At 48.0% G+C, this 66,122-nt stretch overlaps 1 protein-coding gene across 1 annotated transcript; it reads right to left on the minus strand.

Annotated features, from left to right (window-relative positions):
* Positions 1-7,650: 7,650 nt before the first annotated feature.
* On the minus strand, positions 7,651-60,667 carry LOC144488706 (endothelin-converting enzyme 1-like). The gene is made up of 9 exons (XM_078206798.1): positions 60,545-60,667; positions 57,246-57,344; positions 52,855-52,932; positions 40,089-40,192; positions 37,775-37,885; positions 28,809-28,876; positions 14,396-14,586; positions 10,975-11,070; positions 7,651-8,167 (listed from the first exon to the last, which is right to left on the minus strand). The coding sequence occupies exons 2-9, from the start codon at positions 57,333-57,335 to the stop codon at positions 7,991-7,993; spliced, it is 915 nt and encodes a 304-aa protein (XP_078062924.1). The 5' UTR covers positions 57,336-57,344; positions 60,545-60,667; the 3' UTR covers positions 7,651-7,990.
* Between the last annotated feature and the right edge of the window lie 5,455 nt (positions 60,668-66,122).

Consider the following 66,122-nt stretch of genomic DNA (forward strand, 5'->3'; position numbering starts at 1 on the left):
GACCATTGTCATACAAACCCATCTGGTTTACTTCTGTCCTTTAGGGAAGGAAATCTGCTGTCCTTACCTCGACTGGCCTACGTGTGATTCCAAAGCCACAACAATGTGGTTGGCTCTTAACTGCCCTCTGAAATGGTCCAGCAAGCCACTCAGTTCAAGGGCAATGAGGGACGGGTAATAAACGCTGGCCCAGCCAGCGATGCCCACATCCCCTGAATGAAAACCTGATCACCTGACATCCATTACTGCCATCCCCGACCTTACTGCTCTGAGCAGAAAGTGGGCGGGTTCATTCATCAATGGATGGTTTTGACGGTCAACTTTTTCCACAATCTAAAATCTTTTTGGAGACAGGAATAAAACAGGTATTCAAAGAAAACAATCTATGTTAATGCCCCCTCCCCCACCCACTATCCCTCACCCACCCACTATCCCTCCCCCACTATCCCTCACCCACCCACTATCCCTCACCCACCCACTATCCCTCACCCACCCACTATCCCTCACCCACCCACTATCCCTCACCCACCCACTATCCCTCACCCACCCACTATCCCTCACCCATCATTTCTCTCCTGCAATTGTCTCTGGCTGTGTCCTTAAAGATCAATCTCAAACATCAGGAGACTCCAGGGAAATCTTGGCAGATTGGCAACTCTAAGACAAGAGCCATCCTTCATACCCCATGCTTGGCACAGAGTGTTGGCACTTTATCGTACCACCGGTCTGTCCCTCCTGATGTTCACACCTGCACAACTTCCAGCATCAGTGACAATCGAGAAGTGGGAATTGGGAGCGAATTCTTCCCCAGATAGAATTAATTATTATGGTGCCAATGTAGGGCATCAGCAGGTATAATGGCAGGCAGTCGCTCTGGCACAGGGTAGATGTGGGAGAATGTAACCTGAGTCCGGGAGTCTGGGAAATGTAACAGAGGGAAGTGATAAAGTAATGAACACTGCTTGAATATCCCAAGTTGTACTTTGAGAAATTTAACTGATGACTATATTTAATCGCCAGTGCAAACACAGGTATAAAGGTAAAGTCGCCTTAGTCCCAGATGGTCATAGGCTGCTCTGCCCTATGAGGGGGAGAGCTGACTGGTGCTGATTTAACCTGAGGGTCACCACACTACAGGCGAGGGGCAAAGGTTGAGAAGGTGGGCGGGACTTTCATGAATAACTTCAGCCGGTATGGGAATTGGACCCACACTGTTGGCGTTGCTCTGCGTCACCAACCAGTCGTCCAACCAACTGAGCTAAACCGATACACGGAGTTGCATACAAAATATACAATGGTGCCTTCATTGATGCAGTGCACACATTGGGAGGCATGTCCACTTACTAGTCCAAAATAAAAACCTTAAAAAAAACCCATTAGCTGCCCAGTCAGTTTCACTGGTGCCTCAGAGAAAGGCAGGGCTGAATGCACGATGCCTAAAGGTAGGAGGCTGGGAGACTGAGCCAAGAGTGGCAGAAGGAGAGATAGAGAGGGACAGGCGACACTGGAGAGTCGAGACGAGGATTGGGGGAGGATTGAGCCAGCAACAGTCAAGTGTGGCCGCCACGTGAGCTACAGTCCCCTCTGAGCTTTGGGACAAGGGAATCCATCCCAGTTTTAACCCTGATTCCACCACCCTCCACATCAATACAAAGCACTGGGATTCTGCCTTCACCTGTGCTTCCATCCAATGGCTCTGAACAATGTGGACATTACTGCTCCTGCTCAAAGCCTTCTTCAAGAGCTACAACTCTCTGTACAATGATTGGCCGGAGGTTAATTTGCATGCTCACACTGAGGCTCCTCCCTCTCTTTTTTAAAGTTGAAAGTTAAAGTTTATTTATTTGTGTCACAAGTAGGCTTACATTAACACTGCAATGAAGTTACTGCGAAAACCCCTAGCCGCCACACTCCGGCACCTGTTTGTGTACACTGAGGGAGAATTTAGCACGGCCAATGCACCTAACCTGCACGTCATTTGGACTGTGGGAGGAAACCGGAGCACCCGGAGGAAACCCATGCAGACACAGGGAGAACGTGCAGACTCCACACAGACAGTGACCCAAGCCGGGAATTGAACCCGGGTCCCTAGCACTGCGAGGCAGCAGTGCTAACCACTGTGCCACCCCATCTTGGCGTTGTTCTAGAATCACTCAATGGCACCTTTGCACATAACAGCACAGCTATGGCTAGACCTGCTGACATGTAGATTAACTACACCACTGACGACTGTGAATCCGTCAATGGCCTCCACTGAGTGAGGCTGGGAGGAGATGTTTAAATGTTGAAAGGATTCAGATTTGATACTTTATCTGCGCCCACCCTCCTTTCTCTGGTGGGAGTCAGGGGGCGAGATTGGGAATGAGGGAGACATTCGGCAAAGGCCTCTGCCCTCGCTCGCGGCTGGCGTTCTTCAGCGCTGTTGGAAGTTATATGTTTGGTCTGCTATTGTGACTAATAATAAACCAGGAGGTCAGTGGGAGTCAACTAACTGGAACAGTTTATTAACACATCTTCAATCTAGCACAGTCAGCACAAGACTAACTGGGCAGTCCCGGGTCACCTGACCCATTCTCTTAAAGGGGCATGCCCCACATGCATAATAAAAGTGAATGGAATTTCGGCTGGAACGCCAGTTTCTCTGTTCTCACTTGCAGCAGGACAGGCACGGATGTGATCGGAGAATCCCGCCCATCGTTTCAAAATTAGCGCTGGTCCATTCGGCAGAGAAATCGGGATAGATTTTTTGCCGCATAAAAAGGGGGGGGGGTTTGGAACACTCACGTGTGAATATTGGTGCACCGTGAGCTTTACAATGTGAGGTTGACAGGTTTTGTGGGGAAGGTTATGGGGTGAAATGGGGAATGGATGGAGTTGAGGTGGTGATCCGGCAATGATACCACATCTGAATCGGTGTCTGCTCAGGTGCCGCACGAGGTATGGAATCTGTGAATTATTCCACCCTCAACAAGTAATCTAACCTCCAGCGCGCACTGTCCAACCCCGCACTCGGCAACTCAAACATTTACATTCAGCAGTGAACAGGGCAAGACCACGTCGAGAAAGAAAAATATTTCCAATCAGCTTCACTGAAATCAGTGCCTTTCCAGGCATCAGATCCCAGAATCACAGAATTGTTACGGTGCAGGAGGAGGCCATTTGGCCCATTGTGTCTGCACTGGCTCTCCAAACCAGCATCAACTGATACTCTGAATCATAGAATCCCTACAGTGCAGAAGGAGGCCATTTGGCCCATCGAGTCTGCACCGATCACAATCCCACCCAGGCCCTATCCCCATAACCCCACATATTTACCCTGCTAATCCCCCTAACACTACGGTTAATTTAGCATGGCCAATCAACCTAACCCACACATCTTTGAATTAGTTCATCATTTTCTATTAATTTAACTAAAATATGCAAAATGCAAGTATCATAATTTCAGGAAGATAACCCCCCCCCTCCCACAGTGCATGTTAGAGAATCATACATCACAGAGCTCCGTTCTCTTGCCCAGTGTGACTGTCCTTGGCTATTTGAAAGAGTCAGTCATCTCCTCCTTTCCCCAGAGCCTGGAAACTTGCTTTCTCAAGTATTTATCCAATTCTCATTTGAGAATTGTTACTGAATCTACTCCCAGCACCTTTCAGTCCAGATCAAAACAGCACGCAGTGGGAAAGAATTTTCCCCTTTGGGTCTTTTGCTAAGTCACTTAAATCTCTCAAATAAGCAAAATAGTCCAGATGCTGGGATCTGAAACAAGATTCCCAGGATGCTGGGAAAACTCGGCAGGTCTGGCAGCATCTGTAAGGAGAGAGAAACAGAGGGGGCGATTCTACCTTTTTTTTCCCAAAAGTGCTGGGCAACTTGAAACTGGGAGAGTTTCAGATCCGTCTTTGGGTGTGTTTTTAGGCTCCCCATACGCATCCTGGCTGCAAGATTTTGAGCAAGTCTGATGCTCGTTGCAGAAGCCGATGGGCGGGACTTAACTCACCCGAAAGCCTGCAGAGGGAGGTAGTGCATTGAGGCAAAACATATATAGGGGATAGTTTAAAAAAGGGTTTAAGACGGAGGAGAAAGGTCACCATCTAAAGTCTTTGAACTCAACCTTGAGCTCCAAGGACCGCGATGGACCCAATCGGAAGATTAGGTGCTATTCCACCAGTTTGCATTGGGCTTCACTGGGACACTGCAGCAGGCCAAGAACGGACATGTGGGAATGAGAGCAAGATGCCAAGTTAAAATGGCAAGTGACTGGAAGGTTGGGGTCCTGCTTGCAGGCTGACTGCAAAGCGGTCACCCCAGTCTGTGTTTAGTCTCCCCAATCTAGAGAAGAACAGTGAATATAATAGACCAAAATGACCCTAAATCTCTCCTCTGGTTACCAGGCGGATGTCATTTGAATGCTTTTCCCAATTTGCTCTGTCAAAATAGCTTAATATGGAAAAGTTCTATTTCATTTCCCCTTCACATTCTCTACTCCGAGACCCACTCCAGCATCGCCAGCCTCTCAATTCTAGTAAATCTCCTTTCAGGCAGCACAGTGGCTAGCACTGCTGCCCCACAGCGCCAGGGACCTGGGTTCAATTCCCGGCTTGGGTCACTGTCTGTGTGGAGTTTGCACATTCCCCGTGTCTGCGTGGGTTTCCTCCGGGTGCTCCGGTTTCCTCCCACAGTCCAAAGATGGGCGGGTTAGGTGCATTGGCCCTGCTCAATTGCCCCTTAGTGTCCCGGTTAGAGGGATTAGCGGGGTAAATATGTGGGGTTATGGGGATAGGGCCTGGGTGGGATTGTTGGCGATGCAGACTCGATGAGCCGAATGGCCTTCTTCTGCACTGTTAGGGTTTTTATGAAATGCTGGTAGGTGAAGGTAGGAGAGGGGAGGCTGGTATGGAGCATTGACATCAGCACGGACAAATGGGGTCTCCCGCTCACCATAACCCTTAATTCCTTTACTGTTCAAAACTCTACCTATCCTTGCCTTAAAAACATTCAACGAGGTAGCCTCGACTGCTTCCCTGGGCAGGGAATTCCACATGTGCCCACCGTTCTGCGCAGCAAAAGCAATCCTAGTGCCAATGCGTTTAGTTCAGTACAGTGTAGAATGTTTCAATACTTTCCACAAGCTTCACAAAGTAAACAAACAAAAACAATAAAAAGGAATTGCATTTATTAATTGTGACGTTGCTTCCTAAAACAAAACCTTTCCTGGGATGTGGGTGCCGCTGGCGAGGCTGGCATTTTTATTGGCCCTCCTAATTGCCCTCGAGAAAGTGGTAACCCCGTGCCACCTTCTCGAACCGTTTGCAGTCCACGTAGGGTAGGTGCACCCACAGTGCTGTTAGGGAGGGAGCTGCAGGTCGGGTGTGCGGGTCCAATCTCCCAGTCATCCTCGATGGAAGGTCTCCAGCCTCTCAGAACCACTCGCCAAGCTGCAGAGAAAGGACCCGAGCAGTGAGCCTGGCCACAGTCGGCCGATTCATCGCCTGCCAGATTTGCCGGTCTAGTTGCAGTTCGCAAAAGCAGTGAAATGATGCAAAGCAGTAGAATGAATCAGGGATACGTGAATCAAATATTAAAGGTAACATCCAGCCCATGTACAAACCATATATATATATTATATACGTCTATTACAATTCTGGCAAACTTCATTGGAATTTAGTTAAATTCGCATATATCCTTTGACAATATTACATTTTCACATTAGCTATAAATTTCTTCCATATCCTGTGTTTCCCTCCCCCAAGGCTTCCTCTGCCTCATCCTCAGCAGGGATAAACAACGTTAACACTGGGATGAAGAGGTGCAATGTATTTGTACAGATACCACAGAGTGCCACGATAGAGAACTCATTCTCTTGTGAAAATGCTGATTGGAATGAGCGGAACTCGACATGTTTTGGGGGTTGCACAAGGAGGATGTTTGGTGTTGGAGGCAGTGCCAATGGCAGGGTAGCTCGCTGCCAGCATTCTGCCCTATCTCTTCGGTTACGGGGCTGGGTGGCTACTTCTTGTCATCAGCTCAGATCTGCAAACAATAAACCTACGCCATTACGGCGCTGACCATTTACCAGCCACTGTTTCGAAGGCGAGATAAATACCAGCAGGTCAGTGACGCAGTGCTTCCCAAACCTTGTGCACCTGATCAGCAAATCTTCCAGCTCTGAACCATTACCCTCAGCCACCCTCTCAGTTCCTCCTGCCTGACCCTGCTACTGTTCAATCAGCAGGAACAGGCAGGCCTGTAGCTTCTGACCCAACAGCAACTCTCCACACAAATGTATCTGTGAGTGTCCATGGGTTCATTCACCAGGTCCCGGTGTTCTGTATGTGGGCACAATGATACTTCAGGTTTATGGGTGCATCCATGCATGCATGCATGCACACATGTACATACAGGCAGGCAGACGCACATGTACACACACACACATGCATGCATGCACACGTACATTCAGGCAGACACACACACATGTACACACATGCATGTACATATGCACACACGTGTGTGCATATGTGCAGGAAGGCGTACATGCATGCACATGCAGGCACATGCACTGCACACACACACATACACTTTGCAGCAGTAATCAGGAATAACCTAAACTTGGCCTGTTTGTGACCCCACTGCCCACGCTCCCCACCCCGACACACGCTCAGCTTTTGACTATGATCATCAAACTCACCCTGGATTTGGGCTGGTGTTGTCTGCGATCTTCCTGACCTACATCCCAACAGTGAAGGACATTCGCCCACAGCTCAATCAGTGCCATTGTGTGGTAGATTTTAGCAAGTGGACAGTATCCATCTGTCCCGACCCCGGGAGGGCTAGCCTCCTCCTGATACTCCGGGGAAGCCCCGGCCTGGTTTTGAGGATGTGTCCTGCGACATTCACAAGTCAGCTCAGTAACGTCACGGCAGTGAGATGCCAACTCTGTGAGGCTGAGCTTGCAGACACCGGCACCAAGACCCAGCCATAGGGAGCTAGCTTTAGACACAGAGCGGGGATGAGCGCTAACAGGTACCAGCTCTTAAAAGAATCAGCCACATTTTGACAGAACCAAGGGATTAAATAAAACCAAGAAACAATCTGTCTCCAGGATCTCCTCACTCCCCTTCCCCCCCAGCCCATGGTGAAATGGTAAGTTGGAACAGACTCAGGTTCTGAATTGCTATTGATGTGTGGGTGAGGGTGTGTCAGGGTGGGGGTGTGTCAGGGTGGGGATGTGTCGGGAGGGGGTGTGTCAGGGTGGGGGTGTGTCAGGGTGAGGGTATGTCAGGGTAAGGGGGTGGGGGGGAGGAAGCCAGCTGATAGATTCATTAATTCAGGTTATGAAGAGCCAGGTTAATGTCTGTCTTCACCCGAATCCCTCTGCCAGCGGAAAGGGGCAAAGGGTACGGGAGAACCACCCAACGGGGGGGAAAACATTGAGAATGGGGCAGAAGCGAAACGCGGCCCTGGTGCAGGGAATCATTGTGGTTCCTCCCTCCGATAAATAACATTTCAGTGTACACAGACTGAGGCGGATACATCTCACACAGCTACACACTACAGCCAACAATTAAAAACCTACATTGGGAATTCCCTCGGAACTTTCCGACATTGGCAGGAGATCAGACCCTCCAAAGGAATCCCCTAGACCCATTCCTTAAAGACTTTAAATATTCAATTTACTAAATAAAAACAGTTATTGAAGTGTAAAATATTCTGCGTTCTTCTTTTTGGTGATGTTGTCCTTCTGTATTACAACAATGACATCAAGCGTCACCTGTATTTTTGGTTGCTCGCTCTTTCGCACAGATTCCAGTGGCGTCCACAGATTGGGAAAGCGAATGAAAGATTCACGCTGTGCAATCCACAGGTTTCTCAATAGCATCAATCTCCCTTTGTCACAAGGCAGAGAGACGTCCTATTGAGTGAGAGCTCCAGCTCACTCTTCAAATGAGTCCCTGCTTTGCTGGTCCCAGGACGTCGCTGACTGGCTTTCTGTAAATCACCACACCTCGCACTTTCTCACAGGATTCATTGTGCTCCCAGCAGGACAATTGAAATGCTCGGCGAATTCCACAGAGTTGGCCACGGTTCCGATCACCCTGTACATCGAGGGGCTATGGGGGTCGGTGACGAGTCCCTCGTGGATACTTTCGGGGGTCCGGACCGAGCACCAGACCTGGGTGGGGGGCAGGGGGTGGGGGGGGGATGCAGAAACATCACATTCCCTCTGTTAGAAAACTTCCACACAACACATTGGCATTTTAGCATTTGAAGACATCCTGAACTTGTGACAGGCACCATATAAATAAATTGTGAAAGGCGCTATATAAATTCACTGTGAAAGGCGCTATATAAATTCACTGTGAAAGGTGCTATATAAATAAACTGTGAAAGGTGATTTGATTTGATTTATTATTGTCATGTGTATTAACATACAGTGAAAAGTATTGTTTCTTGCGCGCTATACAGACAAAGCATACCATTCATAGAGAAGGAAACGAGAGGGTGCAGAATGCAGTGTTACAATCATAGCTAGGGTGTAGAGAAAGATCAACTTAATGCAAGGTAGGTCCATTCAAAAGTCTGATGGCAGCAGGGAAGAAGCTGTTCTTGAGTCGGTTGGTACGTGACCTCAGACTTTTTTATCTTTTTCCTGAAGGAAGGTGGTGGAAGAGAGAATGCCCGGGGTTTGTGGGATCCTTGATTATGCTGGCTGCTTTGCCGAGGCAGCGGGAAGTGTAGACAGAGTCAATGGATGGGAGGCTGGTTTGCGCAATAGAATAGGTACGATATAAATTCACTGTGAAAGGCGCTATATAAATTCACTGTGAAAGGCGCTGTATAAATTCACTGTGAAAGGCGCTGTATAAATTCACTGTGAAAGGCGCTATATAAATTCAGAGAAAGGCGCTGTATAAATTCACTGTGAAAGGCGCTATATAAATTCACTGTGAAAGGCGCTATATAAATTCACTGTGAAAGGCGCTATATAAATTCACTGTGAAAGGCGCTATATAAATTCAGAGAAAGGCGCTGTATAAATTCACTGTGAAAGGCGCTATATAAATTCACTGTGAAAGGCGCTATATAAATTCACTGTGAAAGGCGCTATATAAATTCACTGTGAAAGGCGCTATATAAATTCACTGTGAAAGGCGCGATATAAATTCACTGTGAAAGGCGCTATATAAATTCAGGTTCAACACTAACTTTTGAAGTGAAATTGAATCTCTACTTTCATCATTAGTGTGTGTGATGCAGGCATTGCTGCCAGGCCCATCATTTATTGTCCATCCCTAATTATGCCCGAGAAGCTGGTGGCGAGCTTCCTTCTTGAACCGCTGCAGTCCTTGTGGTTTAGGTACACCCACAGCGCTGTTAGGGAAGGGGTCCTAGGACTTTGACCTGGTGACTGTGAAGGGACAGTGATATATTTCCAAGTCAGGATGTTGTGTGGCTTGGAGGGGAATTTCCAGATGGTTGTGTTTCACTGTGTCTGCTGCCCTTGTCTTTCTAGATGGTAACAGTCATGGGTTTAAAAGATTAAAGAGCCTCGGTAAGTTTCTGCTGTGCATCTTGTAGATGGTACACATTGCTGCCACAGTGTCAGGGGTGGAGGGAGTGCATGTTTGTGGAAGGGGGAGCAATCAAGCTTTGTCCTGGATGGTGTCAAACTTCTTTAGTGTTGCTGGAGCTGCACCCATCCAGGCAAGTGGAGAGTATCCCATCGCATTCCTGACTTGTGCCTTGCAGATTATTTATGTGGCTAGTCCAGTTAAGTTTCTGATCAATGGTAACCCCCAGAATGTTGATAATGGGGGTTTCAGCGATGGTAATGCTCTTGAATGTGAAGGGATGTTTGGCAGATTCTCTCTTGTTGGAGACGCGTTGTCTGGCACTTGTGTGGTGCAAATGGCAGCATTTGGATAGTTTCTTTTATTCATTCAAGGGATGTGGGTGTGTGCTGTGAAATCATAGAAACCCTACGGTACAGAAAGAGGCCATTCGGCCCATCGAGTCTGCACCGACCACAATCCCACCCAGACCCTCCTCCCATATCCCTACATATTTTACCCACTAATCCCTCTAACGCACGCATCTCAGGACACTAAGGGGCAATTTTAGCATGGTCAATCAACTTAACCCACACATCTTTGGACTGTGGGAGGAAACCGGAGCACCCGGAGGAAACCCACGCAGACACGAGGAGAATGTGCAAACTCCACACAGACAGTGACCCAAGCCGGGAACCCAGGTCCCTGGAGCTGTGAAGCAGCAGTGCTAACCACTGTGCTACCGTGCCGCTGTGGGTCTGGAGTCACATGTGGGCCAGACCAGGTAGGGATGACAGATGAGTTTTAATGAAAATAGTCATCGTTAGGCTTTCCTGAACCTCAGACTAAAATGTCAGTGGAGAGTGCGGCCCACAGCAATCTGATGGTGGAGCAGCCCAGATTACTGCCACCTCTATCTGGGGGAAGAGGTCCTACCTTCCAGAGCTGCTGGCCAATCAGGTGACCGACTCTGTCGCCCCCACAGCGCCAGCTGGAATCAGAGGCCATTGCTGAAGGCAGCACCCCCCCATGCCAAGGAGCCCAGGCAGGTCAGGGTTGGGAGTCTCAGTGCGGCAGTAGGGCTGGTTAATGAGGCCTGGAGGGGGGCTGGGGGGGGGAATGACCTTGTGGGGGTGGGGAGGGGGGGGGGGAAGAATTGCCTGTGCTTAACACCAGAGCCACGCAGCTAAATCTGCCGGGCCCCCTGCCTGCAGTGGACCCTGTCCTCCCAGTGGAAAAACTGTTCACATGGTCAGTGAAAATACAGACAGCAAAAAAAAACAAGCAGTTTCTTTTCCCGAATCCTTAACGCCACACCAAACGTGTGATCACACAAACACTGCACAACATCAAGTGGGAACGTCAGTCAGTCCCAAACCCCGGAGAGAAGTCCAGGCCGAGGGTCGCAGTTCAATGTGATGTACCTCACCTGAGCAAATCCGAGGAAGAAGAGTTGTCGATTGGTGAGGTCCAGAGTGGGGAGAAGCATCTCTTCACCATTCTTTTTAACCCAGCTCTCATAGGCCTGAAAAGCAGAGTTTTTAAACTTAACTGGAGCATTGACATTTAACTATAGATTCAGTGAAGCAATCCACTTGGCATTAACACTCCAGACTGCAGTCAAAGGCCACTGTTAACGATTTACTGGGAATCAGTAATCAACAACAAACATACACAGGCCCTCAGGATCATGCGACGGAATCCTATTAATCCATGGGGGGGGGGGGGGGGGGCGGGGGGGTGTCGCATGGGGGGGGGGTAGATGGGAGTGGTAGATGGGGGAGGTTGACGGGGGGGGGGGGGAGGGGGGTAGAGGGGGGGGTAGAGGGTAGACGGGGGTGGGGGGGGGGGGTTAAGATGGTGGGGGTTGCATGGGGGGGTGTGTTGGATGGGGGGCCGAATCGGGGTTGGAGGATGGGAAGAGCTGGGACAAAATTCTCCAATAATATCAGGCGCGAGTGACTTGCTGATTTCCTCCCTCCTGGTGTCTGCTTTAACCTTCTTTATTTACACAGGAACTCTGGAATTCATCCACTCACTTACTGAATGTAGATCGATGAATGAGAGCCTGGAAGGCTGAGTGAGACCCTAACCCTGAATTTGTAAATGTCTAACGGGCAACTTCCATTTGTGATAACAAGTCAAGCAAAAGCCTGGATGTCTGGCTCCCGCTGCGCTGGTTTCCGACTCGAGCTCCATCCAGCCCTGGACCATTTTCCGGGACACCGGATGGGAAGTGCGGCAGGCGCGAGATGTCCCACCGGGAGGTGGCACTGAGCGGACCCAGCTCGCTAAGGGCCACAAGAGGTCAACTCAAAATGACTGACTGCTCGGTTCCTACAGGCAGTGGAGGACAGTTCAGGAAGTCGAAGGGCGGCACAGTGGTTAGCACTGCTACCTCACCATAGACTACTCTCCGGAATCGGTTGCATTCTTGGACACGCGCATCTCCATTAAGGACGGTCACCTCAGCACCTCACTGTACCGCAAGCCCACGGATAACCTCACGATGCTCCACTTCTCCAGCTTCCACCCTAAACACGTTAAAGAAGCCATCCCCTACGGACAAGCCCTCCGTATACACAGGATCTGCTCGGATGAGGAGGATCGCAACAGACACCTCCAGACGCTGAAAGATGCCCTCATAAGAACAGGATATGGCGCTAGACTCATTGATCAACAGTTCCAACGCGCCACAGCGAAAAACCGCACCGACCTCCTCAGAAGACAAACACGGGACACAGTGGACAGAGTACCCTTCGTTGTCCAGTACTTCCCCGGAGCGGAGAAGCTACGGCATCTCCTCCGGAGCCTTCAACATGTCATTGATGAAGACGAACATCTCGCCAAGGCCATCCCCACACCCCCACTTCTTGCCTTCAAACAACCGCACAACCTCAAACAGACCATTGTCCGCAGCAAACTACCCAGCCTTCAGGAGAACAGTGACCAAGACACCACACAACCCTGCCACAGCAACCTCTGCAAGACGTGCCGGATCATCGACACAGATGCCATCATCTCACGTGAGAACACCATCCACCAGGTACACGGTACATACTCTTGCAACTCGGCCAACGTTGTCTACCTGATACGCTGCAAGAAAGGATGTCCCGAGGCATGGTACATTGGGGAAACTATGCAGACGCTGCGACAACGGATGAATGAACACCGCTCGACAATCACCAGGCAAGACTGTTCTCTTCCTGTTGGGGAGCACTTCAGCGGTCACGGGCATTCGGCCTCTGATATTCGGGTAAGCGTTCTCCAAGGCGGCCTTCGCGACACACGACAGCGCAGAGTCGCGGAGCAGAAACTGATAGCCAGGTTCCGCACACACAAGGACGGCCTCAACCGGGATATTGGGTTTATGTCACACTATTTCACATAAATATTTCTGCTTTTTTCCTCCTGAGTCTTTATCATGCGATCCTAGAATCAGAATTTATGTCACACTATTTGTAACTCCCACAGTTGCGTGGACCTGCAGAGTTTCACTGGCTGTCTTGTCTGGAGACAATACACATCTTTTTAGCCTGTCTTGATGCTCTCTCCACTCCCATTGTTTTGTTTCTTAAAGACTGGATTAGTTGTAAGTATTCGCATTCCAACCATTATTCATGTAAATTGAGTCTGTGTCTTATAAGTTCTGTTTGTGAACAGAATTCCCACTCACCTGAAGAAGGGGCTCAGAGCCTCGAAAGCTTGTGTGGCTTTTGCTACCAAATAAACCTGTTGGACTTTAACCTGGTGTTGTTAAACTTCTTACTGTGTTTACCCCAGTCCAACGCCGGCATCTCCACATCATGACCTCACAGCGCCAGGGACCCGGGTTCGATTCCCGGCTTGGGTCACTGTCTGTGTGGAGTCTGCACGTTCTCCCCGTGTCTGCGTGGGTTTCCTCCGGGTGCTCCGGTTTCCTCCCACAGTCCAAAGATGTGCGGGTTAGATGGATTGGTCATGCTAAATTGCCCCTCAGTGTCAGGGGACTAGCTAGGGTAAATGCATGGGGTTATGGGAATAGGGCCTGGGTGGGATTGTGGTCGGTGCAGACTCGATGGGCTGAATGGCCTCCTTCTGCACTGTAGGGATTCTAGGGTTCTGATTTTAAATGCCCTCTCTCTTGTTACCTTCCACTGCAGCTTGTTGCTCATCTCCAAGGAGGCTTCTGATTGGGTGGCACAGTGGTTCGCACCCAGATTTAATCCTGGCCTTGGGTGACACTGTGGAATCTTGGGTCACTGTCTGTGTGGAGTCTGCACGTTCTCCCTGTGTCTGTGTGGGTTACCTTCGGGTGCTCCAGTTTCCCCCCACACTCCAAGGATGTGCAGGTTAGATGGATTGGCCGTGCTAAATTGCCCCTTGGTGTCCCAAGATATATCGATCGGAGAGATTAGCCATGGTGAAAGTGTGGGGTTATGATGATAGGGAAAAGTAGATTACTTGGGTAAAATACTCTGTTTCAGAGGGTGGGTGCAGACCCGATGGGCCAAATGGCCTCTTTTGCACTGCAGGGATTCTATGATTGGCCCTCCAGCTTCAAGAGACCACCCACTGTCCTTAATTGGATGGCGAGTTGGTTCTTTGGCCATTGATTAGCCATTCCAGGGAAAGACACATTGACTGACTGTTTCCCATACAGACAGGGTTCAGAAACACTCAGGGGAAGTCCAGCCCCAGGGATGTATAATCTAAAATCTGTACTAGATACCATTGGTGTTGGCCAGGTATGTGAATGTGCAGACTCCACACAGTCACCCGAGGGCGGAATTGTACCTGGGTCCCTGGCGCTGTGAGGCGGCAGTGCCAACCACTGTGCCAGGCACACGAATGCGCAGACAGGTACTTACGTGGTAAGCTGCTTTCAGACCTCCGTTGTCAGCGATATTTTCACCCAGCGTTTGTTTGCCATTCACCTGTTCGTTGTTGATGCTAAAGCTGTTGTACTGATCGATCATGCACTCGGTCTGACGCTTGAAGGCCTCAACCGAGGAGTTCTTCCACCAGGATCGGAGATTACCGTCTTTGTCATACTCCCTCCCTGTCAATGTAAATAAAGTAAGAGTTTTAACAACACCAGGTTAAAGTCCAACAGGTTTATTTGGTAGCAAATACCATTAGCTTTCGGAGCGCTGCTCCTTTGTTAGATGGAGTGGAAATGTATAATGTAAATAAATACAGGAAGAGTTAGCTCAGTGCCAAGCAGTGCTTGGGAGCGGCTGCAATTAGCAATGAGAGGCACCAGTGTCAGCACTGATTACAGATTCTGATCGCTTCTCCTCATTTAACCTGTCGGAACAGGTAAGAGACTCAGGAACCGGAGGAGAATGATTTTAGAAAACTGGAACAAGAGACAGAGGCGGGCAGTGGAAAATTTAATTTTGAAACACAGGACATTATGATCTGGAATGCGCTGCCTGAAAGTTCGCTGGAAGATTCAGGAGCTGCTTTCAAAAGGGAATTGGATAGTTACTTGATGGTTAAAAAAGAACGCGGTACAGCCGGAAACCAGTGGGGGAAATGGGACTTATCGCACAACTCTGCCTAGGAGACAGCAAGATGGGCTGAGTGGCCCCACTCTGTGCTGTGCGATGCTTGAAGAAAATATGCACGATTTGTCTTCCCTAATGAAGACCCGTTTGATTTTATTTTTGTCCAATGTTTGTAATACCGAGGGGTCAGCTGGAACGCTATAGAGGGCAAAGCACCGACTGGAGGAAGGATCCAAAAACAATGGGGATAGATGATAGGCTGAGAGATTGGAGTGGAATTGGCCAATGCAGTGCCATAGGCTATAGCAGAGCAGCAAAGATGTCCCATGCCCCGTTACTGTACATCAGCAGGATGGGTAGGTGGGAGGGTGGGTGGGGGAGGGGGAGGGGTGATTTTCCTGGTCCAAGGGTCCTGAAATTTAAAAGCATGTATGATTTCCAGATGGGCTTCCACTAGCTTCCGGAAGTATCTAAGCTGAGAGGGCAATGAATCTTCCCCAGCGTCTCAGGACCCGCTCTTGTATCTTAGCTCCTTACTAAGTCTAGCACATTGGGCAGAAATGACCTCCATACAAAGGGATCAGCATTTGGGGTTTAGAGTGTTTACTGATGGCCTTTAATTCGAGTCACACAGTGGCCTGTGTGTCAAAACAATGCTAATGACCGCATCAATTAATCGGCATTGGATTCTCCTGGGATCAAAGGAAAGCGAGAGTGAAGCAGAGTGAGAGAGAAGAAAACAAGTCTTGCATTTATATAGCGCCTTTCACATGCGCAGGTTGTCTCAAAGTGAATTCTACCCAGTGAAATGCAGATGCTGTTGCAATGTAGGAATTGCACAGCAAGATCCCATAAACCATACGACCATAACCATAAGAACGGAAGAAATAGGAACAGGAGTAGGCCATTCGGCCCCTCGAGACTACTCCACCAGTCAATAGGATCATGGCTGATCCAACATTCCTCACGTCCACTTTCCTGCCCTTTCCCTATAACTCTTGATTCCCTTACTGATCAAAAATCTCAGCAGAGTGGCAAACACTGCTGCCGCACAGAGCCAGGGGCCCGGGTTCGATTCCGGCCTCGGGTCACTGTGTGGAGTTTGCACATTCTTCCTGTGTTTGCGTGGGTTTCCTCCCACAGTTCAAAGATGTGCAGGTTAGCAATGCTAAATTGATCCTAGTGTCAGGAGGATTAGTAGGGTAAATACGTGGGGTTACAGGGCCTGGGTAGGATTGTTGTTGGTGCAGACTCGATGGGCCAAATGGCCTCCTTCTGCACTGTAGTGAATGTAAATATACACAAGGACTTTGCCCCTACTGCTCTCTGTGGCAAGGAGTTCCAAAGACTCACAACCCTCTGAGGGAAGAAATCCCTCCTCATCTCACAGTCTTAAATTGATGCCCTTTTATTCTGAGACTCTGTCCTCTGGTCTTAGACTCTCCCATGAGGGGAAACATCTCTCAGCATTTACCCTGTCAAGCCCCTTAACAATCCTATATGTTTCAATGAGGTCGGTGAGATCTATGTTTTTCATCATATTTACATCCACCTATATCTCACTTCCCAAAGTCTCGGACTTCACAGGGTTAGCCTCCGAGGGGCCTTTACCCATCTTCCTGATCTCGTTCTGATCTCTTTTGGGGCGGAGGACATCCTGTACTCTCCCTGTTGTCGGTGTGAGTACAAGTTGTTGCCCACTGTCAAAATCTACACTCCCGGGATGACCAAAAAATCCAACTGCCCCAGGCAGAAGTGGGGAATTCAGGGAGAAATAAAGGATATCTTGTTTTCCAGCGCGGAGATAATAATCTCATGCGATGATGTCATGAAGATGTGTTTTGTGCCAAATAAAGATTTAAAAAAAACATGAATTGAACTTTTAAAACAAAAGGACTGTTCAGAGAAAAGTGACATGAGCTCTCAGTCAAGGTGGCTGCCTAATTTGCATAACCATACATTCCAACAGCATTGAAATGGAGATCACATTTCTGCAAAGACCCAAAGGCAATGACCTCAGACAAATGAGAATAAAGCATATTTCCTATTTCATTAGCACAACAGCCAGAAACTCAACTGGGTGGAAATGAACCATCAAACCTAAATACCTGAACAATGGGATCCAGTCTAAGAGGAGGATTTCCCTGACCTGACAATGTCTGAGAACACAGTAAGAAGTTTAACACCAGGTTAAAGTCCAACAGGTTTATTTGGTAGCAAAAGCCACACTTTTGCTACCAAATAAACCTGTTGGACTTTAACCTGGTGTTGTTAAACTTCTTACTGTGTTTACCCCAGTCCAACGCCGGCATCTCCACATAATGTCTGAGAATACATGATCATCTCTGAATTATACCACTATTTGAATCATATACTAGGTTTTGAGTGAACTGCACACTTTTGGAACCATGTCCTTTTTGTCACAACTTTCTTGACACACTGGCCAAAACTCTACCACTGCCCCAATTCCGAGGTTCCCAGAATGGAAATCTCCTTTGACCTCGGGCGGGATCTTACGATCTCATCTGAGCGAAGCCATAAAATCCCGCCCATTGATCTGTTTTGATTGGTTGCTGTTTTAACTTTGAGCTAATCAGAATTGAAAGGATATAGAACGTGTGGATCAGAAATAAGGAAAGTAGTTTGGGAACTAGCAGTGTAAACTTAACTGACGGCACGGTAGCACAGTGGTTAGCACTGCTGCTTCACAGCTCCAGGGACCTGGGTTCGATTCCCGGCTTGGGTCACTGTCTGTGTGGAGTTTGCACATTCTCCTCGTGTCTGCGTGGGTTTCCTCCGGGTGCTCCGGTTTCCTCCCACAGTCCAAAGATGTGTGGGTTAGGCCATGCTAAAAATTGCCTCTTAGAGTCCTGAGATGGGTAGGTTAGAGGGATTAGCGGGTAAATATGTAGGGATATGGGGTTTGGGCCTGGGTGGGATTGTGGTCGGTGCAGACTCGATGGGCCAAATGGCCTCTTTCTGCCTGTAGGATTTCTATGATGTTTCAAAAATTCTGCATGTGCAGACAGAAGAAGCTATCAATTAAATAAAGGTGAACCAATCCCATTGCCCTAACACAATTTCCAAGTCCCTTCCTCCATTACTTTCCTTGGGCACTAAAATTTCTAATCATCCCAGTGAGATATTAACCAAAGGAAGCGTGTCCAAATATTGCTTAGTCCAGAGTGATATAAGTTTCTGTTTTGTTTCGACCGTCTGCCATGTTTTGGGGTATCTTTTGGCTTCCTTCCCATGGGAAGGGTCTGTTTATAGGTTTAGGTTTGCTTTAAAGGTGGAAAGTTGAGCGGCGGGTCTCATGTACGGTCAGGATCCGGAGAGGATGTCGGAATCAGGGCTCTAAAGACAATGAAAGATAATTTGATATTCCGGCAACTATTTATCCATTGCTAAATCTGCCAAACCATTTACTCCACCCCATCAACCCGGATCGGGGACCCTCCCAATTTTCGGTTGATGGATTCAGTTCCTGGGGATTGGGAGAGCAGTCGGGTTTTATGGAGAATCTGAGCTGGGAGCTGGCCTTTAAAAACAAAGCTGGCAGCAAGAAGCCCAGCAAAGAGCGGAGATGAAAACAAAGACAAGGCACCAATCGAGCAGTAGACCGGAATGTGGAGAAGTTTGTGTGGCTCAGTTCAACAAGACAACCCTCTGAAGGTGAGGTCGTGAAGGCCATGTCCCAGATACCAACCTCACCACCCCTGGGTATGTCCTAGCCACTGTCACAGTGGCATGCAGTCTTGGGGGGGGGGGGGGGGGGGGGGAAGGGCGGAGAGAACTGGGAGTCCTCAACATTGACTCTCGGCCCCATGAAGTCTCGTGGCACCAAGTCACATCTGGGCAAGGAAACCTCCTGTTGCTCATTACCCAATGCCCCACTCCCTCTCAGCTGATGAATCTATACTCATCCATGTTGAAGACTAATTGGAAGACACACTGAGGGTGGCAAGGGCACAGAATGTACTCTGGGTGGGGGAATACCTCAGGCTGACACTCCAGTACTGACAGAGCGCTACACTTTTGGAACAGACGTGAAATCAACTCCCCATCAACACTCCCAGATGGACATGAAAGATCCCATGGCATTATTTGTTTGGGTTTAATCTCAGTTGTTTGGGTTTAATGTCAGTTGTTTGGGTTTAATATCAGTTGTTTGGATTTAATGTCAGTTGTTTGGGTTTAATCTCAGTTGTTTGGATTTAGTATCAGTTGTTTGGGTTTAATGTCAGTTGTTTGGGTTTAATGTCAGTTGTTTGGATTGAATCTCAGTTGTTTGGGTTTAATGTCAGTTGTTTGGGTTTAATCTCAGTTGTTTGGGTTTAATCTCAGTTGTTTGGGTTTAATCTCAGTTGTTTGGGTTTAATCTCAGTTGTTTGGGTTTAATCTCAGTTGTTTGGGTTTAATCTCAGTTGTTTGGATTGAATCTCAGTTGTTTGGGTTTAATCTCAGTTGTTTGGGTTTAATCTCAGTTGTTTGGGTTTAATCTCAGTTGTTTGGGTTTAATCTCAGTTGTTTGGATTGAATCTCAGTTGTTTGGGTTTAATCTCAGTTGTTTGGGTTTAATCTCAGTTGTTTGGGTTTAATCTCAGTTTGTTTGGATTTAATCTCAGTTGTTTGGGTTTAATCTCAGTTGTTTGGGTTTAATCTCAGTTGTTTGGATTGAATCTCAGTTGTTTGGGTTTAATCTCAGTTGTTTGGATTGAATCTCAGTTGTTTGGGTTTAATCTCAGTTGTTTGGGTTTAATCTCAGTTGTTTGGATTGAATCTCAGTTGTTTGGGTTTAATATCAGTTGTTTGGATTTAATCTCAGTTTGTTTGGGTTTAATCTCAGTTGTTTGGATTTAATCTCAGTTGTTTGGGTTTAATCTCAGTTGTTTGGATTGAATCTCAGTTGTTTGGGTTTAATATCAGTTGTTTGGATTTAATCTCAGTTTGTTTGGGTTTAATCTCAGTTGTTTGGATTTAATCTCAGTTGTTTGGGTTTAATCTCAGTTGTTTGGATTGAATCCCAGTTGTTGTGGGTTTGATCTCAGTTGTTTGGGTTTAATATCAGTTGTTTAGGTTTAATCTCAGTTGTTTTGGGTTTAATCTCAGTTGTTTGGGTTTAATATCAGTTGTTCTGGGTTTAATCTCAGTTGTTCTGGGTTTAATCTCAGTTGTTCTGGGTTTAATCTCAGTTGTTTGGGTTTAATCTCAGTTGTTTGGATTCAGTATCAGTTGTTTGGGTTTAATCTCAGTTATTTGGGTTTAATCTCAGTTGTTGTGGATTTAATCTCTGTTGTTTGGGTTTAATCTCAGTTGTTTGGATTTAATCTCAGTTGTTTGGGTTTAATATCAGTTGTTTGGGTTTAATATCAGTTGTTTGGGTTTAATATCAGTTGTTTGGGTTTAATATCAGTTGTTTAGGTTTAATATCAGTTGTTTAGGTTTAATCTCAGTTGTTTTGGGTTTAATCTCAGTTGTTTGGGTTTAATATCAGTTGTTCTGGGTTTAATCTCAGTTGTTCTGGGTTTAATATCAGTTGTTTGGGTTTAATCTCAGTTGTTTGGGTTTAATATCAGTTGTTAATATCAGGGATTTGTTCCCAGGAGCAGGCTGAGGGTAAGAGAGTGGGTTTTCTGACTTTAATTAATTATTTATTTTTTTGTTTCCTTACACTCTTATTAACTTTTCACTGTCTTACTTGACATAAAGTGTCCAGTATGAGTGTGAAACCAGTGTGTTGTTCCCAGTGTAGGATGTGGGAGGTCCTGGAGGCATCTGGCCTCCCGGACACCCACATCTGTGAGGGGTGTGTCGAGCTGCGGTTCCTGAGGGACCGTGTTAGGGAGCTGGAACTGCAGCTCGAGGATCTTAGGCTGATGAGGGAGAATGAGGAGGTGATAGACAAGAGCTATCATCAGGTGGTCACACCAGGGCAACGGGAGGAGGCCAAGTGGGTGATGGCCAGGAAGGGTAAGGCTAGGGTGGTTGAGAGCACCCCAGTGGATTTGCCCCTGCACAACAAGTACTCCTGCTTGAGTACTGCTGGGGGGGACAGCCCGCCTGGGGGAAGCAGCAGTGGCCGTGTCTCCGCAGTGGAGTCCAGCCCTGTAACTCAGAGGGCTAAGGAAAAGAGGAGGAAGGCGGTATTAATCGGGGACTCGATGGTGAAGGGGACAGACAGGCGTTTCTACGGAGGTAGGCGGGATTCTCGCATGGTGGTCTGCCTCCCTGGGGCCGGGATCCAGGATGTCGCTAGTCGCGTCCCGGAAATCCTGAGGTGGGAGGGAGAGGAGCCTGAGGTAGCGGTACATATTGGTACCGCTGATGTGGGTAGGAAGGGAGAAGGGGTCATGAAAAGGGAGTACAGGGAATTAGGGAGACAGCTGAGAAAGAGGAAAGCAAAGGTAGTAATCTCAGGATTACTGCCTGTGCCACGGGAAGGTGAGGGCAGGAATGGAGTGAGGTGGAAGATGAATGTGTGGCTGAGGGACTGGTGCAGGGGGCAGGGATTCAGGTTCCTGGACCATTGGGACCTCTTTAGGGGCAGGGGTGATCTGTATACAAAAAACGGGTGGAACTTGAATCACACGGGGACCAATATCCTGGCCGGTAGGTTGGCTAAGGTTACTGGGGAGAATTTAAACTAGATAGGTTGGGGGGAGGGGAGCTAGAAGAGTTGACTAGGATCAAGGAACTAATTGATGGGGTGGAGGATGCAGGGGTAAGGGGAATTACAAAATTAATGGTAGAGGAGAGGGTGCAAGTGAATGAAGGCGGTAATTTAGATAAGGGAGTAGAGGGAGAGGGTGTTCGCGACTCATCAAAGCGGGTCCAGATAAAAGCTGGAATAAGGACACTTTGCCTGAATGCACGAAGCATTCGGAACAAGGTAAATGAGTTGATGGTGCAAATCAGCACGAGTGGGTACGATCTAGTGGCCATTACAGAAACGTGGCTGAAAGGTGACCAGGACTGGGAGATGAATATCCAGGGGTATCAGGTGTTTAGGAAGAATAGACAGGAAGGAAAAGGTGGTGGGGTCGCGCTATTAATAAGAGATAATATCAGGGTAGTACTGAGGGATGACATAGGCTCTGAGGAACAAAACGTGGAATCATTATGGGTAGAGATGAGGAATAGTAGAGGGAGAAAGACACTAATAGGTGTGGTATATAGGCCCCCAAATAATAATGTTGAGGTAGGGAGGGCTATAAACAAGCAGATAAGGGATGCGTGTAAAAACGGAACGGCAATAATCATGGGGGACTTCAACGTGCACATTGACTGGCAGACTCAAGTCGGTAAGGGTGGAATGGAGGAAGAGTTCTTAGAATGCTGTCGGGATAGTTTCCTTGAACAGCATGTTACGGAACCGACGAGGGAACGAGCTATTTTAGATCTGGTATTGTGTAACGAGGTAGGTAGAATTAAGGATCTTATTGTGAAGGACCCTCTTGGGTCTAGTGACCACAATATGGTCGAATTTCTGATTCAGATGGAAGAGGAGAAAGTTTGGTCCCAAACCAGTGTCCTCTGTTTGAACAGAGGGAAATATGATAGGATGAGGGATGAATTGGCTAAGGTAGACTGGGAGAGCAGGCTGGCAGGTAGGATAGCTGAGGAACAGTGGAGGATTTTTAAGGAGATCCTTTTCAGTTCTCAGCAAAAATATATTCCAGCAAAAAACAAGGATTGTAAGAAAAGGGAGAACCAGCCGTGGATAACGAAGGAAATAAAGGAGAGTATTAAAATAAAAACAGCTGCGTACAGAGTGGCCAAAAATAGTGGAGAAACAAGTGATTGGGAAAAATTTAAGAAACAACAAAGAGAGACTAAGAAAGCGATAAAGAAAGGAAGGATAGACTATGAAGCTAGGCTAGCAATTAATATAAAAAATGATAGTAAAAGTTTTTATAAATATATAAAAAGGAATAGAGTGGCTAGAGTGAATGTTGGACCCTTGGAGGACGAGAGGGGGGAGTTAATAGTGGGAAATGAGGATATGGCTGAGTCTTTAAATAAGTTTTTTGTGTCGGTCTTCACGGTGGAGGACACAAATAGTTTGCCAAATATTAACGATAGAGGGTTGGCAGCAGGAGAAATACTTAATACAATTAATGTTACCAGAGAGGCAGTGCTGGGTAGACTAATGGGACTGAAGGTGGATAAGTCCCCGGGTCCGGATGGAATGCATCCCAGGGTATTGAAAGAAATGTCAGAGGTAATAGTGGATGCGTTAGTGATTATTTATCAAAACTCGTTGCATTCTGGGGTAGTGCCGGTTGATTGGAAAACGGCTAATGTTACGCCGCTGTTTAAAAAAGGAAGGAGACAAAAGGCGGGTAACTATAGGCCGGTCAGCTTAGCGTCTGTAGTAGGGAAAATGCTGGAATCCATTATTAAAGAGGAGATAGCAGGGCATCTGGATAGAAATGGTTCGATCAATCAGACGCAGCATGGATTCATGAGGGGAAAGTCGTGCTTGACGAACATGTTGGATTTTTATGAAGATGTGACTAGGGCGGTTGATGGAGGAGAACCGGTGGATGCGGTGTTTTTGGATTTCCAAAAGGCGTTTGATAAGGTGCCCCATAAAAGGCTACTGAAGAAGATTAGGGCACACGGAGTTGGGGGTAGTGTGTTAAAGTGGATTGGGGACTGGCTATCCGACAGGAAGCAAAGAGTCGGAATAAATGGGTGTTTTTCCGGTTGGAGGAAGGTAACTAGTGGCGTGCCGCAGGGATCGGTACTCGGGCCGCAACTATTTACCATTTATATAGATGATCTGGAGGAGGGGACGGAGTGTAGGGTAACGAAGTTTGCAGACGACACAAAGATAAGTGGAAAAGTGAATCGTGTGGAGGACGGAGAAGATCTGCAGAGAGATTTGGACAGGCTGAGTGAGTGGGCGAGGATATGGCAAATGGAGTATAACGTTGATAAATGCGAGGTTATACACTTTGGAGGAAATAATAACAAATGGGATTACTATCTCAATGGAAACAAATTAAAACATGCTACCGTGCAAAGGGACCTGGGGGTCCTTGTGCATGAGACGCAAAAGCCCAGTCTGCAGGTACAACAGGTGATCAAGAAGGCAAATGGGATGTTGGCCTATATTGCGAAGGGGATAGAATATAAAAGCAGGGATGTCTTGATGCACCTGTTCAGGGCATTGGTGAGGCCGCAGCTGGAATACTGTGTGCAGTATTGGTCCCCTTATATGAGGAAGGATATATTGGCATTGGAGGGAGTGCAGAGAAGGTTCACCAGGTTGATACCGGAGATGAGGGGTTTGGATTATGAGGAGAGGCTGAGGAGATTGGGTTTGTACTCGTTGGAGTTTAGAAGGATGAGGGGGGATCTTATGGAGACTTATAAGATAATGCGGGGGCTGGATAGGGTGGAGGCGGAGAGATTCTTTCCACTTAGTAAGGAAGTTAAAACTAGAGGACACAGCCTCAAAATAAAGGGGGGTCGGTTTAAGACAGAGTTGAGGAGGAACTTCTTCTCCCAGAGGGTGGTGAATCTCTGGAATTCTCTGCCCACTGAGGTGGTGGAGGCTACCTCGCTGAATATGTTTAAAGCGCGGATGGATGGATTCCTGATCGGTAAGGGAATTAAGGGTTATGGGGATCAGGCGGGTAAGTGGTACTGATCCACGTCAGATCAGCCATGATCTTATTGAATGGCGGGGCAGGCTCGAGGGGCTAGATGGCCTACTCCTGCTCCTATTTCTTATGTTCTTATTATTTCAAAAAGCAAGGGATTGATCCCGGCGTCCTGCCCAATATTTCTCTCTCACTGACATTATGAGAACATATTACCTGGTCATGATTATATTGTTCACCAATTTCCTACGTTATAACAGTGACTAGACTTCAGAAGTATTTCCTTGTCTGTCAAGTACTCTGGCACATTGTGAGGTGGTGAAAGGTATTATATAAATACAAATTCTCTCTCTGTCAGATCGCCAAGATGACACACGACGGCGCAGAGTCGCTGAGCAGAGACTGATAGCCAAATTCCACACACATGAGGACGGCCTCAACCGGGATCTTGGGTTCATGTCACACTATCTGTAACCCCCCACGACTTGCCTGGGCTTGCAAAATCTCACTAACTGTCCTGGCTGGAGACAATACACATCTCTTTAACCTGTGCTTAACCCTCTCTCCACTCACATTGTCTGTACCTTTAAGAGTTGATTACCTGTAAAGACTCGCAGTCCAGCCATTATTTTGTAAATTGAGTTTGTGTCTTTATATGCCCTGTTTGTGAACAGAACTCCCACTCACCTGATGAAGGGGCAGCGCTCCGAAAGCTAGTGGCTTGTGCTACCAAATAAACCTGTTGGACTTTAACCTGGTGTTGTGAGACTTCTTACTGGGGATTCAGAACCAGGAGGCACAATTTTGAAATCGTACTGAAACGAGGGGAAATTCTTTTACTTAGGGAATTTGTGAATCTTTGGAATTCCTGACCCAAAGGGTTGTGGAAGCTCAGTCACTGAGTATGTTTAAAGCAGAGTTTAGCAGATTTCTAAATGCCAATAACATAAAGGGATACAGGGATAATGTGGGGGAAGAATGGGCATTGAACAAAAGGGTTGTCAGGGAACAAATTGGACCTCTCAGGGACAAAAGTGGGGAATTATGCTTAGAGCCCAAAGAAGTAGGGGAGATCCTAAATGAATACTTTGCGTCGGTATTCACAAAGGAGAGGAATGTGTTGACTGGGAGTGTCTCGGAGGGGAGTGTTGACCCGTTAGAGAAAATCTCCATTACAAGGGAGGAAGTGTTAGTTTTTTTAGGGAATATAAAGACTGACAAATCCCCAGGGCCTGATGGAATCTATCCAAGGCTGCTCAGGGAGACAAGAGATGAAATCGCTGGGCCTCTGACGCAAATCTTTGTCTCGTCACTGGACACAGGTGAGGTCCCAGAGGATTGGAGGATAGTTAATGTGGTCCCGTTATTTAAGAAGGGTAGGAAGGATAACCCAGGAAATTATAGGCCGGTGAGCTTGACGTCCGTGGTAGGGAAGTTGTTGGAGAGGATTCTTAGAGATAGGACGTATGCGCATTTAGAAAGGAATAAACTCATTAACGATAGTCAGCATGGTTTTGTGAGAGGGAGGTCATGCCTCACTAACCTGGTGGAGTGTTTTGAAGAAGTGACTAGAATGGTTGATGAGGGAAGGGCCGTGGATGTCGTCTATATGGACTTTAGTAAAGCGTTTGACAAAGTCCCTCATGGTAGGTTGGTGCAAAAGGTTGGATCTCATGGGATAAAGGGGGAGGTGGCTAGATGGGTGGAGAACTGGCTTGGTCACAGAAGACAGAGGGTGGTAGTGGAAGGGTCTTTTTCTGGCTGGATGCCTGTGACTAGTGGCGTTCCGCAGGGCTCTGTATTGGGACCTCTGCTGTTTGTGATTTATATAAACGATCTGGAAGAAGGTGTAACTGGGGTGATCAGTAAGTTTGCGGACGACACGAAAATGGCTGGACTTGCAGATAGTGAGGAACATTGTCAGAGCCTACAGAAGGATATAGATAGGCTGGAAATTTGGGCAAAGAAATGGCAGATGGAGTTCAATCCAGATAAATGCAAAGTGATGCATTTTGGTAGAACTAACGTAGTGGGGAGCTATACGATAAATGGCAGAACCATAAAGGGTGTAGATACGCAGAGGGACCTGGGTGTGCAAGTCCACAGATCCTTGAAGGTGACGTCACAGGTGGAGAAGGTAGTGAATAAGGCATATGGCATGCTTGCCTTTATAGGACGGGGCATAGAGTATAAAAGTTGGGGTCTGATGTTGCAGTTGTATAGAATGTTGGTTCGGCCGCATTTGGAATACTGCGCCCAGTTCTGGTCACCGCACTACCAGAAGGACGTGGAGGTTTTAGAGAGAGTGCAGAGGAGGTTTACCAGGATGTTGTCTGGTATGGGAAGGGCTTAGTTATGAGGAGAGATTGGGTAAACTGGGGTTGTTCTCACTGGAAAGATGGAGAATGAGGGGTGACCTAATAGAGGTGTATAAAATTATGAAAGGCATAGATAGGGTGAACAGTGGGAAGCTTTTTCCCAGATCGGTGGTGACGTTCACGAGGGGTCATAGGTTCAAGGTGAGGGGGGGGGGGGGGGTTTAACACGGATATCAGAAGGACGTATTTTACAGAGGGTGGTGGGGGCCTGGAATGCGCTGCCGGGCAAGCTGGTGGAGGCGGACACACTGGGAGCGTTTAAGACTTATCTAGATAGCCACATGAATGGAGTGGGAATGGAGGGATACAAAAGAATGGTCTAGTTTGGACCAAGGAGCGGCGTGGACTTGGAGGGCCGAAGGGCCTGTTCCTGTGCTGTATTGTTCTTTGAAATGGATGATCATAGTGAATGGCAGATCAAGCTCGATGGGCTGAATGGCCTACTCCTGCTCCCTCTCTTCCTATTCTGAGCTGGGACCACCACCTTGCGTCTGCGATTATTTAACTGAATCTATTTGAGCTTGGGTAAAGTTTCAGCCTCTCCAGTAGTCAATGTGAGCTTAGACTTTGCCTATGGGTCAGCGATTCAGGCATGGGACAAGAGTGAACCTGTCAGGCTCACCAAACAATGATCAGCATCACCAGCTAAGAGAAAGCAGTTGTTAAAGAATTATCAATGACTTTTCTCCCCGCAGTTTACTGCCTCTCTGACTTGCTACAATTATTACTACATAGCTGTCGACCACACTGTCCTGACACACAAACAAGCATCTTCCTGTTCTCAGCCAACATGCAGGCACATGCTTTCACCAGCAGGGGTCACTGGATTGTCAGCAGTGCTCTAGCCAGGATCAGGTACAAAGGTAAACTTGCCATAGTCCCAGGTGACTGCAGGCCGTGACTGGTGGTGATTTAACCCGAGGATCACCACTCCTCAGGAGAGGGGCAAGGTTGGGAAGGAGGGGCCTTCATGGATAACCTCAGCCGGTATGGGAATTGAACCCACGCTGTTGGTGTCGCTCTGCATCACAAACCACCTCTCCAGCCAACTGAGCTAAACCGATCCCCTTTGTCAAAGGACTAAACCTGTGACCTTCCTGTTTACTGTGGGGGCACAATGTTACACTGGGATACACATGTATTGGACTTGGAATGGTATATTTTATGGAAGCAGTGTAGTGGGAAAACCCAAAGCTTAGCTGGTCCCAAACAAAGATAGAAAGATTGGAGAAAAGGAACAAGTGGCCATTCAGCCCTTCAAGTCTGTTCCATCATTCAATTCGATAATTTCAGATTTGTATTTGAACTTCATTTAACAGCCTTGGTTCCTTAACCATTATCACCCTTAACAACAAAAACCTATGGGGGTACAGGGGGGGGGGGGGAGGAGTGCTCCAGATTTGCATCATTCTTTGTATGAAGAGATACTTCCTAATGCCACCCCATAAATAGCCTTGCTCTAATTGGGCGATTATACCCTTGTCTGGACTTGCCCACCATTGCTCTCTATCAAACACTTTCTTTTCTTTAAATCCAGCCGGTCAAGTCTTCTGTTCTTGAGGGTGTACACGTACACTCTGAACAGCCTTCACTGTTTAACTCCTCTGGTCCTGTTAGCTGCTGAATCGAGGCAGTTTAAGGAAAGACAGCTCTCCCGAGATTTCCAATGTAAATGATCATTACAGACACACTGCACAAGCCAGGAATTGGTCTCGATCCCCTCACAAAACTGGGAGAGATCCCAAATTGAACAGCAAACACAAGTTCAAACTGCCATACCTTGATCATCAAATGCGTGCGTCAGCTCATGGCCCATAACCACTCCAATTCCTCCAAAGTTTAAAGCCCTATTAACAGAGAAACAATTCTTGTTAGATTCTGCACTCAGCGCCTGGTGTCACTGACTGAATCGTCCCACAGGCTGTCAGTAAGTGTTAACATTTTTTATGCTCATAAAACAGCAAGGCCCATAGCAGGGAGGGGAGCATCATCCAATGAATAGGGCAACAAAGAGGATGGGACCATTCAACAATCTTTGTACAAGCTTTGGTTTTAAAAGCCTGCACATCCTGAGGGAGTGGAATGTTCGGGAAGGGATAGGGGCTAAATTCTGCAGTTTGGAGGTAGTGGGAATAGAATTAATTGGAAATGGAAGCTAGATTTCCAGATATCCAATAGCACACGTGGACTAGCGGGAAGAGAGAAGTCCGACACTTGGACTTATTTCCATATGATTCACACACAACAGGATCACGGCATATCTGACAACTTTTTCTATTCATTCATGGGACATGGGTGTCGCTGGCTGGCCAGCATTTATTGCCCATCCCTGGTTGCCCAAGAATATAGAGAGTCAACCACATTGCTGTGTCACTGGAGTCACATGTAGGCCAGACCAGGTAAGGATGGCAAATTTCCTTCCCTAAAGTGAACCAGATGGGTTTTTCCAACAATCGACAATGGTTTCATGATCAGTAGATTCTTAATTCTAGATATTTTAAATTTAATTTGAATTCCACCATCTGTCGTGGCGGGATTCGAACCCGGGTCCTCAGAACATTAGCTGAGTTTCTGGATTAATGGTCTAGCGATAATACCACTAGGCCATCACCTTGATTCAAGACTTGAGATTCAAATGTTTCAGTTCAAATGGATTATGTGTTTGTATGGGAGGGGGGGGGGGGGGGGGGTGGTGGTCAGCATTTCCCCAAAGGTAAATTCCCCTCGAAGGAGAGAACGGAGAAAGAGAGAGAGATTCTTATTAAACGCCAGCTCCCTTGCACTAAAAGCAATGTGACATTTACCTTCCTAATTGCTTGTGCGCTAACTTTTATGTCCCTCATACAAGTACATCTCTGAACATCAACAGTTAAAAGTTCCATGTCTTTATAAAAAAAATCTGCTTTTCTTACCACCAAAGTGAATAATGTCACGCTTCCCCACACTACAGCTATGTAAAACCTTGGTTAGGTCGTATTTGGAGTATTGCGTGCAGCTCTGGTCACCACACTATCAAAAAGATGTGGAAGCTTTGGAGAGAGTGCAAAGAAGATTCATCAGGATGTTGCCTGGTCTCGAGGGTGTTGGCTATGAGGAGAGGCTGAATAAACTAAGATTGTTTTCACTTGAAAGACAGAGGCTGAGGGGAGACCTGATAGAGGTCTACAAAATTATGAGAGGCACTGACAGGATGGATAGTCAGAGGCTTTTTCCCAGGGTGGAAGTGTCTATTACAAGGGGGCACAGGTTCAAGGTGAGAGGGGGAAGGTTTAAGGGAGATGCACGGGGGAAGGTTTTCACAGAGAGAGTGGTGGGTGCCTGGAACGCGCCTCCTTCTGCACTGTGGGGATTCTATGACAACGCGAGTCATGATGGATCACTTGGAAAGAAAGCTGAGCCCTCATGTTATACGCTGAATTAATTACAGTTATTTCCACATACCAATTTATACATTTACATTGGGGAAGTACTAACACTTGAGATTAAGAGTAGTTTAATACTGAGAGTAGTACTTGAGATTACTTTAGAAGGTTACTCAGTGAATGATATAAGGGGCCTAATGATCAGTTGGGTCTATTGGCACAGTGGGTAGCATCCCTACCTCTGGGCAAGGAGCTCCAGGTTCGAGTCCCACTCTAGGACTTGATGGCCAAGGAAGGTATGGTTTGGCCATTAGCCTACAAATCCTTCCAATACAGCTGACATCAGGCAGTAAGAGTGGGAGAGTTTCCTGGTTAGCCACACTGCAGAAGGCAATGCCAAACCATGGCAGTACTTTGCCAAGCCTAACCATGGACTAATCCAATGGCAGTCTGTGGTCACCAATGCCTTCCTAGGGCATGGTGCCCAAAGGAGGAGGAAGATATTTGCTACATTATTATCACAAAGAATAATGATAATTATTCCAGGGGAAGGTAGAGGGAGCAGATACGATGGTGACTTTTAAGGGGCATCTGGACAAGTACATGAATAGGATGGGAATAGAGGAATATGGTCCCTGTGAGGATAGCGGGTTTTAGTTCAGATGGGCAGCACGGTCAATGCAGGCTTGGAGGGCCGAAGGGCCTGTTCCTGTAATTTTCTTTGTTCTACTGCTGAAAGTGACACTGATTTGTGTAGGCGCCGGCTATTTTCACAAGTTTTAAGACTTTAAAGATTGAAGATGAACACTTGTTTTGCAAAGTGCTCCCCACAAGTATCGATTTCATTCCAATCTGTTTGAATTCTGACACTTGCCTACAAGAAATTTCTGAAATTAACATCTGACCAATCGGAACACTGCCTTAGCTGATAAATCAATAAGGCCTACTGGTCCCGATGTGTGGAGTTCAATAACTCTGGACGTATGACCTTTGTTGACAAAGTTTTTGTCCCAATCTGAAGTGGAATAAAATACTCTTCTTTGTGATAATATTGTAGCAAATATCTTCCTCCTCCTTTGGGCACCATGCCCTAGGAAGGCATTGGTGACCACAGACTGCCATTGGATTAGTCCATGGTTAGGCTTGGCAAAGTACTGCCATGGTTTGGCATTGCCTTCTGCAGTGTGGCTAACCAGGAAACTCTCCCACTCTTACTGCCTGATGTCAGCTGTATTGGAAGGATTTGTAGGCTAATGGCCAAACCATACCTTCCTTGGCCATCAAGTCCTAGAGTGGGACTCGAACCTGGAGCTCCTTGCCCAGAGGTAGGGATGCTACCCACTGTGCCAACAGACCCAACTAATCATCAGGCCCCTTATATCATTCACTGAGCAACCTTCTAAAGTAATCTCAAGTACTACTCTCTATTAAACTACTCTTAATCTCAAGTGTTAGTACTTTCCCAATGTAAATGTATAAATTGGTATGTGGAAATAACTGTAATTAATTCAGCGTATAACATGAGGGTTCAGCTTTCTTTCCAAGTGATCTATCATGACTCGCATATCATAGAATCCCCACAGTGCAGAAGGAGGCGCGGTCCAGGCACCCACCACTCTCTCTGTGAAAACCTTCCCCCGCACATCTCCCTTAAACTTTGCCCCTCTCACCTTGAACCCGTGCCCCCTTGTAACTGACACTTCCACCCTGGGAAAAAGTCTCTGACTATCCACCCTGTCTATGCCGCTCATAATTTTGTAGACCTCTATCAGGTCTCCGCTCAGCCTCCGTCTTTCAAGTGAAAACAATCTTAGTTTATTCAACCTCTCCTCATAGCCAACACCCTTGAGACCAGGCAACATCCTGATGAATCTTCTTTGCACTCTCTCCAAAGCTTCCACATCTTTTTGATAGTGTGGTGACCAGAGCTGCACGCAATACTCCAAATGTATTGGCCTAACCAAGGTTTTACGTAGCTATAATGTGGGGAAGTGTGACATTATTCACTTTGGTGGTAAGAAAAGAAGACTTTTTTTATAAAGACATGGAGATTTTAACTGTTGATGTTCAGAGATGTACTTGTATGAGGGACATAAAAGTTAGCACACAGGTGCACAAGCAATTAGGAAGGTAAATGTCATGTTGCTTTTAGTGCAAGGAGTTTAATAAGAATCTCTCTCTCTTTCTCCCTTCTCTCCTTCGAGGGGAATTAACCTTCAGGGAAATGTTTACCACCTCCCCCTCTGATACAAACACATAATCCATTTGCAATGAAACATTTGAATCTCAGATCTTGAATCTAGGCGATGGCCTAGTGATCTATTATCGCTAGACTATTAATCCAGAAACTCAGCTAATGTTCCGAGAACCTGGGTTCAAATCCCGCCACGGCAGGTGGTGGAATTTGAATTCAATTTAAAATATCTGGAATTAAGAACCTACTGATGACCATGAAACCATTGTCGGTTGTCGGAAAAGCCAATCTGGTACATATTAGGGAAAGAAATCTGCCATCCTGATTCCAGGCACCCACCACCCTCTTGAGTAAAAAAACTTGCCTCATACATCTCCTTTAAAGTTTATTTATTAGTCACAAGTTGGCTTACATTAACACTGCAATGAAGTTACTGTGAAAATCCCCTAGTCGCCACACTCCAGCGCCTGTTTGGGTACACTGAGGGAGAATTTAGCACGGCCAATGTACCTAACCAACACATCTTTTGGACTGTGGGAGGAAATGTGAGCTCCCGGGGGAAACCCATACAGACACGGGGAGAACGTGCAAACTCCACACAGACAGTAGCCCAAGCCGGGAATTGAACCCAGGTCCCTGGTGCTGTGAGGCAGCATTACTAACCTCTGTGCTGCCACTGTGCGAAGTGATTCACTTTGGAAGGAGTAACAGGAATACAGAGTACTGGGCTAATGGTAAGATACTTGGTAGTGTGGATGAACAGAGGGATCTGGGTGTCCATGTGCATAGATCCCTGAAAGTTGGCACCCAGGTTGATAGGGTTGTTAAGAAGGCGTACGGTGTGTTAGCTTTTATTGGAAGAGGGATTGCGTTTCAGAGCCAGGAGGTCATGTTGCAACTGTACAAAACTCTGGTGCGGCCGCACTTGGAGTATTGCGTACAGTTCTGGTCGCCGTATTATAGGGAGGATGTGGAATTGTTGGAAAGGGTGCAGAGGAGATTTACCAGGATGTTGCCTGGTATGGTGGGAAAATCGTATGAGGAAAGGCTGAGGGGCTTGAGGTTGTTTTCGTTACAGAGAAGGAGGTTAAGAGGTGACTTAATAGAGGCTTACAAGATGATCAGAGGATTAGATAGGGTGGATAGTGAGAGCCTTTTTCCTCGGATGGTGATGGCTAACACGAGGGGACATAGCTTTAAATTGAGGGGTGATAGATATAGGACAGATGTTAGAGGTAGGTTCTTTACTCAGAGAGTAGTAAGGGCGTGGAATGCCCTGCCTGCAGCAGTAGTGGACTCGTCAACATTAAGAGCATTCAAATAGTTATTAGATAAACATATGGATGATATTGGAATAGTGTAGATTAGAGGGGCTTTAGATTGGTTCCACTGGTCGGCGCAACATCAAGGGCCGAAGGGCCTGTACTGCGCTGTAATGTTCTATGTTCTATAATTTTGCCCCTCGCACCTTAAACATATGCCCCCTCATAATCGGCTCTTCCACCCTGGGAAAAAGCTCTGACAATCCATAGTAATTGAAGAATAGCCTTAATTGATGGTTTGCAGATGGACTCTTGTGGTCCTGTGAACCAAGAGCTGGAAACTGCGATTCGATTGGATAGCTAATCTTTGACCAGCACAAGCATTAAGAGACAAATGGCCTCCCTCAGTGTGGTAAATTTTGATGATTTGATGATCGTTCACAGGGGAGCAGGGGCCACCGTGACCCTACACTGCCCCTCCCTCATTTCATCCACAACAAAAGTATTGTTAGGTTCGTGAGGACGGGGTCTTTGTAAACCCGTCGTACACTCCACGCAGACTGGACCTGCTACAGCCTCGGAGCACTGCTCCTGCTTCCAGTGGCTAATATTCTGCATGCATTTTCACCAGGCCTCTGGGTACAGCTATGTTCTGGGAACCTTTCCCGACCAGGGAGGGAGACATTAATCAAGGCTTCAGTTATGGCTGGGGAGGAATCTGTCATTTAAATTCCAAACCTATGCACTTGTGTCCTCGCTGGGATTTACATTCGAATCCCATTGAGCATTTGGAAACAGGAGTTCTTGCGGCCAACTGCTCCTGTTTCCGGTGACTTTGATTTAATTAGTGTCACATAAATCCTCTACATTTACAGCGAGTCTGGGAATAAATGTGTCGATGGCAACCGAGCCCCAATCTGCATTCCCACATCATCCCTTTAGGGATGGAGTCCCAGCTATGATGAATGCACTTGCTGTGCAGCCAAGCCCCAATCTCTCCACTTTTTGTCAACACATTCATTCAGTTTGACTTCTTCACTCATACCTATCATTTATCACAAGACCCTGCGGAAAGCTGTTTCTCAGTTAGTTGGAGACTTGTTAACCGCTCCTTTAATAATCGTTGAGTGGGGCCCCGCCCATAAAACCATTGGTGTCAGCCTTGGTCGATTGACTTTGGCCTCAAGGCCAGAACTGTACAGTCTTTCCCATACACAGTACGTCAGTGTCAGAGGTCATAGTTTGAGGATAAGGGGTAAATCTTTTAGAACTGAGGCGAGGAGAAATTTCTTCACCCAGAGGATGGTGAATATGTGGAATTCACTAACACAGAATGTAGTTGAGGCCAAAACGTTGCCTGATTTTAAGAAGAAATTAGATATAGCTCTTGGGGCTAAAGGGATGAAGGGATATGGGGGAAAGGGGGGGGATACAGGATACTGAATTTGATGATCAGCCATGATCATAATGAATGGCGGAGCAGGATCAAAGGGCCGAATCCTACTTCTAGTTTCTATGCTTACAGGCTCAATGTCATAGAAACATAGAAACCCTACAGTACAGAAAGAGGCCATTCGGCCCATCGAGTCTGCACCGACCACAATCCCACCCAGGCCCTACCCCCATATCCCTACATATTTTACCCGCTAATCCCTCTAATCTACGCATCCCAGGACACTAAGGGGCAATTTTAGCATGGCCAATCAACCTAACCCACATATCTTTGGACACACCCTCTGACTTTATTCTGTATGTTATGCATCCCAAAATCCTATTTTCTTTTTATTGCGTGGTTGACCAATATTTTTCTTTGTTCATTGCTGGGATGTGGGAATCGCTGGCTGGGCCAGAATTTAATGCCCGTCCTTAATTGTCCTTGGTGAACTGCCTTCCTGCAACTCACATCCTCCTCCTGTGGCCTCCAGACCAATACAGGAAGAGGCCATTCAGCCCCCTCCCCTCATTCAGCCTGTCCTTATAACGTACCAACACTCTCCCATCGGCCACTTCACGTGGTAATGAGGTTCACATCCCCACCACTCAGAGGATAAGGGCGTTTCCGGTTGGATTTATGACTGTATCCCTGGTCACGGTTACAAACGGAAACATCATTGCATGTAGCCAATGATGACTCCTTTATACAGATCACTCACGGGTCACCCCTCAGCCCTCTCTGTCCTTTTTTTAAACTAAGAGCTCCATCCTATTCTGCCGATAGTTACAAGCTCTCAGTTCAAGGGACAGTACTAAATGTGCGCAGGGTTATAGGAATAGAGCGGGTGGGGGGGTAAGATGCTCTTTCGGAGAGTCAGTGCAGTCTTCGATGGGCCAATTGGCCTGCTTCTGCAGTGTAGGGATTCTATGGGTAAACCATGGCCCATTTAATCTTTAATTCCCATATTTATTTGCTTTCCCAGCACTGAGTACTCATCAATATTAAAATTCAATTTCCAGCCTGTGTAAATCCCTCTGTGCCAATGTTCAATAGTAGCCGTTGCATGCGGCTTTCACAGCGCACAGAGCTTGGAATCTGTTTTGCACAGTTGAGTACATGGAGTATTTATCAGGGCCAGTGTGCTACATTCTGGGTTGCTTAGCGGGAATGTTTCCCTTGCACCCAGTCGGCCAGGCCCAGTCTATTTGGATGTACAAACACAGCTGCCCAGGCCCCCAGTTGATAAAACCACGATCGGAGCTGTGGGAAAGCAATGTTCGAGTGCAGTTCCCGAGTGATCCAGTCACCGTGGCTGTGTTATACCTCAAAAACAAACCGTATTGGGAAGAGGATATGGGCGGACCACACACTCCCATCATCACCGCCCCACTCGTCATCCTGTTTAGGGAAGTATGGGATCTTGGGAAAGGTCAATCTGCCCAACACATTGTCCTCCACCTCCCGCATATTTAACGGAATTTGGACTCAGTCTCCACCTGAACCCCTCGATCTCCGTTGTCCAGAATGTTTTGTCGATACCACATTAATCACACTGTTACGACTTAATGCCAATTACATTGGGTATTTGTACACTAATAACTGGGGATGGCTGGGACACTGGGGTGAATCATAGAAACCCTACAGTGCAGGAAGAGGCCATTTAGCCCATCGAGTCTGCACCGACCACAATCCCACCCAGGCCCTACCCTCATAATCCCATGCATTTACCCTAGCTAGTCCCCCCGACACTAAGGAGCAATTCAGCATGGCCAATCCACCGAACCCGCACATCTTTGGACTGTGGGAGGAAACCCACATAGACACGGGGAGAATGTACAAACTCCACACAGACAGTGACCCAAGCTGGGAATCGAACCCAGGTCGCTGGAACTGTGAGGCAGCAGTGCTAACCACTGTGCCACCATGCCGCCCCCACCAACGCTACACCACCGGGGGGGAAGAGGTGTAGCATTGACTCATTATTATTCCCATTATCCTTTGTCAGGAATAAACCAGCCCTAATTCCTTACTTACTCCTGATTTAGGAAAAAATGATAGGTCTTCACTTTCCAACTCTTCATCAGCTTGGGCCGTGTGAACCGGTCTCTCTCCAAAGCTCAGGCAACTTGGGTCACCGCACAGGACAGGCCCAAATCTTCAAACATTGCCCCGTACCTCGAGCTGCTCTTACCTTAGGTTTTACAAATTCTTGCTTCCAAACCCCTCCCAGCTCCAAAACGCCACCCGGGGATACCCGCGCCAGTGCCATCCTCGGGCCTTAAGAACCTCTGATCTTAATAACTACCTGTGCCATTGGCTGCCTGGGCCCCAAGCTCTGGAATCCCCTCTCCCCTCCTGCAGGATTGTCCCTGTGACTGGGCTTTCGGTGGCCTGCTGTAATATCTGCCAGTGTAACCTGGTGAGTGGGCGCACGTGGGTCTGGGTGAGACAGTTACTCACCATAAAGCCAACCTGGTTTGCCCCAGACTTACTTTGGGAAATCCCTGGCGTAGAAAGGGGCCTGCAGAATGCCGGCAGGGAACACAATCTCGTTCTTAGTCGGGGAGTAGTACGCATTGACAGCTGGGGGGGTCATACTCCACCTGTCAGGAGAGAGGGGTGCCACAATTAATATCATGGAAAATCAGACACAAAGGCAGCAACAGAATTTACAGCCTGGGCTGTGAGCCTTCATCGAGAGTTAATGGGCAGAGTCAAAGTCAGAATAAAGAGTGGGGAGGTGGGGGGGGGAGAGAGAGAGAGAGAGAGAAGGGGAATAAGGTGGGCAGTACACCTTACAGCTTAGAGCTGCTGTCCGCATTGATTTTACTCAGCCAGTAGAGGGAGCAGCTAGCACAGGCTAAACCCCGACAGCACTGTAACCCCAGCTCGGATAAGGAGTCACTCTGTAGACCTCAGACTGCCTTCAGGGCGACTCAGAGATCAGACCCCAAAACATGAGCCTCAGCCAGACCCACACCGATTCCTCCAGTCCAGTGAGGACAAGCGCACTGCCCAAGGCAGTGAATTTATATAGCACCGGTTATACCATAACCCCAGGGTGTCCCAAAGTGCCAATGAAATACTTTGAGTGTCTAGTCACTGTTGTAATGTGGGAAGTGTCGCCACCATTTTTGCGCACAGCAAGATCCCACAAAGAGCACTATGTAATGACCAGATAATGTGTTTGAAGTGATGCTGACTGAGGGATATATATTGACTGGGCTACAGGGAGATATCCCTCTTGTTCTCCATTGAAATAATGTCTTAGGGGAGTCTTTTACATTCTTCTTTGGGGGGGGGGGGGGGGAAGGGGTGAAAGGACCTCGGATTAACTAAAAGACAGCTCAGTGCATCATGGTTCGCACTGCGGCCTCACAGCGCCAGGGACCCGGGTTCGAATCCAGCCTCGGCTCACTGTCTGTGTGGAATTTACACATTCTCCCCATGTCTGTGTGGGTTTCCTCTGGGTGCTCCGGTTTCCTCCCACAGTCTGAAGGACGTGCTGGTTGGGCGGATTAGCCATGGTAAATGTGTGGGGTTACAGTTTTAGAGTGGGGATAGGGCCTGGCTAAGATGTTCTGTTGGAGAGTCGGTGCAGACTCAATGGACTGAATGGCCTCCTTCTGCACAGTAGGAATTCTATGATTCCCTGACAGTGCAGCATTCCCTCAGTACTGCACTGGTGCCTAGATTTTGTGTTCAAGTCTTTGAGCTTGTACCACAGATCTCAGACTTGGAGGTGAGAGAGTTATTCACAGTCAGTAAATTCCCCGCTAATTTCCTTCATTCTTCAAACAGAGAATCTCTCCACCTGACGAAGGAGCAGCGCTCCGAAAGCTTGTGTGGCTTTTGCTACCAAATAAACCTGTTGGACTTTAACCTGGTGTTGTGAGACTTCTTACGATCTTGTTTTACACAGAAACAGATCGTTAACCTATGGCTCCCGCTGAACAATGTTAACATGGTTGGGCTGGACAGCAACCATGGACACTCCATAGAATCCCAACAGTGCAAAAAGAGTCCATTTGGCCCATCGGGTCTGCACCGACTCTCCAACAGAGCATCTTCCACCCCCCTCGCCCCCAAACTCTGCCCTATCCCTGTAACTCCCAGCATTTGCCATGGCTAATCCACCTAACCTACACATCTTGGGACACTAAGGGGGTCATTTAGCAAGGCCATTTCACCTAACTTTGGAGTGTGGGAGGAAACCGGAGCACCGAAACCCAATCAGACACGGGGAGAATGTGCAAACTCCACATAGACAGTGACCCGAGGCCGGAATTGAACCCGGGAACCTAGTGCTGTGAGGCAGCGGTGCTAACCACTGTGCAACCCTCGGCAGTGCACCAGCTGTCACTGACTGACCCCCCCGCCCCCCCCCCCCCCCCTCCGCCCGCCTCAGGAGGGCAGTTGGCTCTGGTGGAACCAAACCTCTGTCCAGGCCTTTGCCAAGTGAAGAGCATGATATCAGGTGGGGAATTTCCAAAGCCCCAGCAGTGAGAAATGGTTTGGAGGTTGGTTTCCACTTTGGACAAGATTTGAATCTTTCTCTCGGGTAACTTGTAGTGTGCTCTGGATTGGGAAGCGTTCCAAACACCAACGGGTGATACAGATTTAATTCCCATTGCTCAGAAACTCCTTCCTTTACATGACAGCTTCTGTGTCCATCTCTCTCGTGCAAAGACTATTCCGGCTTCTCAGTCTCTGGCACATGACAGCTGATGTCACTGTCACATCATAGTACACATCACTATCTCATTAGCATAACTATTAACTCATTGTTCTCCAAGAAATACTCACTGCTCCTTGTTGGGAGGTTTCCGTAACTGATCCGCTGTTACACGCGCAGAGAAGTTGTAAAACTGCAGCACGTTCTGGAAGTAGAGATCAGGAACCACTTCATACTGTGTGAAAACAAACAATACTCACTTATCAAACTTCCCAACTCCTCCCGAATAACCAGCATTCTCAGCATATGGTGGCCAATGGCCTGAACTGTAGGCCCAGCGGACAATTGGATACTCTGAATTAACCAGCAAACAGCTCCTACAGCAAGGGTTGTTGGGAACCTGAACAGGCCAAGGTCAAAAACAGTACAGGTCGGGAACAAGCAGTGCACGTCAGCGCGTGCCCCAGGAGCGGAGATCGGAAGGACTTGACCCTATCTATATTTGACAGATAATTGTGTGTTCCTTGCTTTAGGCCAGACTCTCTGGTTCCCACCACGGCCTAGGAAGGGTCTATGTGCAATAGGCAGACTTGGCGATGGTCACTTCGGGTGCATCTCACTGCCCTCCAAGTAAGGGATCTGCAACCTCATTGGATGCCGTGACTTCCACCCGGTGACCCCAATGGCTGGCAGCCAGGGAAGCTTCCAGAAGCACGCTGAGGAAGGGGATGAGAGGAGATGGCTGGAGGTCACCAGCAGCAAATTCTCGGCATGGCCCACAGCGAAGACTCGGTGACAACCCGGAGATGGCAGAAGAGGGGGTCCAAGAAACACCTTTGAAGATCAGGTCAGCGAGCTGGCTCAGGGAATTGGCCCCACGTCTCAGTCAAGCGCATCAGCACGAGTAGGATTAGAATCTTAGGCAAATAGAGTTAAGATAGTTTGGGAATAGTGACGGTGTGTTAATATTTACTGAACATGTTAACAAAATCGGACTGAATCACGAACTGAGTCTCGTTCTTTTGTTCATCTTATAAATAAAGGCACCTGGATAAAGTGACTGAGATATAAACTGGTCGAAGTGTCTGTCTGCGTTCCTCACACAACCAGGAAACCCAAATTCTTCTTCACCCTAACTGGAGGAACAGAGACACGGTTTTCCCCTCGGAGCAGTGTGGTGCGGTTCACACTGTCCATACTGAAGCTGAGATTTACCTCCACCCAATCTCCTTTTTATTTCATAGACTCTATCCGTCTCAATCTCAAGGTCAGTGCTGGGCAACCTGCTTCCCGGGAGGTCACGTGCGGCCCATCTGGGTTCTGAGTGCGGCCCCACCAGACATTTTGTTGCCCATTACCCACGCGCAGGTTTCCACATTCCGCTGATTTCCATCCGTGTAGTTTTTCCCTCCCGGTGTGACTGAAGTGATTGGTGCGTAAAGTGAGGGGTGAGTGAAGTGAGGTGTGTGCTGATGGGACACAACATTGATTGTGAGAGCCGTGCGCTCCCTCTGTATCCAAAGTGTAAATATTTCTACCATTTGATGATTAATATACAAACGATGAAGCATTTTCTATAACTCATTATAAAACATAGAACAGTACAGCACAGGAACAGGTCCTTTAGCCCATGATCTTGTGCCGAACATGATGCCAAATTAAACTAATCCCTTCTGCCTGCCCTTGGTCCATATCCCTCTATCCCTCGCATATTCATGTGCTTATCTAAAAGCCCCTTAAACATCCCTATCATATCTGCCTCCACCACCATCCCTGGCAGTGCGTTCCAGGCACCTACCATCCTCTGTGTAAAAAACTTGCCCCTCACATCTCCTTTGAACTTTCCCCCTCTCACCTTAAGTGCGTGCCCCCCCAGTATTAGACATTTCAACTCTTGGGAAAAAGATTCTGACTGTCAACCCTATCTATGCCTCTCATAATTTTATAGACTTCTATCAGGTCTCCCCTCAGTTTCCTCCGCTCCAGAGAAAACAACCCTAGTTTGTCCATCCTCTCCTTGTAGCTCATACTCTCTAATCCAGGCAGCATCCTGGTAAACCTCTTCTGCACCCCCTCCAAAGCCTCCATATCCTTCCTGTAATGTGGTGACCAGAATTGAATGCAATAGTCCTAAGTGCGGCATAAGCAAAGTTTTATAAAGCTGCGACATGATATCCTGACTCTTGTACTCAATGCCCCGACCAATAAAGACAAGCATTCCATACGCCTTCTTTACCACCCTGTCTACTTGTGTGTCACTTTCAGGGACCTGAACCCCAAGATTCCTCTGTACATCAGTGCTGTTCAGGGTCCTGCCATTAACTGTATACTTACCCTTAACATTTGATCTCCCAAAGTGCAGCACCTCACACTTGCTCAGATTAAACTCCATCTGCCATTTATCCGCCCATATCTGCAGCTGATCTATATGCCACTGTATACTTTGACAACAAAGAACAAAGAGCAAAGAACAATGCAGCACAGGAGCAGGCCCTTCGGCCCTCCAAGCCCGCGCCGCTCCCTGGTCCAAACTGGACCATTCTTTTGTATCCCTCCATTCCCACTCCGTTCATGTGGCTATCTAGATAAGTCTTAAACGTTCCCAGTGTGTCCGCCTCCACCACCTTGCCCGGCAGCGCATTCCAGGCCCCCAAAACCCTCTGCGTAAAATACGTCCTTCGGATATCCGTGTTAAACCTCCCCCCCTTCACCTTGAACCTATGACCACTCGTGAACGTCACCACCGACCTGGGAAAAAGCTTCCCACCGTTCACCCTATCTATGCCTTTCATAATTTTATACACCTCTATTAGGTCACCCCTCATCCTCCGTCTTTCCAGTGAGAACAACCCCAGTTTACCCAATCTCTCCTCATAACTAAGCCCCTCCATACCAGGCAACATCCTGGTAAACCTCCTCTGTACTCTCTCCAAAGCCTCCACGTCCTTCCGGTAGTAGGTGACCAGAACTGGGCGCAGTATTCCAAATGCGGTCGAACCAACGCTCTATACAACCGCAACATCAGACCCCAACTTTTATACTCTATGCCCCGTCCTATAAAGGCAAGCATGCCATATGCCTTCTTCACCACCTTCTCCACCTGTGACGTCACCTTCAAGGATCTGTGGACTTGCACACCCAGGTCCTTCTGCGTATCTACACCCTTTATGGTTCTGCCATTTATCGTATAGCTCCCCCCTACGTTAGTTCTACCAAAATGCATCACTTCGCATTTATCTGGATTGAACTCCATCTGCCATTTCTTTGCCCAAATTTCTAGTATATCTATATCCTTCTGTAGCCTCTGACAATGTTCCTCACTATCTGCTAGTCCAGCCATTTTCGCGTCGTCCACAAACTTACTGATCACCCCAGTTACACCTTCTTCCAGATCGTTTATATAAATCACAAACAGCAGAGGTCCCAATACAGAGCCCTGCGGAACACCACTAGTCATAGGCATCCAGCCGGAAAAAGACCCTTCCACTACCACCCTCTGTCTTCTGTGACCAAGCCAGTTCTCCACCCATCTAGCCACCTCCCCCTTTATCCCATGAGATCCAACCTTTTGCACCAACCTACCATGAGGGACTTTGTCAAACGCTTTACTAAAGTCCATATAGACGACATCCACGGCCCTTCCCTCGTCAACCATTCTAGTCACTTCTTCAAAAAACTCCACCAGGTTAGTGAGGCATGACCTCCCTCTCACAAAACCATGCTGACTATCGTTAATGAGTTTATTCCTTTCTAAATGCACATACACCCTATCTCTAAGAATCCTCTCCAACAACTTCCCTACCACGGACGCCAAGCTCACCGGGTTATCCTTCCTACCCTTCTTAAATAACAGGATCACATTAGCTATCCTCCAATCCTCTGGGACCTCACCTGTGTCCAGTGACGAGACAAAGATTTGCGTCAGAGGCCCAGCGATTTCATCTCTCGTCTCCCTGAGCAGCCTTGGATAGATTCCATCAGGCCCTGGGGATTTGTCAGTCTTTATATTCCCTAAAAAAACTAACACTTCCTCCCTTGTAATGGAGATTTTCTCTAACGGGTCAACACTCCCCTCCGAGACACTCCCAGTCAACACATCCCTCTCCTTTGTGAATACCGACGCAAAGTATTCATTTAGGATCTCCCCTACTTCTTTGGGCTCCAAGCATAATTCCCCACTTTTGTCCCTGAGAGGTCCGATTTTTTCCCTGACAACCCTTTTGTTCCTAACGTATGAATAAAATGCCTTGGGATTCTCCTTAATCCTGTCTGCCAAGGACATTTCGTAACCCCTTTTTGCCCTTCTAATTCCTCGTTTGAGTTCTTTCCTACTTTCTTTGTACTCCTCCAGAGCTCCCTCTGTTTTTACCTGCCTGGACCTAACGTACGCCTCTCTTTTCTTTTTGACCAATCCCTCAATTTCCCTGATTATCCACGGTTCTCGAATCCTACCCCTTCCTATCCTTCTTTTTTACAGGCACATGCCTATCCTGCAGCCCTAACAACTGTTCCTTAAAAGATTCCCACATGCCAGATGTGGATTTACCCTCAAACAGCCTCTCCCAATCAACAGCTGCCAATTTCTGCCTAATCCCACTAAAATTAGCCTTCCCCCAATCCAACACCTTACCCTTGGGACACCACTCATCCTTTTCCATCACTATCCTAAAGCTAACAGAATTGTGGTCACTATTTGCCACATGTTCCCCTACCGAAACTCTGAAGACCTGACCGGGCTCATTCCCCAGTACTAGGTCCAGTATAGCCCCCTCTCTCGTCGGGCTATCTACATATTGTTCCAAAGAACCTTCCTGGACGCATTTTACAAATTCCTCCCCATTCAGACTCCCAGCCCTATGCGATTTCCAGTCTATACCAGGGAGATTGAAGTCTCCCACTACAACCTTCTACACTATCCACAACTCCATCTATCTTTGTGTCATCTGCAAAATTACTAACCCACCCATCTCCGTTTTCATCCAAGTCATTTATATACATCACAAACAGTAGTCATGAAATATTCGGCGTGTATTAAATGTATTTAATCTTATTCATGGGGTCACAGTTAGTGAACAAGGCTGATTGTGGCCCACTGAGATGGAGGAGGTTCACTCATGCAGCCACTCACTCGCCAAGGTTGCCTATCACTGCTCTAAGTGACTTCCACCATCCACAGCCTATAAGTGGGGGGACAAAGAACAAAGAACAGTACAGCACAGGACATAGAACATAGAACAGTACAGCACAGTACAGGCCCTTCAGCCCACGATGTTGTGCCGAACCTTTTCCGAAACCAAGATCAAGCTATCCCACTCCCTATCATTCTAGTGTGCTCCATGTGCCTATCCAATAACCGCTTGAAAGTTCCACTATCACAGCAGGCAGTCCATTCCACACCCCAAACAGGAACAGGCCCTTCAGCCCACCAAGCCTGTGCCGATCACATTGTCCTATCTAGACCAACCGCCTGTATCCCTCTATTCCCCGCCTGTTCATGTGCCTATCCAGATAAGTCTTAAATGTCGCTAACGTATTTGCCTCAACGACCTCACTTGGCAGCGCATTCCAGGCCCCCACCACCCTCTGTGTAAAAAAACTTCCCCTGCACATCTCCACTGAACCTCTCCCCCCCACCTTACCTTCAACTTGTGCTGCTTTGTAATTGTCAGTTCTGCCCTGGGAAAAAGCAGGGATGGGGGGAGGTTGCAGATTTACAACAGCCTGTGAATGAATAAGTGTTCCCTGGTTTCACTCCTAATGACCGAGCTGTAATTTCAAGGCTATGACCCCTTGTTAACCCACCAGAGGAAGTAGCTGACTGAGTCCTTCATTTGGAACACTGCAATTAGACTTTACCTCAACCTCGAAAGTGAAGGGAATGTGTTTAACTAAATTGTACATATCAATGATTTAGACTTTGGCAGCCAGCACATAATTTCAAAGTTTACAAAAGGCACACAACGTAATAAACATTAAGTACAGCAGCAGAGTTCTGGAGGTGGTAGATTGGTGAAATGGACAGGCTTGGAGCTGAAGAAATAAACACAGTGAAATGCAAAATGATGCATTGCGCAGGCAGAATGAGGAGAGGCAGAAAAGCTGAAATGATCCAATTTGAAAGGGGGTTTGCAACAGGGAGACCGGGCTTGTACGAGAAAGCACATGGCTTCCCTGCCCTGGTAAACAAGAGGAATGGAGCTCTGATGAAGGGTCATCCAGACTCGAAATGTTGGCTCTATCTCCACAGATGCTGTCAAACCTGCTGAGATTTTCCAGCATCTTCTTGTTTTTAGACCATAAACCATAACATATAGGAGCAGAATTAGGCCATTCAGCCCATCGCATCTGCTCCGCCATTCAATCATGGCGGATAAGATTCCCATCCCCATTCTCCTGCCTTCTTCCCATAACCCTTGATCCCCTTATTAATCGAGAAACTATCTATCTCTTGACACACTTGATGACCTGGCCTCCACAGCCTTCTGCGGCAAAGAGTTCCACAGATTCACCACGCTCTGGCTGAAGAAATTCCTCCTCATCTCAGTTTTAAAGGGGGGTCCCTTCACTCTGAGGTTGTGCCCTCGAGTTCTAGTCTCGCCCACTAGTGGAAACATCCTCTCCATGTCCATTCTATCTAGGCCTCTCAGTATTCTCTAAGTTTCAATTAGATCCCCCTTTACCCTCCTAAATTCCATCAAGTACAGACCCAGATTCCGTAACCGCTCCTCATGACAAACCCTTCATTCCAGGGATCATTCTTGTGAACCTCCTCTAGACCCCCTCCAAGGCCAGCACATCCTTCCTTAAGGTATGGGGCCCAAAACTGCTCACAATATTCCAAATGGGGTCTGACCAGAGCCTTATACAGCCACAGCAGTACATCCCTGCTCTTGTATTCTAGCCCTCGAGAAATGAATACTAACATTGAATTTGCCTTCCTAACTGCCGACTGAACCTGCACGTTAACCTTAACAGAGTCCTGAACCAGGACTCCCAAGTCCCTTTGTGCTTCAGATTTTTGAAGCCTTTCCCCATTTAGAAAATAGTCTATGCCTCTATTCTTCCTCCCAAAGTTCATAACCTCACACTTTCCCACATTGTATTCCATCTGCCACTTCTTTGCCCACTCCGAGCCTGTCCAAGTCATTCTGCAGCCCCCCCTACTTCCTCAACACTACCTGTCCCTCTACATATCTTTGTATCATCTGCAAATTTAGCAGTTCCATCTTCCAGATCATTAATGTATAACGTGAAAAGTTGTGGTCCCAGCACTGACCCCTGAGGCACACCACTAGTCACCGGCTGCCATCCTGAAAAGGACCCCCTTATCCCCACTCTCTGCCTTCTGTCTGTCAGCCAATCGTCTATCCATGCCAGTACCTTGTACAGGTTTCAATCTTGCGACCCACTGAGATGGAGGAGGGTCACTCACGAGGCCCACACACTAGCCTAGGTTGCCCATCACTGCTCTAAGTGACCCCCACCATCCACTGCCTATAAAAGTGGGGGGACAAAGAACAAAGTACAGCATAGGAACACCAAGCCTGTGCCGATCACGTTGTCCTATCTAGGCCAAAGCTTGTATCCCTCTATAATCCGTCTGCTCATGTGTCTATCCAGATAAGTCTTAAATATCACCTCTAACACCATTGGCTGTTAGTTTATTTAGCAGCCTCCTGGAAGGCATCTTGTCAAAGGCTTTCTGGAAATCCAAATAAATCACGTCCACCGGTTCCCCTTTGTCTAACTTCTTCGTTGCCTCCTCAAAGAATTCTAACAGATTTGTCAGACATGCCCTCCTTTTGACTCAACCCTATTTTACCATGCATTTCCAAGCACTCCGCAATTTCATCCTTAATTATGGACACAGATGTTTCAGATTTCCAGCATCTGCAGTATTTTGCCTTTATACAAAAGTAAGCAAGTTATCCTAAACCTCTATAAAACACTGTTAGATCCTCAGCTGGAGTCATGTTTTCAGATCTGGACACAACAAGGAGGAGAGTCAAGGCTTTGGAGAGGGTGCAGAGAAGGTTTACAGGAACAATACCAGGAATGAGAGACTTCAGTTAATGATGAAAGACTGGAGGAAGACTGGAGGAAGGGTTGTTTTTCTTGAGAGCAGAGAGATTCAGAAGGAATTTGATAGAAGGGGGCCTGGATTTTCATTGCTGGGCAGGTAGAGGGAAAGGCTTGCTTGTTTGATCACTTTGGTTCTCTGATCTCTACTGACAATTTCACAATGTTTATTTGCAAAAGATTAAGAGGTTTCAAGTGCTTGCAGTTTCCATTATTGATCCTTTAAAGGGCTTGGATGATTAACACTTTTATTGCCCTGGAGTGCAATGACTTTTTTATTTAAAACATAGTGGAAAGTAGTGAAAGGTTTGTTACACATCATACTAGCACTATAGGATTCATTGGTTCTATACAGTTTACAGTGGCTCGATAGGTATGATAGTACCACCGCTTGACACTGGGGACATGAGGGGCCGTGGGGGGTGAGTGGAGTTCCATAACTTGGCATGCGGGCCTGAGGGATGGGGTGAGGGGCCTTACATTGGCATGGTGGGGGGAGTATGAAAAGGAGCCTTTGAAAGGTTCCCTCATGCAGACTTGGCCTCGCGCCTCTCCTAGCGCCTGTGATACAACACAAAAAGCAGGCCCAACTCCATGCAAATTGCCAAGGAGGAGGAGATGCCTCTTGTTGCCATGGAGTCGGTCAGGTTAGGAGTGCCGGTCGCAGGCTTTCCACCAGCACCAGGCCGCACTATTCAGAGGCAATCCCAAAAAAGTCAGACAGCCCGGGAATGAGGTTGGGAATCCTGGAATTGAGATATTGAGACCTACCCACCATTTCTAAAGAGCTCCCATGTCACACCAACTTGATGAAAATCCAAATCATGAAGTGTTTTTGGTAAGATGAAACTGTTTTCAGTTTGAGAGAGTCTGTAACCAGTGGACACAGATTTGAGGGAAAGGAAGGGGAAATGAGGAGAACCTTTCCCCAGATCTGTAATGATCTTGAATGTGCTGCCTGAAAGGTCACCGGAAGGACATTCATTAATAACTTTGAAAAGGAGAATTTTACACAGCTTTAGGAAAAGAGCAGACGTGTGGGACTATCAAAGAGCTAACACCAGCATTGATGGGTTGAATGGCTGCCTTCAGCACTATATCTTTCTATTATTGAGTGAAATATGTGTAACCTGCCGCTTTGGGGTCCTGCAGTCCTACTGGTGTGGATTTAGGTGTTCGTCGCAGTGCCAGATTTAATGGGTGCCCTGTAAATGAGACAGAGCCAGGGAAAGCCCTCTGCCGTCTACATCCCCCTCCTCTCCCACACCCTCATCCTGCCCTCTTCCCTCCAGTCAAGCCCCCCTCCCTCAGTAAAGCCTAGAGATCGGGGGGGGGGGGGGGGAATTGAAAGGAGAGAGACCCCAGTTTGGGGGGGGGGGGGGGGTGGAATTGAAAGGAGGGAGACCCCAGTGAAACAAGTCCCTGCCCCCCCATTTGACCTCTGTGTACGAAACGGGCAAGAGGTCAGGGGTCAAGATGATTGGCCCTTTCCTCCGAAAGAGAGATCCCAAACCGTGACTGCTGCCAGCCGTACCGCCACGATCTCTGAATGGGAGTTCTGGGTGGGGTAAAGACATCGAGGGGATCCAGGGGCTGCTGGAGTCTCTCAAAGCGTGAAGCAAGACAATTCCGCCCCTTCTTACGGGGGGGCGGAACTGACGGCCAAAATAAAACCCTGAAACTGGGCTGGTTACACTAGAGACGCAGTGACCTGGTGAACTGAACTTATTTACAACACCTCGCCTCCCCCTGGGCCTCCCAGGGGCCTCCATCGAAACCAGGAACCAGCTGTGTGCGTCTCTGCGGTCTCAGACTGGTGTCACTCTGCTCTCTGGCTCTGTGACTTCATATCTAGTGAAACGCAGAGGGAGAGGAAGCAGCTCTTGTCTGACAGACCCTTACTGTGAGTGAACCAGTGCGAGCACTCGAGCCCAACCTTCTCCACAATCAACGTCACGAGTAAGATATCTAAACACAGGCACTGGCGCTGCTCCAGGTTCCACCCCATCCTTGTTTGTGCAAAGCTACCCAATTCTCACAGCAGTTGTCGGTGTGAAAACAAGGTCAGTGTGAAAGCTTCGGAGTGTGGTCGCTGAATTACACAGAGCTCAATGATACCAATGTACCGGGCCAGCACTATCCTCAAATACACCCCCCCCCCCCCCCCCCCCCCCCCCCGGCCTGCCTGCAGGCACTCTGGGCTGATTTTACCATTCTGATTCTAAGTGCTGGGCGGACTTGAATCTGGGAGTGTTTCAGATCCGACTTTTAGACCCGTTCTCAGGCACCCCCATACGCACTCTGCCTGGAAAAAAAATCAGTGATTCCGAATCGTGCTGCACAAGCCTGTGGGCGGGGCTTACCGCGCCCGAAACGCGGATGCTCCGATCGGCGCGTCCCACTGCGCAGTAAAAAAAATAGGAAAACGCTTCCCTGCCACATCGCTCCCGGGACGGATAATGTCTCCCCCTGGCCCCCACAGACATTGCCCCATCCCCACAACACTACTGTCCCCCCTTATCCCTCACCACCCCCCCCCCCCCCGCTACCCAGACTGATCACAGCCTCCTGCCCCCCCATCGATCGCAAGCAGAGTGGCAACGGACCCCCCCCTATTTCCCTGCCACCCCCCCAACTAGGGAGCCGTCTGACCCGCTTCCCCCCCCCACCAGGGAGCCGTCTGACCCGCCTCCCCCCCCCCACCAGAGAGCCATGCAAATGCATTTAAGTTGACATCGCGCCTGTTTCGGGCGCAATCCCGATCGCCGTCATTTTCAGCCATTGGTAAAGGGGGAATGACCGTGGAGGCGGGCACGGATTGCGCTACTTGCCTCACGCCCGACTTTACCAAGTTTTCGCGCTCGAAAAGGGGCGCAACTTGATGGTAAAATCGGGCCCTCTGCTTTTGCTTTGATCTTCCAGTACAGAACCCCCACGGCCTGCTCAATGACCGCAGGAAATGTGCCAATGGCTAAGACAGGGTTGATGCTGGGAGAATGTTTGTCCTGGAATTTATAACACAGGGGGCATAGTCTCCGAATCAGGGATAGGCCATTGCAAGTTTCAAGTTTATTTATTCGTATCACAAATAAAGCTTACATTAACACTGCAATGAAGTTACTGTGAAAATCCCCTAGTCGCCACACTCCGGCGCCTGTTCGGGTACACTGAGGGAGAATTTAGCACAGCCAATGCACCTAACCAGCACATCTTTGGATGTATTCTTCAGTGTTGTTACAATGAGATTTTTTCCACGAGAATAGAATCGAATCTCTCAGCCACATTGCTGGTCCCACCGTCCCTCCCTTTCCACATCTCCTGCAAATTTTTCCCCTTCAAGTGTTTATCCAATTCGCTTATGGAAGTTACTATTGGAACTGCTCCAGCTGCCCGCTCAGGCAGTTTATTCTAGATCACAACAACTCAATGTGTGAGGATAAAAGCAAATCATTGCGGATGCTGGAATCTGAAACACAAAATGGAAAATGCTGGAAAATCTCGGCAGGTCTGACAGCATCTGTGGAGGGAGAACAGAGCCAACGTTTCTGGATGACCCTTCGTCAGTGACAGAGGGTGGCATTTTCCCGTCCCACCCGCCATGGGAATCGCAATGGGAAGGACAGGACCATGCAAAGATCCACTGACCTCGGGGTGGGATTTTCTGGTTTTGGGGCGAGCGCGGCTGGAAAATCCCAACCAGAGAGTTGTGACTTGAAGAGTTGGGAGCCGGAGCTCAGAGTGTCGGGAAAATCGGGAATTGGATTGAATGTCACTCAAATTTGGATGGTGCAGCATGGGGAGGTTGGGTGACAATTACCCTTCCCCTGTCTTAGCCGGGTGGGCTGCTAGCTGCCTCTTCATTATCCGTGCGGAGGCTGGGTCCAGGGAGTGACTCTGCTTCTGTTTCTCTGCTGTTGATACCTAGTGACCTCGGGGAGAGAATCAGGAACAGTCCCTGAGGCAGGGACAGAAAGCCCGGTGGATCTCCTTCTGAAGGGTCTGGATGTGTCCCCTCAAGCCTCAGAGATCCACTCATTCAGACCTTGCCCCAGCCCAAGGTCGAAAGTAACCACCTGCCTTGATCTTCAGAGCTCCCCATCTCCCACTAAAGAGCCTCTCCCTCTTCAGTAAACCCAGCTACAGCGCCATCCAAACTCTCCTGGCTTGCCCTCGATTTGTTGATACTTGATGCCATCCGGAGGCTGATAAACTAACAGTCAAGTATCATCCAATTAGGTAATGAGTCTATTTGCTTTCCTATTGGTGTAGGAAGCCACACGTCACAAGGATGGATGTGTTGGCCGACTAATGGCTGGAGCGTAGGGGACATGTCATGAGATGGAACCTCCAGGAATACATTTAACCTCAATTGGTACCCGCTAACTGGAAGTGGAGCTGACGGTATGATGTAACCACGATATAAAGGTAAAGACGCCATTGGGCGGGATTTTATGGCCTCGCTCGAACAAGACCGGAAATTCCCACCCAGGGTCAATGGAGACGTCCGTTGTCGGACCCTCGCCCGCTCTGATTCCATGGCGGGCGAGGTGGTAGAGTTTCGGCCAAAGTCCCAGATGACCATAGGCTGCTCTGCCCTTTGAAGGGGAGAGCTGACTGGTGGTAATTTAGCCTGAGGGTCACCACACCTCAGGTGAGGAGCAAGGTTGAACAACCTCAGTCGAAACGGGAATTGAACCCAGGCTGTTGGCATCTCTCTGCATCAAGGAACCAGCCATCCAGCCAACTGAGCTAAACCGACCCCCGCGACATAATACTCTCACCAGGTTTCCGAGGCACAAACAGGACGGATCTGCTTACATCATTGAATAGTTTGTCCAACTCTTTTGGATCCATAATGAACTTTGGATAACCAATCATGTCGTAGATTGAATCAGCCTGTCCAACATAAAATAAAAGCACGAGGTTAAGTGAGGGCGAGTGTTGAAAATGTCAGTCTGCAAATTGTTGACACAATGTTACAGTATGAACAGTTATCACCCACTGTGTGTGAACCCTCTCACTGAGTGAATCAGTGGTGAGGTACAAGTGGAGGACCTCAACGTTTCAATCGATAAGTTCTGGTTGAGGATATACAGGTGGGGGTTATTCATTAGGATCACTTGAGTACATATAAAGCGAGACTTAACACTGGTTGTAGGTTTTAGAGTTAGGATCTATATATTTGTGATGTTCCTATGTTTTAATTCAATTGTGGGGCATGGGCGTCACTGGCTGGGCCAGCATTTATTGCCCATCCCTAGTTGCCCTTGTTCAGAGGGCAGTTCAGAGTCAACCACATTGCTGTGGGTCTGGAGTCACATGTAGGCCAGGCCAGGTAAGGACGGCAGATTTCCTTCTCTAAAGGACATCCAGATGGGCTTTTCTGACAATCGACAATGGTTTCATGGTCATCAATAGATTCTTAATGCCAGATATTTTTTCACTGAATTCAAATTCCACCCATCTGCCATGGCGGGATTCGAACCCAGGTCCCCAGAACATTAGCTGAGTTTCTGGATTAATACGACTAGGCATCGCCTCCCCCAATTGTGAATAACTCAAAAACTGAGTAAAGATTGACTTCTCGTCTCCTCTTTTACCAGCCGGCCATCAGAAGTTTAACATCAACCACTGCCCCTTTGGAGTTGCTTTCAATTATTTGAAAATCGCCAACAGATAGAGAGTGAAATTTTGGCCAATGGTGTGATGTCTGGAGAGTCACTTGGCAGCCTCGAGAGGAAACTCTCACTGGTCTTTATCCCAAATCTCGCAGACAGCCAATGGGCAGAGAGCTAGCGCAGGGAACAAGGGTGATTGAACGAGTGGGTCACCTCACAACATCGACACTGCAGCATGAGCCTCAACTCAACGCCGCCTGCTATAAACAAGCCCACGTCAAACTGCCGTACTTACACTAACCCAGTAAAATAGCACACCATTCACATCTGGCTAATCGAGAATCCAGATGTGGAATTTCTGATTAGTACGTTAAAGAAAACAACTCTGTCATCAGTTAGGTAGATTGGCCGTGTTCAACTGCCCTTTAGTCTTGGGGAAATCAGCAGGGTAATTACATGGGGTTACGGGGATAGGGTCTGGGTGGGATTGTTGTCGGTGCAGGCTCGATGGGCCGAACGGCCTCTTTCTGCACTGTGGGGATTCTATGTTTCTATGTATGTGACCTCCATGCTCACAATGCAGCTTTCTGTGCGTCTATTGGTGAAACAGTCAGGGTCAAAGGGGAGTATTTCTGATCGTCGAGAACATTTCACTTCCTTGTTACCGTGCAGCCTCATTTGTCCGTCCAATAAACTTGCACACGTGAAGTATCTGCACTGCGGGTAAGGCCTGTTTGGCTAAAATTAGTGCATTTGGCTGAAACGGTGTCGTCATAGCAACACCCGTGTCTGGTCAGCGATTTGCACTGGGCAGCACCAAACTCCATAAAGGACTCATTAAACTGTCCAATCAGCAGTGACAACACTGACAGCCAATCACTGCAGTGGAAGCATTAACAGGCAACGCTTGGCTCTTTAGTCATCACCTTGTTTCAATTATAGGCCCTGGGGCGATGTTCACTGAGCAATATTTACAGGTCAATTAGGAATAAAGTGGCGTAATTCTCCGCAAAGGTTTATTATCAGTCACCTAATTGATGAGTGGCAATGGTTACCGAGCAGCATTGATTCCGAGCCTAAATCACTAAAAGAATTTTAGCCATACTTCAGGCCATTTTGATCAGCTAATGGGCCCACCGTTCAGAACATAGAAACATAGACATAGAAACATAGAAAACTACAGCACAAAACAGGCCCTTCGGCCCCACAAGTTGTGCCGAACATATCCCTACCTTTTAGGGGAAACTGGCTTTTATTTTACAGAATTCAAAATAAAAACACGATGCTGGAAAAACGCAGCAGGTCTGGCAGCATCAGAGAAACAGAGTTAACGTCTCGAGTCTGTGTGAGGAGGGTTAGAATTGTGACGGATTATACAGTTGGGGAGGGGGTTGGAGAAGGTGGGGCAGAATAGAAGGTCAGGGATAGGTAGGATCTCAGGAGAGATTGACAAGGATGTTCTGAACAAGAGAGAAAGGGAGTGTTAATGGTGGCGTTAAAGACTAAAGAAGGTGCTGATAGTAGCATAAAGGTAACGTAGCAGAATGTGCTCATAGTACAACAACCTCAGCACCCGGTGAAAGCAAAACAAGTTACAGATGGTGCTGTGGGGGGGAGGGGGGAGGAGGGGGAATGTCAAAATGGAGGCGAGGTGTCACAGTCTGAAGTGGTTGAACTCAATGTTAAGTCCTGAGGGGTTGTAAGTTGCCCAATCGGAAGATGAGATGCTGTTCCTCCAGTTTGGGTTGGGCTTCACTGGGACTCTGCAGCAGGCCAAGGACGGACATGTGGGAATGACAGCAAGATGGTGAATTGAAATGGCAAGCGACAGGAAGATCTGGGCCCTGCTCGCGGACTGAGTGATGGCGTTCCGCAAAGCGGTCACCCGGTCTGTGTTTGGTCTCCCCAATGTAGAGACTGTACCCGGAGCTGCGGATACAGCAGACTAAATTGAAAGAAGAGCAAGTGAAAACGCTGCATAACCTGGAAGGAGCCTGGGACGGTGCGGAGGGAGGAGGAAAAGGGGGCTGGTGTTACCCCTCCTGACATTGCCTGGGAAGGTGCAGTGGGAAGGGGGCGAGGTGGTGGGGATATTGGGAAGAATGGACCAGGCTATCACGGAGGGAGCGGTCCCTGCGGAATGCTGACCCCCCCCCATCTGGTGTGAGCTTTGGAAAATAATATCACGTGGGAGAGTCAAGAGGGAACGGTCGCTGGTTGTAATCCTCACACCAGCCACAGGGGGAGCCTCAACTCAATGCCACTCTGTGTAAACAGGCCCAATTCAAACTCACATTAACCCAATAAACAACACACCACCCACATCTGGCTAATCGAGAATCCAGATGTGCAATTGCTGATTAGTAATTTTAAAAATGCAAGGGGTTGGGGAGTGGGGGGTAAGGAAAAGGGATAGTGAGAGTGTACCTGTGTTCTCTGGGTTTTGTGAATAAACCTGTTGCGGGAGGACAGACTCCTGGTTTCCTCTGTACTCACTGAATGAGCCGCTCAGTGGCGAGGTGACAAAGTCTGCCTCATCCTCAGCACCCAGCAGGAAGGGTGCAGCCCCTTGGCACTGCGCTTTCCACACACACACCTTCAGCTGCTCCTGATCAAACCACTGTTAATATACCTTTAGACACAGTGTCGTCCTGACATGACCTGTACCTTGTTCATGGCAAAATGTCTCAATTCGAAGTATGTTTCATGATGTTTGACAGGTGTTGCTGTAACAATGGGGGAAGCAGCAACCTCTATATGTTCAGGATGACCAACTCCCCCCCCGCCTCCCCTTCACACACGCTGAACATTTAAGCATTTTCCTACAGCTATGACCTTCAGATAACTTTCTGGGTCCCACTCAAACCTCCTGTGTAAAGCTTCTGCACAAAAATGTTTGCTATAGTGTAATGAGCTTGCTCAAGTGGTCAATATTTAACCTGACCAACAACCCAGAGAAGCTGAGTACAGAGTACACCAACGGGAGCTCGAGGGAAATTGACCCGGATATAACAAACTGATGAGGTGTTGGATAGTTGTAAAAAAGTGGATGAACCATCTGCAACAGCCGAGTGACAGGTTCAGTTGCCAATCTGGGCACCTCTCGGCTGACCACATCTGTCAGTCTCAACATCCCAGGTCTGTGGGGGTGCCGGGGGAGGGGGGGGGGGGGGCGGGAGGGAGCAGGCACTCACTGGTTCAATGTTCCACATTCAGGCACTCACTGGTTCAATGTTCCACATTGAAGATCCCCGGTGCAGATTCTGAGTGGAGTTATGAGGTCACCCTGTCCACTAAACTCAAACCTTCAAACCAATTAACCCCGTGTGTGGGATTGCGGATGCGGGGATTGGATGAAAGGTGACCAATGTGAAACAACACCTCGGCTCCGCTCTCCGCAGAGGCTTCCTGACCCGCTGAGTGTTCCTGGCATTTTCTGGTGCTCAATTCCCAGCTCCAACACCCTCAGGGTTTTACTTTCATTGACCTGACCAGGGCTGCCATAATCACCCCTATTCCAGGCAGCCTGACCTGGGGTTGACCCCGCTCGAGTCTACGCGGCCACTCTGTGACTCCGGGCTTTGACGTTACCTTTTCCTTTGCAGCTTTTTTGGTTTCTTCGTCCATCCACTTGGTCAGTCTCAGACTCTCCTCAAAGGCACTCTTAATTTCGGAAATCATCTCCTCAGCCTGAAGAATAACACCAGCATTCAATCAAGTGCACAGTCCCATCCCAGAGTGAAATACAACTCTACAAAGTGCTGGATACGCAAGGCTGCCTTATAACCCAGGACCCACTGGCATGGAACACTGACGAGGAATGGGTTTATATCAAAATGAAATACTTTTGAAACATTTCATTTTACTCCCAAAATCTCCTCTCTCTTTCTAGACTCTTGTTAGCTACAGTTGGTTGGGCGCAGTCAGTTATCATAGAATCATAGAAACACTACAGTATAGAAAGAGGCCATTCGGCCCATCGAGTCTGCACCGACCACAATCCCACCAGGCCCTACCCCCCATATCCCTACATATTTACCCACTAATCCCTCTAACCTACACATCTCAGGACACTAAGGGGCAATTTTTAGCATGGCGAATCAACCTAACCCGCACATCTTTGGACTGTGGGAGGAAACCGGAGCACCCGGAGGAAACCCACGCAGACACGGGGAGAATGTGCAAACTCCACACAGACTGTGACTCAAGCCGGGAATCGAACCCAGGTCCCTGGAGCTGTGAAGCAGCAGTGCTAACCACTGTGCTACCGTGCCGCCCCATCATAGAGTCTGTATGATTGGTATCCCTATTGTAGGGTGTGTACAGCTGATACCCCTATTGAGAGGATGTATTCCTGATACCCCTATTGTAGGGTATGTATTCTGCAATATATGCTTCACTGCCTGACTCCTTAAAGCCTGTCCACCATCTACAAGGCACACTCCCCACTTGCCTGGATGAGTACAGCTCCAACAACACTCAAGAAGCTCGACACCATCCAGGACAAAGCAGCCCACTTGATTGGCACTTCATCCACCACCTTCAACATTCACTTTATCCAGCACTGATGGACAGTGGCAGTAATGTGTGTTACTCCCAGTATGTACTGCAACAACCAGTTTCGCACAGATTCTACAGCATCACCTTTCAAATGGCCTCCAAAGGATTGCTTTACCCAGGCAATGTTGGCATCACCGGGACTTTACAATATCTGACTTCTCAGCCAGGCCCTACCCCCAGGTATCCTCTTTTCCACCCACTCCCCAGGCAGCAAAACCCGGCCCATCCCAGCTTTCAATAATGGAGCACCCACAATCATCTGGTGGCGAATTCCAGAGATCCACAACCCTCCGAGTGAAGAAATTTCTCCTCATCTCAGTCCTCAATGATCGGTCCTTTATTCTGAGACCAGGACCCCATCTTCTAGCTTCCAGAGGCAGGAGAAACAAACCCTCACACCGGCAGAATCTTCTGGAAAATTCCGTCCTTATTGTCTGAGCCTGTTAAGTCAACTCAAGTGTCTTGATTGTGTCCTTGCTGCTTCTCTGAATATGTTTTGTTTGTGTAAAGAATCTTAAAAATAGTGAAGCGAATATTAGCGGAAACAATGGTTGTACTCGAGACTACCTGTTGAAGCGAGGAAGTGATAATCTGAATTACAATTTAACATGTGGAACTTTGTTTCCAAATACCATACTATAATCCTCAAATCTTCTCTCCACTCCTCCAAAATCTGGGCAATGGAAAACCATTCCAGAACGTTCTATGTTGTAAGCTACACAACTGGCAAACAGAAATAGCCTTGCCTCACACCAAACAGAGTGATTCTCTCTTTGATAAGTCTTTGAAGCTTCAACTACAGAGGGCCATGAAGCCTAAGGCCTAAGGTATATGTCACATTTTGTCCAAAGCTCAGGAAAGGGGGTCAAAACAGCTCATGGGAAAGGTATATTTTTCTAGTGGACCAGCAGTGAGACTGGCTAAGGGCATAAAAAGGTGAGGGTAATGATTGAGAGTCTCTTCCTCAGGGCCCCATTCTAAAAGCCACCAATCCACAGTAGGCCCGATGGTTCAGTCAGAGAGTGCACGCCTCAGTGTCCCACAGAACAACAGTGACTACACTTCACAAGTACCTAATTGGTTACGTGGCATAGAAAACATTGAGGTTGTGAAAGGCACTAAGATGTATAGGGATACCAAAATGTTTAATCTTCACAGTGGTTGAACTTCAAGCCCCCAGGTGGTTTCAAAGAATCTCTGCAGTGCAGCCCATCGAGTCTGCACCCCCTCTCTGACAGAGTATCTTACCCAGACCCTATCCCTGTAACCCCACAAATTCCCCTAACTTACACATCCTTGGACACTAAGGGTCAATTTAGCATGGCCAATCCAGCTAACCTGCATGTCTTTTGGACTGTGGGAGGAAACCGGAGCACCCGGAGAAACCCACGCAGACACGTGGAGAACGTGCAAACTCCACACAGACAGTGACCCAAGCCGGGAATCGAACCCAGGGATCCCTGGTGCTATGAGAGAGCAGTGCTAACCACTGTGCCACCGTGTCGACGGGTGAAGTTGACTCCATATCAACCTACCTAAATCCAGCCAGAATGGAGGCACACAACTTGCTGCTTAGTGACAGTGAGGCACTCACAATGGACAGTGACGTCCCAATAAGAACCCATGTATATTTCATAGAATCATAGAATCCTGCCGTGCACAAGGAGCCATTCGACCCATCGAGTCTGCACCGACCACAATCCCACCCAGGCCCTATCCCCATAAGCCCACATATTTACCCTGATAATCCCGACACTGGGGTCAATTTAGCATGGAAAATCAACCTAACCCGCACATCTTTGGACTGTGGGAGGAAACCGGAGCACCCGGAGAAAACCCACGCAGACGCGGAGAGAACGTGCAGACTTCACACAGACAGTGACCCAAGGAGGGAACTGAACCTGGGTCCCTGGTGCTGTGAGGCAGCAGTGCTAACGACTGTGCCACCGTGCCGGCCCGACAAGAAAGGGATGGACGTAGTGGGTCTCGGTTTGTAGAGTGTTTAAACTTTGCAGGGGATCTGATTGAAAAACTAATTTACAAATGGTTAGGCTTGGCCTGGCTTGGCCATTGCTTTGTTGAGTTTTCTGTTTTCAGCTGGATGACGCGACTGAGGGGAAGGTGGATATAGGAGGAAGTGGCGTGAATCAGACTGTGAACTGTGATGATGGAGACGGATGATAACTTGGTACATTTACTCTGCCGGAATCTGCAAAGGCCCAAAACTATTTCCTCATTGCGACCAACCATTTAAAAGCTTTAGATTAAATCAACACAGTTCCCGGATGTTTCATTGGAGTGAGCGCGCAGGGCTGATGGTCTGGACTTACGATTTGCTTGCTGTCCTCTGCAAACGTTGCTTTGACAAACAGAGCTCCGAGGGAAAACCCAAGGGTGCCATCAGTGTCACTGACACATGTCTTCCATCGAGTGTTGCACGTCTGGGGGAGGGAGCAGATGGGGAAAAAGGACAAGGGTTACGGCAAGTTCAGAAGATTAACAAAGTCTGTCAGAATGTAAGCGCTGTCCCCTGGCTGGGGTTGACACTGGCAGAACATTAGTCCAGATGGACACTGCGGCTCCCACTGCTTCTTCTGACTTGTGGTGCCAACAGCAGCAGCAGCTCAGAGTCAGTGTGGTTCAGAACAAGCTTTATCCTTTGATAAGGAAGCTTGAAATTCTATCACATACAAGCAGACCAATCAGAAGTAATGCCTACGGTTAAATTACATTCAAAAAATATTTGCGGCTTTACCAAACTAATGGCACAATGGGCAGAAAATGCCCATTGGTTACTATGGTTACGGTGAAGCCAATGAGAAGAAGAATCTGATAATGAGTAGCTCACCTACCTCCTCCAGCTCCCACAGTGAAAATTACCCCCAGGCCACACGCAATAGTCACAACACATCCTCCGTCAGCCGCCTGTCTCAGGGTAGAACTACCTCGGTGCCAGCATTGTTTCTCCATTTCCAACTTGGCTTTTTCTAAATGAGATCCCAATTTAGTGTCGACTCAGTTACAAGAGGTGGAACTCTGGACATTTGCCCATTCAGCACCGAAGCTTTCAGCGATGCCCTGAGTATTTCTAATACTTTGTTTTTATTTCAGATTTCCAGCGTTTGGTTTTTACATTCATTGTGAATCAGGTGGAAGAAATGAGGCGAATGGCGTGGCTATTTAATAGGAGGGGGGCCTTGTGGCGCAGTGGGTTAGCGCCCCTGCCTCTGAGCCAGAAGCCCTGGGTTCGAGGCCCACCTCAGGACTTGGTGGTCAAAGAAGGTGCGTTCGTAATGTGGTCAAACAGGTTTGGAGTCAACCTGCAAATCCTTCCAAACACGCCAATGGCTGGTTGTAAGAGCGGGAGAGACTCCTGGTCAGCCAGGCTTGATGTGGAATGGTTCCCTTCAAGCTATAAACCCCTGATGACAGACTAGCCGCCTGTTCTGAGTGCATCACCAGGTACAGCATGCTAATTCACTTGACTCTTTCATGTAACTGTGTGCCCGACTCTCTGATACCGCCTGCAAATTGCTTGGTGTGACTATGCAATCAGACCACATTCATCTGTTGGAGGATGAAGGGGGAGGCGATGGCCTAGTGGTATTATCGCTAGACTATTAATCCAGAAACTCAGCTAATGTTCTGGGGACCCGGGTTCGAAACCCTCCATGGCAGATGGTGGAATTTGAATTCAATAAAAAAATATCTGGAATTAAGAATCTACTGATGACCATGAAACCATTGTCGATTGTCAGAAAAACCTATCTGGTTCACGAATGTCTTTTGGGGAAAGAAATCTGTCGTCCTTACCCGGTCTGGCCTACATGTGACTCAGCAATGTGGTTGACTTTCAACTGCCTGCCAAGGGCAACTAGGGACAGGCAATAAAAGCTGGCCAGCCAGCGATGCCCACGTCCCACGAATGAATTAAAAAAAACTATGGTCATAAACACAGAGTTAGAATCATAGAAACCCTACAGTGCAGAAGGAGGCCATTTGGCCCATCGAGTCTGCACCGACCACAATCCCACCCAGGCCCTACCCCCACATATTTTACCCACTAATCCCTCTAACCTACACATCCCAGGAGTTAGAAATTGAAAGGTCATCAAGATGAAATGGATTTCGAGTTCCCTCCCGTCGGAAGGCCTGAAAATGGGAGGGAAAGAGAGGAAGCAACAGGAAGTAAATAAAACATGAAGATGAAAGGAGTAGAGGGATACACAGATGGAGTGTGATGAAGACTGATAGGAGTCGTCTTGTGTTGATCATACGGACCAGCAATGGACCCATTGGTCTGTTTCTGTAAACTTGATCAATCCATAATGAGGAGAAGGGGCGGCACGGTAGCAGAGTGGTTAGCACTGCTGCTTCACAGCTCTAGGGACCTGGGTTTGATTCCCGGCTTGGGTCACTGTCTGTGTGGAGTTTGCACATTCTCCTCGTGTCTGCGTGGGTTTCTTCCGGGTGCTCCGGTTTCCTCCCACAATCCAAAGATGTGCGGGTTATGTTGATTGGCCATGCTAAATTGCCCTTAGTGTCCTGGGGTGCGTAGGTTAGAGGGATTAAAGGGTAAACATGTAGGGATATGGGGGTAGGGCCTGGGTGGGATTGTGGTCGGTGCAGACTCGATGGGCCGAATGGCCTCTTTCTGTGCTGTAGAGATTCTAAGATTCTAAGAAGGAATAACAGAGGAACTTATCCTAAAGGGGTGAGGGGGCGGCATGGTGGCACAGTGGGTTAGCACTGCTGCCTCACAGTGCCAGGGACCTGGGTTCAATTCCGGCCTCAGGTCACTGTCTGTGTGGAGTCTCCAAGGGCAACTAGGGATGGGCAATAAATGCTGGCCCAGCCAGCGATGTGCACATTCCACAATCAAATTTAAAAAAGTCTTGTTCTCACTTAAAACACTGAGTGAAACTCCAATTAATCTTGGAATCAATGGTGCATGAGATATATTGATCCTAAAGTGTAAAACAAATATCTTTGTTTCAAACAAGTGTGGAGACACCACAAGTCTTCCTCTCATTTTCCAATTGAGATCAAGCTTCTGGTTCAAACTGCCTCTGGTGTGTTATATTTGGCATTCCATTGCTACAACTGCAGAGTATGTCGCTGGAAATCATAGAATGACTCCCTCCCTGCAGTTTCGATTTGGAAGAAGCGTTACTATTTTGTACTGAGCAACCAGGTTAGGATTGCTTAACCCCCCTCCACCCCCGTCCAAGACAGAGAGGGTAAAATAATCTGACAGGGTGGATTGGTGCTGAAAGAATCACAGAAACCCTACAGTGCAGAAGGAACCATTCGGCCCATCGAGTCTGCACCAACAACAATCCCACCCAGGCCCTATCCCCATAACCCCACATATTTACCCTGCCAATCCCTCTAACCTATGCCTCCCACGACACTGAGGGGTAATTTACCATGGCCAATGCACCTAATCCACACATCTTTGGACTGTGGGAGGAAACCAGAGCACCCGGAGGAAACCCACGCAGACACGGGGAGAACGTGCAAACTCCACACAGACAGTGACCCAAGCCGGGAATGGAACCTGGGGTCCCTGGCGCTGTGAGACAGCGGTGCTAACCACTGTGCCACCGTGTCGCAGGTGGACTTTGATAATAATTCCACGGCCTCTGAAAGTTTAGCCCAGAAACTCCCTCGGGCCACTTCCTCCAATGTTGCCAAGACTTAAAGGCCTGGGGTGGGGGCGGTGAGTGAATTACACTCACTTGTACTCCCTGACCCCACGTCAGCATTGAAGCGTGTGCATTTAAAGGATTAAATGTCTTCCCTACGATCAGTAAGGGAGATTTTCCTATGAATACATTTGATGGGAGTTTTAGAGAGCAGTCCTGGCTGCTGACAGGCGTTTCCAAGCGATTGTTGATGAGCTCAAACACAAAACAAATGTCACAGCTTCCAGGCTGCTACAAGAGTGCTGCCCCATGTGTCTTCAATCTCCAGGGCAGAGGTCATCACGTCAGCAGGCTGTAATGGCAAGAGAGGCTGTTTCCTGTGATCTCAGACTCAGTTACAGCATGTTCATTCACTGGGCTCTTTGAATTAATTGCCTGCCTGCTCTCTGATTAACCCCCCTGATATTGCCTGCAAATCGCTTGGCGCAGTCAGAACAAATTAACCCTTTGTCCACTGCACTTACTTTGGCCACACAAAGACAGGGTTTGAAACTGAAAGGTCACCAACCCGGAATATTGGCCAGGATTTCACGCCGGCAGTGAGGATTCTGCCAAGGGGCTGAAATGTGGGAGGGGAGGTGACGGCGACCATGGGACCCGTGACCACGTCTGGTCGGCAGCAGCCAATTAATGAGTGAACCCCGTAGGTTTTTGCAGCAATCTATGCTGGTTTGTGAAATTTTTTTTTTCCTCCATCCTTGAAGTTCCAAAGCCGATGCGCAGAGTGGACCCGGGCAAAGCCAAATCCATTCCTTGCTTGGGCTCCAAAAAAACAAATTCAAATTCCAATTGAATCCAATTCATGGTCCCCATGAGAAAAACAAACAAGATCCAAGCTGACAAGATAACGCGTTGCATACCGTCCTGGACTCGATCTGACGCTTGATCTTAGCCACAAGGCCGGGAAGCTGGATTCATCGTCATCATTACTGAGAGCAGCTTCCAATTAAAGATTTTATTATCATAGAATCCTATAGTGCAAAACGAGCTCATTCGGCCCATCAAGTCTGCACTGACCACAATCTCACGCAGACCCTATCCCCACAACTCTACGCATTTACCCTAACTGGTCCCTCTGAAACTAAGGGGCAATTTAGCATGGCCAATCAACCTAACCTGCACATCTTTGGAGTGTGGGAGGAAACCGGAGCACCCGGAGGAAACCCACGCAGACACGGGGAGAACGTGCAGACTCTGTACAGACAGTGACCCAAGCCGGGAATCGAACCCGGGTCCCTGATGCTGTGAGGCAGCAGTGCTAACCACTGTGCCACCGTGCCGCCCTGGTTTAACTGAGTTTAATTTCCACCAGCCGCCCTGGTGGGATTTGAACCCCTGTCCCTGGAGCATCAGCCTGGACCTCTGGATCATTACTGACAATGCCACTGTGGATAAGTCTCCCCCTTGATAACTCGTTCAAAGTGCCAGAACAGAAAGGTTCGGCTGATTTGCTTCCATATGTCTTGCATGGTGCAGATCACTCAGGGAGTCCATGTTGCTGTAACAACATGCACTTTGACATGTATGTTGTAGCCTGGAGCTATGATTAGTAATGGTAGAGATTACATTTAGTTCCAAAACATGGCTGACCAGGAATCTCTCCCGCTCTTACCGCCAGCTATTGGTGTGTTTGCAAGGATTTTGCAAGTGGGTTCTTAACCTTTTGACCGCATTATGAACGCACCTTCCTTGGCCAACAAGTTATAAGGAGATGCTGGATAGACTGGGACTTTTTCCCTGGAGTGTAGGAGGCTTAGGGGTGATCTCAGAGATCTATAAAATAATGAGGGGCATAGATCAGCTGGATAGTCAAAATCTTTTCACAAAGGTAGGGGAGTCTAAAGCAAAAGGACATAGGTTTAAGGTGAGAGGGGAGAGATACAGAAGGGTCCAGAGGGGCAATTTTTTTCACACAGAGGGTGGTGAGTGTCTGGAACGAGTTGCCAGAGGTAGTAGTAGAGGCGGGTACAATTTTGTCTTTTAAAAAGCATTTAGACAGTTACATGGGTAAGATGGGTATAGAGGGAAATGGGCCAAACACGGGCAATTGGGACTAGCTTAGAGGTAAAAACAGGGCGGCATCGACAAGCTGGGCCGAAGGGCCTGTTTCCATGCTGTAAACCTCTATGACTCTTGGCCTGGGAGTGGGACACAAACACAGAGCTTCTGGCTCAGAGGCAGAGACACTAACCCACTGTGC

The sequence above is a fragment of the Mustelus asterias genome, unplaced genomic scaffold, assembly GCF_964213995.1.
Source record: "Mustelus asterias unplaced genomic scaffold, sMusAst1.hap1.1 HAP1_SCAFFOLD_1792, whole genome shotgun sequence".
Classification (NCBI taxonomy): domain Eukaryota; kingdom Metazoa; phylum Chordata; class Chondrichthyes; order Carcharhiniformes; family Triakidae; genus Mustelus; species Mustelus asterias.

Coding starts and splice junctions, on each gene's coding strand:
- LOC144488706 (XM_078206798.1), bottom strand. CDS start 57,335: ATGATTTCCGAAATTAAGAGTGCCTTTGAGGAGAGTCTGAGACTGACC. Junction 40,193..52,854: donor TGGACAAACTATTCAATGAT/GTAAGCAGATCC, acceptor GTTTTCACACAG/TATGAAGTGGTTCCTGATCT. Junction 37,886..40,088: donor AAACCTCCCAACAAGGAGCA/GTGAGTATTTCT, acceptor CTCTCCTGACAG/GTGGAGTATGACCCCCCCAG.